We start from the raw sequence: 68,575 nt of genomic DNA, 5'->3' as shown, positions 1-68,575 counted from the left end.
TTGGAACAGCTGTAGTAGTTGCAGCAGTTGATGCAGTTGGAGAAGATGTGGTAGTGGACGCAGTTGTCGTAGTGGGAACAGATGTGGTAGTTGGAGAAGCTGTTGTACTTGGAGTAGATGTGGTAGTTGGAGTAGCTGTATTAGTTGGAGCAGTTGTTGTAGCTGGAGCAGCTATGGTAGTTGGAGCAGCAGTAGTAGTTGGAGCAGATGTGGTATTTGGAGGAGTTGTAGTTGGAGCAGATGTGGTAGTTGGTCTTTCTGTTGTAGTTGGAGGAGATGTGGTAGTTGGTCTTTCTGTTGTAGTTGGAGCAGCAGTGGTAGTTGGAGAACTTGTTGTAGTTGGAGCAGCTGTGGTAGCTGGTCTTTCTGTTGTAGTTTGAGCAGATGTGGTACTTGGTCTTTCTGGTGTAGTTGGAGCAGCAGTGGTAGTAGGAGAAGTTGTTGTCGTTGGAGCAGATGTGGTAGTTGGTCTTTCTGTTGTTTTTGGAGCAGCAGTGGTAGTTGGAGAAGTTGTTGTAGTTAGAGCAGCTGTGGAAGTTGGTCTTTCTGTTGTAGTTGGAGCAAATGTGGTAGTTGGAGAAGTTGTTGTAGTTGGAGCAGCTGTGGTAGTTGGAGCAGATGTGGTAGTTGGAGCAGTTCTTGTAGTTGGAGTAGATGTGGTAGTTGGTTTTTCCGTTGTGGTTGGAGAAGCAGTGGTAGTTGGAGAAGATGTTGTAGTTGGAGCAGCTGTGGTAGTTGGTCTTTCTGTTGTAGTTGGAGCAGGTGTGGTAGTTCGTAATTCTGTTGTAATTGAATCCGCAGTGGTAGTTGGAGAAGTTGTTGTAGTTGGAGCAGATGTGGTAGTTCGAGCAGTTGTTGTAGTTGGAGTAGATGTGGTAGTTGGTCTGTCTGTTGTAGTTGGAGCAGTTGTTGTAGTTGGAGCAGATGTGGTAGTTGGAGCAGATGAGGTAGTGGGAGCAGTTTTCGTAGTGGGAACATATGTGGTAGTTGGAGATGCATTGGTAGTTGTAGCAGATGTGGTAGTTGGAGCAGCAGTGGCAGTTGGAGAAGATGTTGTAGTTGGAGCAGCTGTGGTAGTTGGTCTTTCTGTTGTAATTGGAGCAGATGTGGTAGTTCGTATTTCTGTTGTAATTGAATCAGCAGTGGTAGTTGGAGAAGTTGTTGTAGTTGGAGCAGCTGTGGTACTAGGAGCAGTTGTTGTAGTTGGAGCAGATGTGGTATTTGGAGCAGCTGTTGTAGTTGGAGCAGTTGTTGTAGTGGGAACAGATGTGGAAGTTGGAGCAGATGTGGTACTGGGAGCAATTGTTGTAGGTGGAGCAGATGTGGTAGTTGGAGCAGCAGTAGTAGTTGGAGCAGTTGATGTAGATGGAGTTGATGTGGTAGTGGGAGCAGTTGTCATAGTGGAAACAGATGTGGTAGTTGGATAAGCTGTTGTAGGTGGAGCAGATGTGGTAGTTGGAGAAGCTGTTGTAGTTGGAGTAGATGTGGTAGTTGGAACAGCTGTAGTAGTTGCAGCAGTTGATGCAGTTGGAGAAGATGTGGTAGTGGACGCAGTTGTCGTAGTGGGAACAGATGTGGTAGTTGGAGAAGCTGTTGTACTTGGAGTAGATGTGGTAGTTGGAGTAGCTGTATTAGTTGGAGCAGTTGTTGTAGCTGGAGCAGCTATGGTAGTTGGAGCAGCAGTAGTAGTTGGAGCAGATGTGGTATTTGGAGGAGTTGTAGTTGGAGCAGATGTGGTAGTTGGTCTTTCTGTTGTAGTTGGAGGAGATGTGGTAGTTGGTCTTTCTGTTGTAGTTGGAGCAGCAGTGGTAGTTGGAGAACTTGTTGTAGTTGGAGCAGCTGTGGTAGCTGGTCTTTCTGTTGTAGTTTGAGCAGATGTGGTACTTGGTCTTTCTGGTGTAGTTGGAGCAGCAGTGGTAGTAGGAGAAGTTGTTGTCGTTGGAGCAGATGTGGTAGTTGGTCTTTCTGTTGTTTTTGGAGCAGCAGTGGTAGTTGGAGAAGTTGTTGTAGTTAGAGCAGCTGTGGAAGTTGGTCTTTCTGTTGTAGTTGGAGCAAATGTGGTAGTTGGAGAAGTTGTTGTAGTTGGAGCAGCTGTGGTAGTTGGAGCAGATGTGGTAGTTGGAGCAGTTCTTGTAGTTGGAGTAGATGTGGTAGTTGGTTTTTCCGTTGTGGTTGGAGAAGCAGTGGTAGTTGGAGAAGATGTTGTAGTTGGAGCAGCTGTGGTAGTTGGTCTTTCTGTTGTAGTTGGAGCAGGTGTGGTAGTTCGTAATTCTGTTGTAATTGAATCCGCAGTGGTAGTTGGAGAAGTTGTTGTAGTTGGAGCAGATGTGGTAGTTCGAGCAGTTGTTGTAGTTGGAGTAGATGTGGTAGTTGGTCTGTCTGTTGTAGTTGGAGCAGTTGTTGTAGTTGGAGCAGATGTGGTAGTTGGAGCAGATGAGGTAGTGGGAGCAGTTTTCGTAGTGGGAACATATGTGGTAGTTGGAGATGCATTGGTAGTTGTAGCAGATGTGGTAGTTGGAGCAGCAGTGGCAGTTGGAGAAGATGTTGTAGTTGGAGCAGCTGTGGTAGTTGGTCTTTCTGTTGTAATTGGAGCAGATGTGGTAGTTCGTATTTCTGTTGTAATTGAATCAGCAGTGGTAGTTGGAGAAGTTGTTGTAGTTGGAGCAGCTGTGGTACTAGGAGCAGTTGTTGTAGTTGGAGCAGATGTGGTATTTGGAGCAGCTGTTGTAGTTGGAGCAGTTGTTGTAGTGGGAACAGATGTGGAAGTTGGAGCAGATGTGGTACTGGGAGCAATTGTTGTAGGTGGAGCAGATGTGGTAGTTGGAGCAGCAGTAGTAGTTGGAGCAGTTGATGTAGTTGGAGTTGATGTGGTAGTGGGAGCAGTTGTCGTAGTGGGAACAGATGTGGTAGTTGGATAAGCTGTTGTAGGTGGAGCAGATGTGGTAGTTGGAGAAGCTGTTGTAGTTGGAGTAGATGTGGTAGTTGGAACAGCTGTAGTAGTTGCAGCAGTTGATGCAGTTGGAGAAGATGTGGTAGTGGACGCAGTTGTCGTAGTGGGAACAGATGTGGTAGTTGGAGAAGCTGTTGTACTTGGAGTAGATGTGGTAGTTGGAGTAGCTGTATTAGTTGAAGCAGTTGTTGTAGCTGGAGCAGCTATGGTAGTTGGAGCAGCAGTAGTAGTTGGAGCAGATGTGGTATTTGGAGGAGTTGTAGTTGGAGCAGATGTGGTAGTTGGTCTTTCTGTTGTAGTTGGAGGAGATGTGGTAGTTGGTCTTTCTGTTGTAGTTGGAGCAGCAGTGGTAGTTGGAGAACTTGTTGTAGTTGGAGCAGCTGTGGTAGCTGGTCTTTCTGTTGTAGTTGGAGCAGCAGTGGTAGTAGGAGAAGTTGTTGTTGTTGGAGCAGATGTGGTAGTTGGAGAAGTTGTTGTAGTTAGAGCAGTTGTGGTAGTTGGGCTTTTTGTTGTAGATGGAGCAGCTGTGGTAGTTGGTTTTTCTGTTGTAGTTGGAGCAGATGTGGTAGTTAGTTTTTCTGGTGTAGTTGGAGCAGCAGTGGTAGTAGGAGAAGTTGTTGTAGTTGGAGCAGATGTGATAGTTGGAGAATTTGTTGTAGTTAGAGCAGCTGTGGTAGGTCGTCTTTCTGTTGTAGTTGGAGCCGATGTGGTAGTTAGTCTTTCTGTTGTAGTTGGAGCAGATGTGGTAGTTGGTCTTTCTGTTGTAGTTGGAGCAGATGTAGTAGTTGGAGAAGTTGTAGTTGGAGACGATGTGGTAGTTGGAGAAGTTGTTGTAGTTGGAGCAGCGGTGGTAGTTGGAGAAGTTGTTGTATTTGGAGCAGATGTGGTAGTTCGAGCAGTTTTTGTAGTTGGAGCAGATGTGGTAGTTGGTCTTTCTGTTGTAGTTGGAGCAGATGTAGTAATTGGAGAAGTTGTTGTAGTTGGAGACGATGAGGTAGTGGACCCAGTTGTCGTAGTGGGATCAGATGTGGTAGTTGGAGAAGCTGTTGTAGTTGGAGTAGATGTGGTAGTTGGAGTAGCTGTAGTAGTTGGAGCAGTTGTTGTAGCTGGAGCAGATGTGGTAGTGGGATCACGTGTTGTAGTTGGAGCAGCTATGGTAGTTGCAGCCCCTGTAGTAGTTGGAGCAGATGTTGTAGTTGGATTAGTTGTAGTTGGAGCAGATGTGGCAATTGGTCTTTCTGTTGTAGTTGGAGGAGATGGGGTAGTTGGTCTTTCTGTTGTAGTTGAAGGAGCAGTGGTAGTTGGAGAACTTGATGTAGTTGGAGCAGCTGTGGTATTTTGTTTTTCTGTTGTAGTTGAAGCAGATGTGGCAGTTGGTCTTTCTGGTGTAGTTGGAGCAGATGTGGTAGTTGGTCTTTCTGGTGTAGTTGGGGCATATGTGGTAGTTGGTCTTTCTGGTGTAGTTGGGGCATATGTGGTAGTTGGTCTTTCTGGTGTAGTTGGAGCAGCAGTGGTAGTAAGAGAAGTTGTTGTTGTTGCAGCAGATGTGGTAGTTGGAGAAGTTGTTGTAGTTAGAGCAGTTGTGGTAGTTGGGCTTTTTGTTGTAGATGGAGCAGCTGTGGTAGTTGGTTTTTCTGTTGTAGTTGGAGCAGATGTGGTAGTTGGTCTTTCTGGTGTAGTTGGAGCAGCAGTGGTAGTAGGAGAAGTTGTTGTAGTTGCAGCAGATGTGGTAGTTGGAGAAGTTGTTGTTAGAGCAGCTATGGTAGTTGGTCTTTCTGTTGTAGTTGGAGCAGCAGAGGAAGTTGGAGAAGTTGTTGTAGTTAGAGCAACTGTGGTAGTTGGGCTTTCTGTTGTAGTTGGAGCAGATGTGGTAGTTGGTCTTTCTATTGTAGTTGGAGCATGTGTGTCAGTTGGTCTTTCTGCTGTAGTTGGAGCAGCAGTGGTAGTTGGAGACGTTGTTGTAGTTGGAGCAGCTGTGGTAGTTTGAGAAGTTGTTGTAGTTGGAGCCGATGTGGTAGTTGGAGCAGTTCTTGTAGTTTGAGCAGATGTGGTAGTTGGATTAGTTGTAGTTGGAGCAGATGTGGTAGTTGGTGTTTCTGTTGTAGTTGGACTAGATGTGGTAGTTAGTCTTTCTGTTGTAGTTGGAGCAGATGTGGTAATTGGTCTTTCTGTTGTAGTTGGAGCAGATGTGGTAGTTGGTCTTTCTGTTGTAGTTGGAGCAGATGTGGTAGTTGGTCTTTCTGTTGTAGTTGGAGCATATGTGGTAGTTGGTCTTTCATTTGTAGTTGGAGCAGCAGTGGTAGTTTGAGAACTTGTTGTTGGAGCAGATGTGGTAGTTGGTCTTTCTGTTGTAGTTGGAGCAGATGTGGTAGTTGGTCTTTCTGTTGTAGTTGGAGCATGTGTGTCAGTTGGTCTTTCTGTTGTAGTTGGAGCAGCAGTGGTAGTTGGAGACGTTGTTGTAGTTGGAGCAGCTGTGGTAGTTTGAGAAGTTGTTGTAGTTGGAGCCGATGTGGTAGTTGGAGCAGTTCTTGTAGTTTGAGCAGATGTGGTAGTTGGATTAGTTGTAGTTGGAGCAGATGTGGTAGTTGGTGTTTCTGTTGTAGTTGGAGCAGATGTGGTAGTTAGTCTTTCTGTTGTAGTTGGAGCAGCAGTGGTAGTTGGAGAACTTGATGTAGTTGGAGCAGATGTGGTAGTTGGAGATGTTGTTGTAGTTAGAGCAGTTGTGGTAGTTGGGCTTTCTGTTGTAGTTGGAGCAGATGTGGTAGTTAGTCCTTCTGTTGTAGTTGGAGCAGATGTGGTAGTTGGTCTTTCTGTTGTAGTTGGAGCAGATGTAGTAGTTGGAGAAGTTGTTGTAGTTGGAGACGATGTGGTAGTGGACGCAGTTGTCGTAGTGGGAACAGATGTGGTAGTTGGAGAAGCTGTTGTAGATGGAGTAGATGTGGTAGTTGGAGTAGCTGTAGTAGTTGGAGCAGTTGTGGTAGTTGGTCTTTCTGTTGTAGTTGGAGCAGCAGTGGTAGTTGGAGAACTTGATGTAGTTGGAGCAGCTGTGGTAGTTGGTTTTTCTGTTGCATTTGGAGCAGATGTGGTAGTTGGTTTTTCTGGTGTAGTTGGAGCAGCAGTGGTAGTAGGAGAAGTTGTTGTAGTTGGAGCAGATGTGGTAGTTGGAGAAGTTGTTGTAGTTAGAGACGATGTGGTAGTGGACGCAGTTGTCGTAGTGGGAACAGATGTGGTTATTGGAGAAGCTGTTGTAGAAGGAGTAGATGTGGTAGTTGGAGTAGCTGTAGTAGTTGGAGCAGTTGTGGTAGTTGGTCTTTCTGTTGTAGTTGGAGCAGATGTGGTAGTTGGTCTTTCTGTTGTAGTCGGAGCAGATGTGGTAGTTTGTCTTTCTGTTGTAGTTGGAGCAGCAGTGGTAGTAGGAGAAGTTGTTGTAGTTGGATCAGATGTGGTAGTTGGTGCTTCTGTTGTAGTTGGAGCAGCAGTGGTAGTTGGTGCTTCTGTTGTAGTTGGAGCAGATGTGGTAGTTGGTGCTTCTGTTGTAGTTGGAGCAGATGTGGTAGATGGTGCTTTTGTTGTAGTTGGAGCAGCTGTGGTAGTTGGTCTTTCTGTTGTAGTTCGAGCAGCAGTGGTAGTTGGAGAAGTTGTTGTAGTTGGAGCAGCTGTGGTAGTTGGTCTTTCAGTTGTAGTTGGACCAGCAGTGGTAGTTGGAGAAGTTGTTGTAGTTGGAGCAGCTGTGGTAGTTCGTCTTTCTGTTGTACTTGGAGCAGCAGTGGTAGTTGGAGAAGTTGTTGTAGTTGGAGCAGACGTGGTACTTGGAGCAGTTGTTGTAAATAGAGTAGCTGTGGTAGTTGGTCTTTCTCTTGTAGTTGGAGCAGATGTGGTTGTTGGAGCAGTTGTTGTAATTGGAGCAGATGGGGTTGTTGGGGCAGATGTAGTAGTTGGAGCAGTTGTTGTAGTCTGAGCAGATGTGGTAGTTGGAGAAGCTGTTGTAGATGGAGTAGATGTGGTAGTTGGAGTAGCTGTAGTAGTTGGAGCAGTTGTGGTAGTTGGTCTTTCTGTTGTAGTTGGAGCAGATGTGGTAGTTGGTCTTTCTGTTGTAGTCGGAGCAGATGTGGTAGTTTGTCTTTCTGTTGTAGTTGGAGCAGCAGTGGTAGTAGGAGAAGTTGTTGTAGTTGGATCAGATGTGGTAGTTGGTGCTTCTGTTGTAGTTGGAGCAGCAGTGGTAGTTGGTGCTTCTGTTGTAGTTGGAGCAGATGTGGTAGTTGGTGCTTCTGTTGTAGTTGGAGCAGATGTGGTAGATGGTGCTTTTGTTGTAGTTGGAGCAGCTGTGGTAGTTGGTCTTTCTGTTGTAGTTCGAGCAGCAGTGGTAGTTGGAGAAGTTGTTGTAGTTGGAGCAGCTGTGGTAGTTGGTCTTTCAGTTGTAGTTGGACCAGCAGTGGTAGTTGGAGGAGTTGTTGTAGTTGGAGCAGCTGTGGTAGTTGGTCATTCTGTTGTAGTTGGAGCAGATGTGGTAGTTGGTCTTTCTGTTGTAGTTGGAGCAGCAGTGGCAGTTGGAGAAGTTGTTGTAGTTGGTGCAGCTGTGGTAGTTGGTCTTTCTGTTGTAGTTGGAGTAGATGTGGTAGTTGGGTTTTCCGTTGTGGTTGGAGAAGCAGTGATAGTTGGAGAAGATGTTGTAGTCGGAGCAGCTGTGGTAGTTGGTCTTTCTGTTGTAGTTGGAGCAGGTGTGGTAGTTCGTAATTCTGTTGTAATTGAATCCGCAGTGGTAGTTGGAGAAGTTGTTGTAGTTGGAGCACCTGTGGTAGTTGGTCTTTCTGTTGTAGTTGGAGCAGCGGTGGCAGTTGGAGAAGTTGTTGTAGTTGGAGCAGATGTGGTAGTTCGAGCAGTTGTTGTAGTTGGAGTAGATGTGGTAGTTGGTCTGTCTGTTGTAGTTGGAGCAGTTGTTGTAGTTGGAGCAGATGTGGTAGTTGGAGCAGATGAGGTAGTGGGAGCAGTTTTCGTAGTGGGAACATGTGTGGTAGTTGGAGATGCATTGGTAGTTGTAGCAGATGTGGTAGTTGGAGCAGCAGTGGCAGTTGGAGAAGATGTTGTAGTTGGAGTAGCTGTGGTAGTTGGTTTTTTTGGTGTAGTTGGAGCAGCAGTGGTAGTTGGAGAAGTTGTTGTAGTTGGAGCAGATGTGGTAGTTGGTTCATCTCTTGTAGTTGGATCAGCAGTGGTAATTGGAGAAGTTGTTGTAGTTAGAGCAGCTGTGGTAGTTGGTCTTTTTGTTGTAGTTGGAGTAGATGTGGTAGTTGGTCTTTCTGTTGTAGTTGGAGCAGCAGTGGTAGTTGGAGGAGTTGTAGTTGGAGCAGCTGTTTTAGTTGGTCTTTCTGTTGTAGTTGGAGCAGATGTGGTAGTTGGTCTTTCTGTTGTAGTTTGAGCAGCAGTGGCAGTTGGAGAAGTTGTTGTAGTTGGTGCAGCTGTGGTAGTTGGTCTTTCTGTTATAGTTGGAGTAGATGTGGTAGTTGGTCTTTCTGTTGTAGTTGGTGCAGCTGTGGTAGTTGGTCTTTCTGTTATAGTTGGAGCTGCTGTGGTAGTTGGTCTTTCTGTTGTAGTTGGAGCAGGTGTGGTCGTTCGTAATTCTGTTGTAATTGAATCCGCAGTGGTAGTTGGAGAAGTTGTTGTAGTTGGAGCAGCTGTGGTAGTTGGTCTTTCTGTTGTAGTTGGAGCAGCGGTGGCAGTTGGAGAAGTTGTTGTAGTTGGAGCAGATGTGGTAGTTCGAGCAGTTGTTGTAGTTGGAGTAGATGTGGTAGTTGGTCTGTCTGTTGTAGTTGGAGCAATTGTTGTAGTTGGAGCAGATGTGGTAGTTGGAGCAGATGAGGTAGTGGGAGCAGTTTTCGTAGTGGGAACATGTGTGGTAGTTGGAGATGCATTGGTAGTTGTAGCAGATGTGGTAGTTGGAGCAGCAGTGGCAGTTGGAGAAGATGTTGTAGTTGGAGCAGCTGTGGTAGTTGGTTTTTTTGGTGTAGTTGGAGCAGCAGTGGTAGTTGGAGAAGTTGTTGTAGTTGGAGCAGATGTGATAGTTGGTTCATCTCCTGTAGTTGGATCAGCAGTGGTAATTGGAGAAGTTGCTGTAGTTAGAGCAGCTGTGGTAGTTGGTCTTTCTATTGTAGTTGGAGCAGATGTGGTAATTGGTCTTTCTGTTGTAGTTGGAGCAGCAGTGGTTGTTGGAGAAGTTGTTGTAGTTGGAGCAGATGTGGTAGTTGGAGCAGTTCTTGTAGTTTGAGCAGATGTGGTAGTTGGTATTTCTGTTGTAGTTGAAGCAGATGTGGTAGTTGGTCTTTCTGTTATAGTTGGAGAAGTTGTTGTAGTTAGAGCAGCTGTGGTAGTTGGTCTTTCTATTGTAGTTGGTGCAGCTGTGGTAGTTGGTCTTTCTGTTGTAGTTGGAGTAGATGTGGTAGTTGGTTTTTCCGTTGTGGTTGGAGAAGCAGTGGTAGTTGGAGAAGATGTTGTAGTTGGAGCAGCTGTGGTAGTTTGTCTTTCTGTCGTAGTTGGAGCAGGTGTGGTAGTTCGTAATTCTGTTGTAATTGAATCCGCAGTGGTAGTTGGAGAAGTTGTTGTAGTTGGAGCAGCTGTGGTAGTTGGTCTTTCTGTTGTAGTTGGAGCAGCGGTGGCAGTTGGAGAAGTTGTTGTAGTTGGAGCAGATGTGGTAGTTCGAGCAGTTGTTGTAGTTGGAGTAGATGTGGTAGTTGGTCTGTCTGTTGTAGTTGGAGCAGTTGTTGTAGTTGGAGCAGATGTGGTAGTTGGAGCAGATGAGGTAGTGGGAGCAGTTTTCGTAGTGGGAACATGTGTGGTAGTTGGAGCAGCAGTGGCAGTTGGAGAAGATGTTGTAGTTGGAGCAGCTGTGGTAGTTGGTTTTTTTGGTGTAGTTGGAGCAGCAGTGGTAGTTGGAGAAGTTGTTGTAGTTGGAGCAGATGTGGTAGTTGGTTCATCTCTTGTAGTTGGATCAGCAGTGGTAATTGGAGAAGTTGTTGTATTTAGAGCAGCTGTGGTAGTTGGTCTTTCTGTTGTAGTTGGAGCAGATGTGGTGGTTCGTATTTCTGTTGTAATTGAATCAGCAGTGGTAGTTGGAGAAGTTGTTGTAGTTGGAGCAGCTGTGGTAGTAGGAGCAGTTGTTGTAGTTGGAGCAGATGTGGTATTTGGAGCAGCTGTTGTAGTTGGAGCAGTTGTTGTAGTGGGAACAGATGTGGAAGTTGGAGCAGATGTGGTACTGGGAGCAATTGTTGTAGGTGGAGCAGATGTGGTAGTTGGAGCAGCAGGTATAGTTGGAGCAGTTGATGTAGTTGGAGCAGATGTGGTAGTGGGAGCAGTTGTCGAAGTGGGAACAGATGTGGTAGTTGGATAAGCTGTTGTAGGTGGAGCAGATGTGGTAGTTGGAGAAGCTGTTGTAGTTGGAGTAGATGTGGTAGTTGGAACAGCTGTAGTAGTTGCAGCAGTTGATGCAGTTGGAGAAGATGTGGTAGTGGACGCAGTTGTCGTAGTGGGAACAGATGTGGTAGTTGGAGAAGCTGTTGTACTTGGAGTAGATGTGGTAGTTGGAGTAGCTGTATTAGTTGGAGCAGTTGTTGTAGCTGGAGCAGCTATGGTAGTTGGAGCAGCAGTAGTAGTTGGAGAAGATGTGGTATTTGGAGTAGTTGTAGTTGGAGCAGATGTGGTAGTTGGTCTTTCTGTTGTAGTTGGAGGAGATGTGGTAGTTGGTCTTTCTGTTGTAGTTGGAGCAGCTGTGGTAGCTGGTCTTTCTGTTGTAGTTTGAGCAGATTTGGTACTTGGTCTTTCTGGTGTAGTTGGAGCAGCAGTGGTAGTAGGAGAAGTTGTTGTCGTTGGAGCAGATGTGGTAGTTGGTCTTTCTGTTGTAGTTGGAGCAGCAGTGGTAGTTGGAGAAGTTGTTGTAGTTAGAGCAGCTGTGGAAGTTGGTTTTTCTGTTGTTGTTGGAGCAAATGTGGTAGTTGGAGAAGTTGTTGTAGTTGGAGCAGCTGTGGTAGTTGGAGAATTTGTTGTAGTTGGAGCAGATGTGGTAGTTGGAGCAGTTCTTGTAGTTTCAGCAGATGTGGTAGTTGGTCTTTCTGTTGTAGTTGAAGCAGATGTTGTACTGGGAGCAATTGTTGTAGGTGGAGCAGATGTGGTAGTTGGAGCAGCAGTAGTAGTTGGAGCAGTTGATGTAGTTGGAGCTGATGTGGTAGTGGGAGCAGTTGTCGTAGTGGGAACAGATGTGGTAGTTGGATAAGCTGTTGTAGGTGGAGCAGATGTGGTAGTTGGAGAAGCTGTTGTAGTTGGAGTAGATGTGGTAGTTGGAACAGCTGTTGTAGTTGCAGCAGTTGATGCAGTTGGAGAAGATGTGGTAGTGGACGCAGTTGTCGTAGTGGGAACAGATGTGGTAGTTGGAGAAGCTGTTGTACTTGGAGTAGATGTGGTAGTTGGAGTAGCTGTATTAGTTGGAGCAGTTGTTGTAGCTGGAGCAGCTATGGTAGTTGGAGCAGCAGTAGTAGTTGGAGCAGATGTGGTATTTGGAGGAGTTGTAGTTGGAGCAGATGTGGTAGTTGGTCTTTCTGTTGTAGTTGGAGGAGATGTGGTAGTTGGTCTTTCTGTTGTAGTAGGAGCAGCATTGGTAGTTGGAGAACTTGTAGTTGGAGCAGCTGTGGTAGCTGGTCTTTCTGTTGTAGTTTGAGCAGATGTGGTACTTGGTCTTTCTGGTGTAGTTGGAGCAGCAGTGGTAGTAGGAGAAGTTGTTGTGGTTGGAGCAGATGTGGTAGTTGGTCTTTCTGTTGTAGTTGGAGCAGCAGTGGTAGTTGGAGAAGTTGTTGTAGTTAGAGCAGCTGTGGAAGTTGGTCTTTCTGTTGTAGTTGGAGCAAATGTGGTAGTTGGAGAAGTTGTTGTAGTTGGAGCAGCTGTGGTAGTTGGAGAATTTGTTGTAGTTGGAGCAGATGTGGTAGTTGGAGCAGTTCTTGTAGTTTCAGCAGATGTGGTAGTTGGTCTTTCTGTTGTAGTTGAAGCAGATGTGGTAGTTGGTCTTTCTGTGATAGTTTGAGCAGTTGTTGTAGTTGGAGCAGATGTGGAAGTTGGTCTACCTGTGGTAGTTGGAGCAGCAGTGGTAGTTGGAAAAGGTTTTGTAGTTGCAAAAGCTGTGGTAGTTGATCTTTCTGTTGTAGTTGGAGCAGATGTGGTAGTTGGTCTTTCTGTTGTAGTTGGAGCCACAGTGGTAGTTGGAGAAGTTGTTGTAGTTTGAGCAGCTGTAGTAGTGGGAGCAGTTGTCGTAGTGGGAACAGATGTGGTAGTTGGAGAAGCTGTTGTAGTTGAAGCAGATGTGGTAGTTGGAGAAGCTGTTGTAGTTGGAGTAGATGTGGTAGTTGGAACAGCTGTAGTAGTTGCAGCAGTTGTTGTAGTTGGAGAAGATGTGGTAGTGGACGCAGTTGTTGTAGTGGGAACAGATGTGGTAGTTGGAAAAGCTGTTTTAGTTGGAGCAGTTGATGTAGCTGGAACAGATGTGGTAGTGGGATGACTTGTTGTAGTTGGAGCAGCTATGGTAGTTGGAGCAGCTGTAGTAGTTGGAGCAGATGTGGAAGTTGGAGGAGTTGTAGTTGGAGCAGATGTGGTATTTGGTCTTTCTGTTGTAGTTGGAGCAGATGTGGTAGTTTTTCTTTCTGTTGTAGTTGGAGCAGATGTGGTAGTTGGTTTTTTTGTTGTAGTTGGAGCAGCAGTGGTAGTTGGAGAACCTATTGTAGTTGGAGCAGCTGTGGTAGTTAGTCTTTCTATTGTAGTTGGAGCAGATGTGGTAGTTGGTCTTTTTGGTGTAGTTGGAGCTGCAGGGGTAGTAGGAGAAGTTGTTGTAGTTGGAACAGATGTGGTAGTTGGTCTTTCTGTTGTAGTTGGAGCAGCAGTGGTAGTTGGAGAAGTTGTTGTAGTTAGAGCAGCTGTGGTAGTTGGTCTTTCTATTGTAGTTGCAGCAGATGTGGTAATTGGTCTTTCTGTTGTAGTTGGAGCACCAGTGGTAGTTGGAGAAGTTGTTGTAGTTGGAACAGATGTGGCAGTTGGAGCAGTTCTTGTAGTTTGAGCAGATGTGGTAGTTGGTATTTCTGTTGTAGTTGAAGCAGATGTGGTAGTTGGTCTTTCTGTTTTAGTTGGAGCAGTTGTTGTAGTTGGAGCAGGTGTGGTAGTTGGTCTACCTGTGGTAGTTGGAGCAGCAGTTGTAGTTTGAGAAGGTTTTGTAGTTGCAAAAGCTGTGGTAGTTGATCTTTCTGTTGTAGTTGGAGCAGAAGTGGTAGTTGGAGAAGATGTTGTAGTTGGAGCAGCTGTGGTAGTAGAAGCAGTTATTGTAGTCGGAGCAGATGTGCCATTTTGAGCAGCTGTTGTAGTTGGAGTAGTTGTTGTAGTGGGAACAGATGTGGTAGTTGGAGCAGATGTGGTACTGGGAGCAGTTTTTGTAGGTGGAGCAGCAGTAGTAGTTGGAGCAGTTGTTGTAGTTGGAGCAGATGTGGTAGTGGGAGCAGTTTTCGTAGTGGGAACAGATGTGGTAGTTGGAGCAGCAGTGGTAGTTTGAGAAGGTTTTGTAGTTGCAAAAGCTGTGGTAGTTGATCTTTCTGTTGTAGTTGGAGAAGATGTGGTAGTTGGTCTTTCTGTTGTAGTTGGAGCAGCAGTGGTAGTTGGAGAAGATGTTGTAGTTGGAGCAGCTGTGGTAGTAGAAGCAGTTGTTGTAGTTGGAGCAGCTGTGGTAGTTGGTCTTTCTGTTGTAGTTGGAGCAGCGGTGGCAGTTGGAGAAGTTGTTGTAGTTGGAGCAGATGTGGTAGTTCGAGCAGTTGTTGTAGTTGGAGTAGTTGTGGTAGTTGGTCTGTCTGTTGTAGTTGGAGCAGTTGTTGTAGTTGGAGCAGATGTGGTAGTTGGAGCAGATGAGGTAGTGGGAGCAGTTTTCGTAGTGGGAACATGTGTGGTAGTTGGAGCAGCAGTGGCAGTTGGAGAAGATGTTGTAGTTGGAGCAGCTGTGGTAGTTGGTTTTTTTGGTGTAGTTGGAGCAGCAGTGGTAGTTGGAGAAGTTGTTGTAGTTGGAGCAGATGTGGTAGTTGGTTCATCTCTTGTAGTTGGATCAGCAGTGGTAATTGGAGAAGTTGTTGTATTTAGAGCAGCTGTGGTAGTTGGTCTTTCTGTTGTAGTTGGAGCAGATGTGGTAGTTCGTATTTCTGTTGTAATTGAATCAGCAGTGGTAGTTGGAGAAGTTGTTGTAGTTGGAGCAGCTGTGGTAGTAGGAGCAGTTGTTGTAGTTGGAGCAGATGTGGAATTTGGAGCAGCTGTTGTAGTTGGAGCAGTTGTTGTAGTGGGAACAGATGTGGAAGTTGGAGCAGATGTGGTACTGGGAGCAATTGTTGTAGGTGGAGCAGATGTGATAGTTGGAGCAGCAGTAGTAGTTGGAGCAGTTGATGTAGTTGGAGCAGATGTGGTAGTGGGAGCAGTTGTCGAAGTGGGAACAGATGTGGTAGTTGGATAAGCTGTTGTAGGTGGAGCAGATGTGGTAGTTGGAGAAGCTGTTGTAGTAGGAGTAGATGTGGTAGTTGGAACAGCTGTAGTAGTTGCAGCAGTTGATGCAGTTGGAGAAGATGTGGTAGTGGACGCAGTTGTCGTAGTGGGAACAGATGTGGTAGTTGGAGAAGCTGTTGTACTTGGAGTAGATGTGGTAGTTGGAGTAGCTGTATTAGTTGGAGCAGTTGTTGTAGCTGGAGCAGCTATGGTAGTTCGAGCAGCAGTAGTAGTTGGAGCAGATGTGGTATTTGGAGTAGTTGTAGTTGGAGCAGATGTGGTAGTTGGTCTTTCTGTTGTAGTTGGAGGAGATGTGGTAGTTGGTCTTTCTGTTGTAGTTGGAGCAGCTGTGGTAGCTGGTCTTTCTGTTGTAGTTTGAGCAGATTTGGTACTTGGTCTTTCTGGTGTAGTTGGAGCAGCAGTGGTAGTAGGAGAAGTTGTTGTCGTTGGAGCAGATGTGGTAGTTGGTCTTTCTGTTGTAGTTGGAGCAGCAGTGGTAGTTGGAGAAGTTGTTGTAGTTAGAGCAGCTGTGGAAGTTGGTCTTTCTGTTGTAGTTGGAGCAAATGTGGTAGTTGGAGAAGTTGTTGTAGTTGGAGCAGCTGTGGTAGTTGGAGAATTTGTTGTAGTTGGAGCAGATGTGGTAGTTGGAGCAGTTCTTGTAGTTTCAGCAGATGTGGTAGTTGGTCTTTCTGTTGTAGTTGAAGCAGATGTTGTACTGGGAGCAATTGTTGTAGGTGGAGCAGATGTGGTAGTTGGAGCAGCAGTAGTAGTTGGAGCAGTTGATGTAGTTGGAGCTGATGTGGTAGTGGGAGCAGTTGTCGTAGTGGGAACAGATGTGGTAGTTGGATAAGCTGTTGTAGGTGGAGCAGATGTGGTAGTTGGAGAAGCTGTTGTAGTTGGAGTAGATGTGGTAGTTGGAACAGCTGTTGTAGTTGCAGCAGTTGATGCAGTTGGAGAAGATGTGGTAGTGGACGCAGTTGTCGTAGTGGGAACAGATGTGGTAGTTGGAGAAGCTGTTGTACTTGGAGTAGATGTGGTAGTTGGAGTAGCTGTATTAGTTGGAGCAGTTGTTGTAGCTGGAGCAGCTATGGTAGTTGGAGCAGCAGTAGTAGTTGGAGCAGATGTGGTATTTGGAGGAGTTGTAGTTGGAGCAGATGTGGTAGTTGGTCTTTCTGTTGTAGTTGGAGGAGATGTTGTAGTTGGTCTTTCTGTTGTAGTAGGAGCAGCATTGGTAGTTGGAGAACTTGTAGTTGGAGCAGCTGTGGTAGCTGGTCTTTCTGTTGTAGTTTGAGCAGATGTGGTACTTGGTCTTTCTGGTGTAGTTGGAGCAGCAGTGGTAGTAGGAGAAGTTGTTGTCGTTGGAGCAGATGTGGTAGTTGGTCTTTCTGTTGTAGTTGTAGCAGCAGTGGTAGTTGGAGAAGTTGTTGTAGTTAGAGCAGCTGTGGAAGTTGGTCTTTCTGTTGTAGTTGGAGCAAATGTGGTAGTTGGAGAAATTGTTGTAGTTGGAGCAGCTGTGGTAGTTGGAGAATTTGTTGTAGTTGGAGCAGATGTGGTAGTTGGAGCAGTTCTTGTAGTTTCAGCAGATGTGGTAGTTGGTCTTTCTGTTGTAGTTGAAGCAGATGTGGTAGTTGGTCTTTCTGTGATAGTTTGAGCAGTTGTTGTAGTTGGAGCAGATGTGGAAGTTGGTCTACCTGTGGTAGTTGGAGCAGCAGTGGTAGTTGGAAAAGGTTTTGTAGTTGCAAAAGCTGTGGTAGTTGATCTTTCTGTTGTAGTTGGAGCAGATGTGGTAGTTGGTCTTTCTGTTGTGGTTGGAGAAGCAGTGGTAGTTGGAGAAGTTGTTGTAGTTGGAGCAGCTGTGGTAGTTGGTTTTTTTGGTGTAGTTGGAGCAACAGTGGTAGTTGGAGAAGTTGTTGTAGTTGGAGCAGATGTGGTAGTTGGTTCATCTCTTGTAGTTGAATCAGCAGTGGTAATTGGAGAAGTTGTTGTAGTTAGAGCAGCTGTGGTAGTTGGTCTTTCTGTTGTAGTTGGAGCAGCAGTGGTAGTTGGAGGAGTTGTTGTAGTTGGAGCAGCTGTGGTAGTTGGTCTTTCTGTTGTAGTTGGAGCAGATGTGGTGGTTGGTCTTTCTGTTGTAGTTGGAGAAGCAGTGGCAGTTGGAGAAGTTGTTGTAATTTGTGCAGCTGTGGTAGTTGGTCTTTCTGTTGTAGTAGGAGTAGATGTGGTAGTTGGTTTTTTCCGTTGTGGTTGGAGAAGCAGTGGTAGTTGGAGAAGATGTTGTAGTTGGAGCAGCTGTGGTAGTTTGTCTTTCTGTCGTAGTTGGAGCAGGTGTGGTAGTTCGTAATTCTGTTGTAATTGAATCCGCAGTGGTAGTTGGAGAAGTTGTTGTAGTTGGAGCAGCTGTGGTAGTTGGTCTTTCTGTTGTAGTTGGAGCAGCGGTGGCAGTTGGAGAAGTTGTTGTAGTTGGAGCAGATGTGGTAGTTCGAGCAGTTGTTGTAGTTGGAGTAGATGTGGTAGTTGGTCTGTCTGTTGTAGTTGGAGCAGTTGTTGTAGTTGGAGCAGATGTGGTAGTTGGAGCAGATGAGGTAGTGGGAGCAGTTTTCGTAGTGGGAACATGTGTGGTAGTTGGAGCAGCAGTGGCAGTTGGAGAAGATGTTGTAGATGGAGCAGCTGTGGTAGTTGGTTTTTTTGGTGTAGTTGGAGCAGCAGTGGTAGTTGGAGAAGTTGTTGTAGTTGGAGCAGATGTGGTAGTTGGTTCATCTCTTGTAGTTGGATCAGCAGTGGTAATTGGAGAAGTTGTTGTAGTTAGAGCAGCTGTGGTAGTTGGTCTTTCTGTTGTCGTTGGAGTAGATGTGGTAGTTGGTCTTTCTGTTGTAGTTGGAGCAGCAGTGGTAGTTGGATGAGTTGTAGTTGGAGCAGCTGTTTTAGTTGGTCTTTCTGTTGTAGTTGGAGCAGATGTGGTAGTTGGTCTTTCTGTTGTAGTTGGAGAAGCAGTGGCAGTTGGAGAAGTTGTTGTAGTTGGTGCAGCTGTGGTAGTTGGTCTTTCTGTTATAGTTGGAGTAGATGTGGTAGTTGGTCTTTCTGTTGTGGTTGGAGAAGCAGTGGTAGTTGGAGAAGATGTTGTAGTTGGAGCTGCTGTGGTAGTTGGTCTTTCTGTTGTAGTTGGAGCAGGTGTGGTCGTTCGTAATTCTGTTGTAATTGAATCCGCAGTGGTAGTTGGAGAAGTTGTTGTAGTTGGAGCAGCTGTGGTAGTTGGTCTTTCTGTTGTAGTTGGAGCAGCGGTGGCAGTTGGAGAAGTTGTTGTAGTTGGAGCAGATGTGGTAGTTCGAGCAGTTGTTGTAGTTGGAGTAGATGTGGTAGTTGGAGAAGTTGTTGTAGTTGGAGCAGATGTGGTAGTTCGAGCAGATGTGGTAGTTGGTCTTTCTGTTGTAGTTGGAGCAGATGTAGTAATTGGAAAAGTTGTTGTAGTTGGAGACGATGAGGTAGTGGACGCAGTTGTTGTAGTGGGATCAGATGTGGTAGTTGGAGAAGCTGTTGTAGTTGGAGCAGCAGTGGTAGTTGGATAAGTTGTTGTAGTTAGAGCAGCTGTGGTAGTTGGTCTTTCTATTGTAGTTGGAGCAGATGTGGCAATTGGTCTTTCTGTTGTAGTTGGAGCAGCAGTGGTAGTTGGAGAAGTTGTTGTAGTTGGAACAGATGTGGTAGTTGGAGCAGTTCTTGTAGTTTGAGCAGATGTGGTAGTTGGTATTTCTGTTGTAGTTGAAGCAGATGTGGTAGTTGGTCTTTCTGTTATAGTTGGAGCAGTTGTTGTAGTTGGAGCAGGTGTGGTAGTTGGTCTACCTGTGGTAGTTGGAGCAGCAGTGGTAGTTTGAGAAGGTTTTGTAGTTGCAAAAGCTGTGGTAGTTGATCTTTCTGTTGTAGTTGGAGAAGATGTGGTAGTTGGTCTTTCTGTTGTAGTTGGAGCAGCAGTGGTAGTTGGAGAAGATGTTGTAGTTGGAGCAGCTGTTGTAGTTGGAGCAGTTGTTGTAGTGGGAACAGATGTGGTAGTTGGAGCAGATGTGGTACTGGGAGCAGTTTTTGTAGGTGGAGCAGCAGTAGTAGTTGGAGCAGTTGTTGTAGTTGGAGCAGATGTGGTAGTGGGAGCAGTTTTCATAGTGGGAACAGATGTGGTAGTTGGAGATGCATTGGTAGTTGTAGCAAATGTGGTAGTTGGAGCAGCAGTGGCAGTTGGAGAAGATGTTGTAGTTGGAGCAGCTGTGGTAGTTGGTTTTTTTGGTGTAGTTGGAGCAAAAGTGGTAGTTGGAGAAGTTGTTGTAGTTGGAGCAGATGTGGTAGTTGGTTCATCTCTTGTAGTTGAATCAGCAGTGGTAATTGGAGAAGTTGTTGTAGTTAGAGCAGCTGTGGTAGTTTGTCTTTCTGTCGTAGTTGGAGCAGGTGTGGTAGTTCGTAATTCTGTTGTAATTGAATCCGCTGTGGTAGTTAGAGAAGTTGTTGTAGTTGGAGCAGCTGTGGTAGTTGGTCTTTCTGTTGTAGTTGGAGCAGCGGTGGCAGTTGGAGAAGTTGTTGTAGTTGGAGCAGATGTGGTAGTTCGAGCAGTTGTTGTAGTTGGTGTAGATGTGGTAGTTGGTCTGTCTGTTGTAGTTGGAGCAGTTGTTGTAGTTGGAGCAGATGTGGTAGTTGGAGCAGATGAGGTAGTGGGAGCAGTTTTTGTAGTGGGAACATGTGTGGTAGTTGGAGCAGCAGTGGCAGTTGGAGAAGATGTTGTAGATGGAGCAGCTGTGGTAGTTGGTTTTTTTTGGTGTAGTTGGAGCAGCAGTGGTAGTTGGTCTTTCTGTTGTAGTTGGAGCAGACGTGGTAGTTTGTCTTTCTGTTGTAGTTGGAGCAGATGTGGTAGTTGGTCTTTCTGCAGTAGTTGGAGCAGATGTGGTAGTTGGTCTTTCTGTTGTAGTTGGAGCAGATGTTGTAGTTGGTCTTTCTGTTGTAGTTGGAGCAGCAGTGGTAGTTGGAGAAGTTGTTGTAGTTAGAGCAGTTGTGGTAGTTGGGCTTTTTGTTGTAGATGGAGCAGATGTGGTAGTTAGTCTTTCTGTTGTAGTTGGAGCAGGTGTGTCAGTTGGTCTTTCTGTTGTAGTTGGAGCAGTAGTGGTAGTTGGAGAAGTTGTTGTAGTTGGAGCAGCTGTGGTAGTTGGAGAAGTTGTTGTAGTTGGAGCAGATGTGATAGTTTGAACAGTTCTTGTAGTTGGAGCAGATGTGGTAGTTGGTCTTTCTCTTGTAGTTGGAGCAGCAGTGGTAATAGGAGTAGTTGTAGTTGGAGCAGATGTGGTAGTTGGAGAAATTGTTGTAGTTAGAGCAGCTATGGTAGTTATTCTTTCTGTTGTAAATGGAGCAGATGTGGTAGTTAGTCTTTCTGTTGTAGTTGGAGCAGCAGCGGTAGTTGGAGAAGTTGTTGTAGTTGGAGCAGCTGTGGTAGTTGTAGAAGTTGTTGTAGTTGGAGCCGATATGGTAGTTGGAGCAGTTCTTGTAGTTTGAGCAGATGTGGTAGTTGGATTAGTTGTAGCAGATGTGGTAGTTGGTGTTTCTGATGTAGTTGGAGCAGCTGTGGTAGTCGGTCTTTCTGTTGTAGTTGGAGCAGATGTGGTAGTTCGAGCAGTTTTTGTAGTTGGAGCAGATGTGGTAGTTGGTCTGTCTGTTGTAGTTGGAGCAGTTGTTGTAGTTGGAGCAGATGTGGTAGTTGGTTTTTCTGTTGTAGTTGGAGCAGATGTAATACTTGGAGAAGTTGTTGTAGTTGGAGACAATGTGGTAGTGGACGCAGTTGTCGTAGTGGGATCAGATGTGGTAGTTGGAGAAGCTGTTGTAGTTGGAGTAGATGTGGTAGTTGGCGTAGCTGTAGTAGTTGGAGCAGTTGTTGTAGCTGGACCAGATGTGGTAGTGGGATCACTTGTTGTAGTTGGAGCAGCTATGGTAGTTGCAGCACCTGTAGTAGTTGGACCAGATGTTGTTGTTGGATTAGTTGTAGTTGGAGCAGATGTGGCAATTGGTCTTTCTGATGTAGTTGGAGGAGATGTGGTAGTTGGTCTTTCTGTTGTAGTTGGAGCAGCAGTGGTAGTTGGAGAACTTGATGTAGTTGGAGCAGCTGTGGTAGTTGGTTTTTCTGTTGTAGTTGGAGCAGATGTGGTAGTTAGTTTTTCTGGTGTAGTTGGAGCAGCAGTGGTAGTAGGAGAAGTTGTTGTAATTGGAGCAGATGTGATAGTTGGAGAAGTTGTTGTAGTTAGAGCAGCTGTGGTAGGTGGTCTTTCTGTTGTAGTTGGAGCCGATGTGGTAGTTAGTCTTTCTGTTGTAGTTGGAGCAGATGTGGTAGTTGGTCTTTCTGTTGTAGTTGGAATAGATGTAGTAGTTGGAGAAGTTGTAGTTGGAGACGATGTGGTAGTTGGAGAAGTTGTTGTAGTTGGAGCAGCGGTGGTAGTTGGAGAAGTTGTTGTAGTTGGAGCAGATGTGGTAGTTCGAGCAGTTTTTGTAGTTGGAGCAGATGTGGTAGTTGGTCTTTCTGTTGTAGTTGGAGCAGATGTAGTAATTGGAGAAGTTGTTGTAGTTGGAGACGATGAGGTAGTGGACCCAGTTGTCGTAGTGGGATCAGATGTGGTAGTTGGAGAAGCTGTTGTAGCGGGAGCAGATGTGGTAGTGGGATCACGTGTTGTAGTTGGAGCAGCTATGGTAGTTGCAGCCCCTGTAGTAGTTGGAGCAGATGTTGTAGTTGGATTAGTTGTAGTTGGAGCAGATGTGGCAATTGGTCTTTTTGTTGTAGTTGGAGGAGATGGGGTAGTTGGTCTTTCTGTTGTAGTTGAAGCAGCAGTGGTAGTTGGAGAACTTGATGTAGTTGGAGCAGCTGTGGTATTTTGTATTTCTGTTGTACTTGGAGCAGATGTGGTAGTTGGTCTTTCTGGTGTAGTTGGGGCAGATGTGGTAGTTGGTCTTTCTGGTGTAGTTGGAGCAGCAGTGGTAGTAGGAGAAGTTGTTGTTGTTGGAGCAGATGTGGTAGTTGGAGAAGTTGTTGTAGTTAGAGCAGTTGTGGTAGTTGGAGCAGTTCCTGTAGTTTGAGCAGATGTGGTAGTTGGATTAGTTGTAGTTGGAGCAGATGTGGTAGTTGGAGAAGTTGTTGTAGTTAGAGCAGTTGTGGTAGTTGGGCTTTTTGTTGTAGATGGAGCAGCTGTGGTAGTTGGTTTTTCTGTTGTAGTTGGAGCAGATGTGGTAGTTGGTCTTGCTGGCGTAGTTGGAGCAGCAGTGGTAGTAGGAGAAGTTGTTGTAGTTGCAGCAGATGTGGTAGTTGGAGAAGTTGTTGTAGTTAGAGCTGCTGTGGTAGTTGGTCTTTCTGTTGTAGTTGGAGCCGATGTGGTAGTTAGTCGTTCTTTTGTAGTTGGAGTAGATGTGCTAGTTGGTCTTTCTGTTGTAGCTGGTGCAGATGTAGTAGTTGGAGAAGTTGTTGTAGTTGGAGACGATGTGGTAGTGGACGCAGTTGGCGTAGTGGGAACAGATGTGGTAGTTGGAGAAGCTGTTGTAGATGGAGTAGATGTGGTAGTTGGAGTAGCTGTAGTAGTTGGAGTAGTTGGAGTAGTTGTGGTAGTTAGTCTTTCTGTTGTAGTTGGAGCAGATGTAGTAGTTGGATAATTTGTTGTAGTTGGAGACGATGTGGTTGTGGACGCAGTTGTCGTAGTGGGAACAGATGTGGTAGTTGGAGAAGCTGTTGTTGATGGAGTAGGTGTGGTAGTTGGAGTAGCTGTAGTAGTTGGAGCAGTTGTGGTAGTTGGTCTTGCTGTTGTAGTTGGAGCAGCAGTGGTAGTTGGAGAACTTGATGTAGTTGGAGCAGCTGTGGTAGTTGGTTTTTCTGTTGTAGTTGGAGCAGATGTGGTAGTTGGTCTTTCTGGTGTAGTTGGAGCAGCAGTGGTAGTAGGAGAAGTTGTAGTTGCAGCAGATGTAGTTGTTGGAGAAGTTGTTGTAGTTGGAGACGATGTGGTAGTGGAGGCAGTTGTCGTAGTGGGGACAGATGTGGTAGTTGGAGAAGCTGTTGTAGATGGAGTAGATGTGGTAGTTGGAGTAGCTGTAGTAGTTGGAGTAGTTGTGATAGTTGGTATTTCTGTTGTAGTAGGAGCAGATGTGGTAGTTGGTCTTTCTGTTGTGGTTGGAGCAGATGTGGTAGTTTGTCTTTCTGTTGTAGCTGGAGCAGATGTGGTCGTAGGATCACTTGTTGTAGTTGGAGCAGCTGTAGTAGTTGGAGCAGATGTGGTAGTTGGAGGAGTTGTAGTTGGAGCAGATGTGGTAGTTGGATTAGTTGTAGTTGGAGCAGATGTGGTAGTTGGTGTTTCTGTTGTAGTTGGAGCAGATGTGGTAGTTAGTCTTTCTGTTGTAGTTGGAGCAGCAGTGGTAGTTGGAGAACTTGATGTAGTTGGAGCAGATGTGGTAGTTGGAGAAGTTGTTGTAGTTAGAGCAGTTGTGGTAGTTGGGCTTTCTGTTGTAGTTGGAGCAGATGTGGTAGTTAGTCCTTCTGTTGTAGTTGGAGCAGATGTGGTAGTTGGTCTTTCTGTTGTAGTTGGAGCAGATGTAGTAGTTGGAGAAGTTGTTGTAGTTGGAGACGATGTGGTAGTGGACGCAGTTGTCGTAGTGGGAACAGATGTGGTAGTTGGAGAAGCTGTTGTAGATGGAGTAGATGTGGTAGTTGGAGTAGCTGTAGTAGTTGGAGCAGTTGTGGTAGTTGGTCTTTCTGTTGTAGTTGGAGCAGCAGTGGTAGTTGGAGAAGTTGTTGTAGTTGGAGCAGACGTGGTAGTTGGAGCAGTTGTTGTAAATAGAGTAGCTGTGGTAGTTGGTCTTTCTGTTGTAGTTGGAGCAGATGTGGTTGTTGGAGCAGTTGTAATTGGAGCAGATGTGGTTGTTGGGGCAGATGTAGTAGTTGGAGCAGTTGTTGTAGTCTGAGCAGATGTGGTAGTTGGAGAAGCTGTTGTAGATGGAGTAGATGTGGTAGTTGGAGTAGCTGTAGTAGTTGGAGCAGTTGTGGTAGTTGGTCTTTCTGTTGTAGTTGGAGCAGATGTGGTAGTTGGTCTTTCTGTTGTAGTCGAAGCAGATGTGGTAGTTGGTCTTTCTGTTGTAGTTGGAGCAGCAGTGGTAGTTGGAGAACTTGATGTAGTTGGAGCAGCTGCGGTAGTTGGTCTTTCTGTTGTAGTTGGAGCAGATGTGGTCATTGGTCTTTCTGTTGTAGTTGGAGCAGCAATGGTAGTTGGAGATGCTGTTGTAGTTAGAGCAGCTGTGGTAGTTGGTCTTTCTGTTGTAGTTGGAGCATTAGTGGTAGTTGGAGAGGTTGTTGTAGTTGGAGCAGCTGTGGTAGTTGGTCTTTCAGTAGTAGTTGGAGCAGCAGTGGTAGTTGGAGAAGTGTTTGTCTTTGGAGCAGCTGTGGTAGTTGGTCTTGCTGGCGTAGTTGGAGCAGCAGTGGTAGTAGGAGAAGTTGTTGTAGTTGCAGCAGATGTGGTAGTTGGAGAAGTTGTTGTAGTTAGAGCTGCTGTGGTAGTTGGTCTTTCTGTTGTAGTTGGAGCCGATGTGGTAGTTAGTCGTTCTTTTGTAGTTGGAGTAGATGTGCTAGTTGGTCTTTCTGTTGTAGCTGGTGCAGATGTAGTAGTTGGAGAAGTTGTTGTAGTTGGAGACGATGTGGTAGTGGACGCAGTTGGCGTAGTGGGAACAGATGTGGTAGTTGGAGAAGCTGTTGTAGATGGAGTAGATGTGGTAGTTGGAGTAGCTGTAGTAGTTGGAGTAGTTGGAGTAGTTGTGGTAGTTAGTCTTTCTGTTGTAGTTGGAGCAGATGTAGTAGTTGGATAATTTGTTGTAGTTGGAGATGATGTGGTTGTGGACGCAGTTGTCGTAGTGGGAACAGATGTGGTAGTTGGAGAAGCTGTTGTTGATGGAGTAGGTGTGGTAGTTGGAGTAGCTGTAGTAGTTGGAGCAGTTGTGGTAGTTGGTCTTGCTGTTGTAGTTGGAGCAGCAGTGGTAGTTGGAGAACTTGATGTAGTTGGAGCAGCTGTGGTAGTTGGTTTTTCTGTTGTAGTTGGAGCAGATGTGGTAGTTGGTCTTTCTGGTGTAGTTGGAGCAGCAGTGGTAGTAGGAGAAGTTGTAGTTGCAGCAGATGTAGTTGTTGGAGAAGTTGTTGTAGTTGGAGACGATGTGGTAGTGGACGCAGTTGTCGTAGTGGGGACAGATGTGGTAGTTGGAGAAGCTGTTGTAGATGGAGTAGATGTGGTAGTTGGAGTAGCTGTAGTAGTTGGAGTAGTTGTGATAGTTGGTATTTCTGTTGTAGTAGGAGCAGATGTGGTAGTTGGTCTTTCTGTTGTAGTTGGAGCAGATGTGGTAGTTTGTCTTTCTGTTGTAGCTGGAGCAGATGTGGTCGTAGGATCACTTGTTGTAGTTGGAGCAGCTGTAGTAGTTGGAGCAGATGTGGTAGTTGGAGGAGTTGTAGTTGGAGCAGATGTGGTAGTTGGATTAGTTGTAGTTGGAGCAGATGTGGTAGTTGGTGCTTCTGTTGTAGTTGGAGCAGATGTGGTAGTTAGTCTTTCTGTTGTAGTTGGAGCAGCAGTGGTAGTTGGAGAACTTGATGTAGTTGGAGCAGATGTGGTAGTTGGAGAAGTTGTTGTAGTTAGAGCAGTTGTGGTAGTTGGGCTTTCTGTTGTAGTTGGAGCAGATGTGGTAGTTAGTCCTTCTGTTGTAGTTGGAGCAGATGTGGTAGTTGGTCTTTCTGTTGTAGTTGGAGCAGATGTAGTAGTTGGAGAAGTTGTTGTAGTTGGAGACGATGTGGTAGTGGACGCAGTTGTCGTAGTGGGAACAGATGTGGTAGTTGGAGAAGCTGTTGTAGATGGAGTAGATGTGGTAGTTGGAGTAGCTGTAGTAGTTGGAGCAGTTGTGGTAGTTGGTCTTTCTGTTGTAGTTGGAGCAGCAGTGGTAGTTGGAGAAGTTGTTGTAGTTGGAGCAGACGTGGTAGTTGGAGCAGTTGTTGTAAATAGAGTAGCTGTGGTAGTTGGTCTTTCTGTTGTAGTTGGAGCAGATGTGGTTGTTGGAGCAGTTGTTGTAATTGGAGCAGATGTGGTTGTTGGGGCAGATGTAGTAGTTGGAGCAGTTGTTGTAGTCTGAGCAGATGTGGTAGTTGGAGAAGCTGTTGTAGATGGAGTAGATGTGGTAGTTGGAGTAGCTGTAGTAGTTGGAGCAGTTGTGGTAGTTGGTCTTTCTGTTGTAGTTGGAGCAGATGTGGTAGTTGGTCTTTCTGTTGTAGTCGGAGCAGATGTGGTAGTTGGTCTTTCTGTTGTAGTTGGAGCAGCAGTGGTAGTTGGAGAACTTGATGTAGTTGGAGCAGCTGCGGTAGTTGGTCTTTCTGTTGTAGTTGGAGTAGATGAGGTAGTTGGTCTTTCTGGTGTAGTTGGAGCAGCAGTGGTAGTAGGAGAAGTTGTTGTAGTTGGATTAGATGTGGTAGTTGGAGCAGTTGTTGTAGTTGGAGCAGATGTGGTCATTGGTCTTTCTGTTGTAGTTGGAGCAGCAATGGTAGTTGGAGATGCTGTTGTAGTTAGAGCAGCTGTGGTAGTTGGTCTTTCTGTTGTAGTTGGAGCATTAGTGGTAGTTGGAGAGGTTGTTGTAGTTGGAGCAGCTGTGGTAGTTGGTCTTTCAGTAGTAGTTGGAGCAGCAGTGGTAGTTGGAGAAGTTGTTGTCTTTGGAGCAGCTGTGGTAGTTCGTCTTTCTGTTGTAGTTGGAGCAGCAGTGGTAGTTGGAGACGTTGTTGTAGTTGGAGCAGACATGGTAGTTGGAGCAGTTGTTGTAAATAGAGCAGTTGTGGTAGTTCGTCTTCCTGTTGTAGTTGGAGCAGCAGTGGTAGTTGGATAAGTTGTTGTAGTTGGAGCAGACGTGGTAGTTGGAGCAGTTGTTGTAAATAGAGTAGCTGTGGTAGTTGGTCTTTCTGTTGTAGTTGGAGCAGATGTGGTTGTTGGAGCAGTTGTTGTAATTGGAGCAGATGTGGTTGTTGGGGCAGATGTAGTAGTTGGAGCAGTTGTTGTAGTCTGAGCAGATGTGGTAGTTGGAGCAGCTGTTGCACTTTGAGCGAGTTTTGTAGTTGAATTAGTTGTGGTCGTTCGAGCCACTTGTGTAGTCTCCATAATTGGTGCAACTGTGTTATTCAGAGTAGTCATAGTAGTTTGATGGACTGTAGAAGTGGGAGAGCATTTACAGCAATACTTTAAATTCTCATATATTTTAACGACATTCCTGCCCCAAGGGCCATTCTCTAGGCTAAAAAATGAACCCACAGTTAATCACTTTACAAAAACGCACACACACACTTGTGGGCATTATTTCTGCAATGTCACAATTGTAATCCGTAGTTTTTTAAATTTACCAGATAACTTACAAATTTGAGTTGAATGGACATTGACTCAACTCTGACAATTGTCAAGTAGCCAAGTTAATGAGTGATTCTGAGTTCACATTTAGAAAATTCGAGAAGCCTGGTTTGATATCCAAAAATAATTATGATACTTAAAATTGAAGAGATTGAACAAGTGGACATGACTAAAGAGACACACACACACACATGCACACACACACTCCTGTTGTCTTTCTGTGCCACTGGATTAGTATGAATGAGACACACACTGTGAGTCACAACTGAAAGAAATGTTGCTGGGTCAGTTAGAAGTGCTCTTGAATCTCGAGACGATTACTAACATAATAATAAGAATATTCATTTTCTACATATAATACATATTTTAGTACATTATTGTATCCTACCACGCCATGTCCAATTAAAGTAGTTTCACCTAAATGTTAATCTACATTAAGCAGGTAAACTAAATTCTAACACTAAAATTCAACAATTTAATCTGAGCAGCTCTTTGTGTTTCTGATTTAATTATCCTCAGTCACATCAAATGTGCCTGTTCACAGATTTGTTTTTGTGCAAGACAGGTGAGCCCATTTTGGTGAACTCCACGCATTTAATCATTTTCTTACCTGTTTGTGCATAGCACAAGGCCAGATATCCAATAAAAACAAAATAAAGCATGTTTACTTCCAGCGCAAAATGAGATTTGTTCCGACCAAGGGAAATAACAAGATTCTGTCTTGTTTAAGGAAGTGTGCATAATTACCCCCCAGGGGGTGGGGTGTTGTGTGACATCAAAGGCAATATGATTACTGCCAAAAAAAGTGCGATCATCCAATGGCCTCATAACAGCTCACACAGCTAAGGCATTCTTTTTCTGTAATTTATTCTATGACAGAACCAGGCACCTACACAGCAGAAAAATTAGGAATTCGGGACAAAACATATTTCAATTTTACATTAAATGATGGATGCTGTAAAGTCCATGGTTTTTAAATATCCTTAATTTGTGTTAAATGTATTAAAACAACATACAGGTCTATCCCAGCTTTATATTTATAGATATACATATATACATTCACATAAGTTCACCCAAAAGGTAACAGAGTTATATAGTAAACCTTCATTTGACTAAGAAGCCACATTGAGATTAAAACCACTTTTACAAGTGAGACCTAGCCAAGACAGGGCCAAAGCAGAATAAAACAGCATACAAAACAACAACAATGACAACAGTAGCACACAGAATAAAACAACCAACATGATAAAATACATAAACTAAAACAGTGTTAAATAAGTTCAGAGTTTAAAACAAGAACAAGTCACAGACAAAATAACAATTATCAATCTTCTGGTAACGAGATGAGATAATCAAGTTTGAGTTTAGCCTGCAGCTCGTTGCAGGCCCATGAGCCTTGATAGAGCAAGCTCATCTTGCCCGCCTCAGTTTGGACAGCAGGTACCATACAATGCAACCACTTTTGAGATCTTAGGTTGGGACTACCTTGCAGGAATAAAAACTTGGAGTTTATGTACCTGGGCAGTTTACAAAGGATAGCTTTATAGATAAACATATACCAGTGATGCATCCTACGCATTGCAAGGGATGGCCAGTCAACTAGGTTGTACAAGACACAGTGATGGGTCCTATAATTAGAATTTGTAATGTATCTCAAGGCTGAATGATACAGGGGGTCGAGCTTAGCCAAAGTAGAGGGACAGGCAAATCTGTAAACAGTATCACCATAGTCAAGCTGTGGCAGGAAAAGCTCGGCAACTAAAGGTTTCCTTGAAGACATCAAGAAACAAGACTTCAACCTGTACACAAAGCTGAGTGTGAATTTCAGCTTCTTAGCTAGACATTCAATGTGATGTTTAAAATTTAGTTTTTTGTCCAACCAGATTCCTAAGCATTTATAGCTGTCGACAAATTCAATGGAAATGCCGTTTGCTGTTATGAGTGATTATAATCTTGAAAGTTGATCTGCAAAAAAAACCTACGACAACACAGCAACGGTGGTTGTTGTTGTAGAAGCTGTCCTTTTACTGGAGCAGTTTCATTATGAGCAGCTGTTGTAGTATTTGGAGTGGCGGTTGTATTTGAATCAGCTGTTGTAGTTGGAGCAAGCCTTGTTGTTCCAGGGTTTGTTGTTGTTGGTTGGAGTGGATGTTCTTATGAGAGGATTTGTTGTAGTTGCAGTGGTTGCTGGAGTAGGAGCAGATGTTGTAGCGGGAGGGGTTGTTATAGTTGGAGTGGTTTTTGTAGTTAGTGGGGTTGTTCTTTAAAATGAGAGAAAAATCCAGCATTAGCACAGATTTCAGTCAATTAATGATTGAATGAATTGCAAAGTAAGCCATAAATATACAGCGCAGTCCATAAGTATTTGGACAGTGACACAATTTATTATTGCTGTGGCTCTGTACTCCAGCACATTGAATTTGAAATAAAATAATAAATATGAGGTCACAGTGCAGACCGTCGGATGTCTTCTGAGGGTATTTACATCCGTATCGGGGGAACAGTGTATGAATTACAACCCTTTTCTATATATAGTTCCTCCAATTTAGCACCACTGTTTCATTTTAAATCCATTTTACTGTAGTACAGAGCCAAAACAACAAAAATTGTGTCAGTACCCAAATTCTTACGGATATAAAGTGATACACTTGCACTTTCAACATTGACTTGAAACGTTAATTATCTTGTCAGCATTGTGTGCACCTTCCCCCAATTGAGAAGGTTGCTGAACAGTTCTGGTACTGGTCATTCACTGTGGTTTTGGTTTGGCATAGGTTACTCACATTTTTTCCTGATGGATTTCACTGTAATCTTAATGTTTGCGTTCAAATATTTCAGCAGATTTTGCACCTGAAAAAAAGAGAAAAGTGCTGGCATGAAGTATGTAAGTGCATAATGTATGGAGTAAAATCCGTGGAAAAGCCCGTATTATGCATTTTAACCCTTTCCCTCCAATCTGTAAAATATACATGTGTGTGTGTGTGTGTGTGTGTGTATAATGTAAAAAGCTTATAATACATATAATACATCGTGATGGTGTTGGTGTTGGTGGGCTAGTAGGGGAAATATATTCCCTCTGGTCAAATAATCCCCAATGCTCCAGTGCAGTGATGGGGACACTGCACTGTAGTGTTTCGGATCAGACGTTAAACCGACTCATCCAGACTCACTGTGGTCATTAAAGCCCCCATGAAACTCATCACAAGGAGTAGAGGGTTTCCCGGTGTCCTGGCTAAATTTCCAACCTGGCGCTCTCAACCTTGTCACCTAATCATCCCCTGACTTAAGTGGCTAATAATCATTCTCTCCCTCTCCACTGATGTGTGGTGAGCATTCTGGTGCAAAATGGCTGCCGGCCATCACCCAGGTGGGTGCTACACATTGGTGGTGGTTGAGGCGAGTTTTCCCTTCCTCACTGTACAGTGCTTTGAGTGTGAGAAAAGCACAATAAATGAAATGAATAATAACAATAATAATAACAATAATAATAATAATGGTGTGAAACGTCACACCATCTTACTGACCTGGCTTCACAACCAACAACCCTGCATGCCACTGACAGAAAAGTTTCAAATGCTGTCAACCCACCTCTTGCACAAATGGAATAATTGTAACGCTGTCAAGATCAACCGTGGAATCAACGGTAATTTCCAGTCTTGCTGATGTTGTCAGGTCTGTATACAGTGAGAGATTTTACATGAGAATTGTAAACTGCGTTACAGAGTGTCTTGAATCCCAAACATGCATCCAAAGATAAGTAATCTACTGAAATACAGTATTTATTTATTTTTGTACTAGCTCACAATGTAAGACTGTACTGATTTCTTGAACAATTTATGCAAATATATAATTGTTGCTGATTCTTAAGTTAACTGATTTCATTGATGAAATATGACAAACTTTTTAAATGTGGAAAAATTATGGAACTGCATTGTGGAACAAAAGCTAATAATTGCATTGCTAGACGAGGAAAGAAAAGCTGTGCTTTACATTTAATTCATCTATGAATCATCTGATCTAAAAGTAATCTGAAATCAAGCAATTCAAAATTCAAATCTGAGAACAATCATTCTAAAAAATAAATGAGTTTCAGAAGTGATAATAGATTGAGAATTTCCAATAGCAAAATTCTTATAGCACATATCTACACAACAATGAGAGAAAAACATACTTGATGTAGCTGTAGTGGTTTCTTCAGTTGGAGAGCTTACTGTAGTTGACTGTGGAAAGGTGGGTGTAATGGGGCCTGGCGTTGTAGCATTACGGATAGTTGTAGGTGTACGAGTTGTTGTAGGAAGGTCTGTTTTAGACAGAAGAGTTGTTGTAGTTGGAGGATGAGTTATAGTAAGAATGGCTGTTGTATGTTCAGGGGTAGTAGTAGTTGTAGCTGTGGTGGCAGGAAGGGTTGATGTAGACGGAATAATTGTTGTAAAGGTCATTGGAAGGGTGGTTGTAGGAGGATCAGTTGTTGTAGGAAGCCCTGTTGTTGTCAGAGAACTTGTTGCAAATGGGGTTGCTGGTGCAGGTGTACTGGCTATAGTTGTGGGAGCTTCTGTGGAAGTTGGAGCTTCAGTTGTAGTGGGAACAGATGTGGTCGTGGGAGCAAGTGTGGTAGTGGGAACAGATGAGGTAGTTGGAGCGTCTGTTGTAGTGTGACTAGTTGTTGTAATTGGTGCTTCTGTTGTAGTTGGAGCAGCAGTGGTAGTGGGAGCAGCTATTGTAGATGTTGCTTCTGATGTAGTTGGAGCAGCAGTGGAAGTAAGAGCAGATGTGGTAGTTGCTGCTTCTGATGTAGTTGGAGCAAATGTGGTAGTTGGTGCTTCTGTTGTAGTTGGAGCAGCAGGGGAAGTAAGAGCAGATATGGTAGTTGGTGCTTCTGTTGTAGTTGGAACAAATGTGATAATTGGAGCTTCTGATGCAGTTGGAGCAGGTTTGGTAGTTGGAGCGACTATTGTAGTTGGAGCAGATGTGGAAGTTGATGCTTCTGTTGTAGTTGGAGGAGCAGTGGTAGTTGGAGAAGTTGTTGTAGTTGGAGACGATGTGGTAGTTGGTGCTTCTGTTGTAGTTGGAGCAGATGTGGTAGTTGGTGCTTCTGTTGTAGTTGGAGCAGCAGTGGAAGTTGGAGCTTCTGTTGTAGTTGTAGCAGATGTGGTAGTTGGTGCTTCTGTTGAAGTTGGAGCAGCAGTGGTAGTTGGAGAAGTTGTTGGTGCTTCTGTTGTAGTTGGAGCAGCAGTGGTAGTTGGAGCTTCTGTTGTAGTTGGAACAGATGTGGTAGTTGGTGCTTCTGTAGTAGTTGGAGCAGCAGTTGTCGTGGGAACTGATGTGGTAGTTGGAGCGTCTGTTTTAGTTGGAGCAGATGTGGTAGTTGGTGCTTCTGTTGAAGTTGGAGCAGCAGTGGTAGTTGGAGCTTCTGTTGTAGTTGTAGCAGATGTGGTAGTTGGTGCTTCTGTTGAAGTTGGAGCAGCAGTGGTAGTTGGAGAAGTTGTTGGTGCTTCTGTTGTAGTTGGAGCAGCAGTGGTAGTTAGAGCTTCTGTTGTAGTTGTAGCAGATGTGGTAGTTGGTGCTTCTGTTGAAGTTGGAGCAGCATTGGTAGTTGGAGAAGTTGTTGGTGCTTCTGTTGTAGTTGGAGCAGCAGTGGTAGTTAGAGCTTCTGTTGTAGTTGGAGCAGATGTGGTAGTTGGTGCTTCTGTTGTAGTTGGAGCAGCAGTGGTAGTTGGTGCTCCTGTTGTAGTTGGACCAGCAGTGGAAGTTGGAGCTTCTGTTGTAGTTGTAGCAGATGTGGTAGTTGGTGCTTCTGTTGAAGTTGGAGCAGCAGTGGTAGTTGGAGAAGTTGTTGGTGCTTCTGTTGTAGTTGGAGGAGCAGTGGTAGTTGGAGAAGTTGTTGTAGTTGGAGACGATGTGGTAGTTGGTGCTTCTGTTGTAGTTGGAGCAGATGTGGTAGTTGGTGCTTCTGTTGTAGTTGGAGCAGCAGTGGAAGTTGGAGCTTCTGTTGTAGTTGTAGCAGATGTGGTAGTTGGTGCTTCTGTTGAAGTTGGAGCAGCAGTGGTAGTTGGAGAAGTTGTTGGTGCTTCTGTTGTAGTTGGAGCAGCAGTGGTAGTTGGAGCTTCTGTTGTAGTTGGAACAGATGTGGTAGTTGGTGCTTCTGTAGTAGTTGGAGCAGCAGTTGTCGTGGGAACTGATGTGGTAGTTGGAGCGTCTGTTTTAGTTGGAGCAGATGTGGTAGTTGGTGCTTCTGTTGTAGTTGGAGCAGCAGTGGAAGTTGGAGCTTCTGTTGTAGTTGTAGCAGATGTGGTAGTTGGTGCTTCTGTTGAAGTTGGAGCAGCAGTGGTAGTTGGAGAAGTTGTTGGTGCTTCTGTTGTAGTTGGAGCAGCAGTGGTAGTTAGAGCTTCTGTTGTAGTTGGAGCAGATGTGGTAGTTGGTGCTTCTGTTGTAGTTGTAGCAGATGTGGTAGTTGGTGCTTCTGTTGAAGTTGGAGCAGCAGTGGTAGTTGGAGAAGTTGTTGGTGCTTCTGTTGTAGTTGGAGCAGCAGTGGTAGTTGGAGCTTCTGTTGTAGTTGGAACAGATGTGGTATTTGGTGCTTCTGTTGAAGTTGGAGCAGCAGTGGTAGTTGGAGAAGTTGTTGGTGCTTCTGTTGTAGTTGGAGCAGCAGTGGAAGTTGGAGCTTCTGTTGTAGTTGTAGCAGATGTGGTAGTTGGTGCTTCTGTTGAAGTTGGAGCAGCAGTGGTAGTTGGAGAAGTTGTTGGTGCTTCTGTTGTAGTTGGAGCAGCAGTGGTAGTTAGAGCTTCTGTTGTAGTTGGAGCAGATGTGGTAGTTGGTGCTTCTGTTGTAGTTGTAGCAGATGTGGTAGTTGGTGCTTCTGTTGAAGTTGGAGCAGCAGTGGTAGTTGGAGAAGTTGTTGGTGCTTCTGTTGTAGTTGGAGCAGCAGTGGTAGTTGGAGCTTCTGTTGTAGTTGGAACAGATGTGGTAGTTGGTGCTTCTGTAGTAGTTGGAGCAGCAGTGGTAGTAGTTGCTTCTGATGTAGTTGGAGCAGATGTGGTAGTTGGTGCTTCTGTTGTAGTTGGAGCAGCAGTGGAAGTTGGAGCTTCTGTTGTAGTTGTAGCAGATGTGGTAGTTGGTGCTTCTGTTGAAGTTGGAGCAGCAGTGGTAGTTGGAGAAGTTGTTGGTGCTTCTGTTGTAGTTGGAGCAGCAGTGGTAGTTGGAGCTTCTGTTGTAGTTGGAACAGATGTGGTAGTTGGTGCTTCTGTAGTAGTTGGAGCAGCAGTTGTCGTGGGAACTGATGTGGTAGTTGGAGCGTCTGTTTTAGTTGGAGCAGATGTGGTAGTTGGTGCTTCTGTTGTAGTTGGAGCAGCAGTGGAAGTTGGAGCTTCTGTTGTAGTTGTAGCAGATGTGGTAGTTGGTGCTTCTGTTGAAGTTGGAGCAGCATTGGTAGTTGGAGAAGTTGTTGGTGCTTCTGTTGTAGTTGGAGCAGCAGTGGTAGTTAGAGCTTCTGTTGTAGTTGGAGCAGATGTGGTAGTTGGTGCTTCTGTTGTAGTTGTAGCAGATGTGGTAGTTGGTGCTTCTGTTGAAGTTGGAGCAGCAGTGGTAGTTGGAGAAGTTGTTGGTGCTTCTGTTGTAGTTGGAGCAGCAGTGGTAGTTGGAGCTTCTGTTGTAGTTGGAACAGATGTGGTAGTTGGTGCTTCTGTTGAAGTTGGAGCAGCAGTGGTAGTTGGAGAAGTTGTTGGTGCTTCTGTTGTAGTTGGAGCAGCAGTGGAAGTTGGAGCTTCTGTTGTAGTTGTAGCAGATGTGGTAGTTGGTGCTTCTGTTGAAGTTGGAGCAGCAGTGGTAGTTGGAGAAGTTGTTGGTGCTTCTGTTGTAGTTGGAGCAGCAGTGGTAGTTAGAGCTTCTGTTGTAGTTGGAGCAGATGTGGTAGTTGGTCTTTCTGTTGTAGTTGGAGCAGATGTGGTAGTTGGTGCTTCTGTTGAAGTTGGAGCAGCAGTGGTAGTTGGAGAAGTTGTTGGTGCTTCTGTTGTAGTTGGAGCAGCAGTGGTAGTTGGAGCTTCTGTTGTAGTTGGAACAGATGTGGTAGTTGGTGCTTCTGTAGTAGTTGGAGCAGCAGTTGTCGTGGGAACTGATGTGGTAGTTGGAGCGTCTGTTTTAGTTGGAGCAGATGTGGTAGTTGGTGCTTCTGTTGTAGTTGGAGCAGCAGTGGAAGTTGGAGCTTCTGTTGTAGTTGTAGCAGATGTGGTAGTTGGTGCTTCTGTTGAAGTTGGAGCAGCAGTGGTAGTTGGAGAAGTTGTTGGTGCTTCTGTTGTAGTTGGAGCAGCAGTGGTAGTTAGAGCTTCTGTTGTAGTTGGAGCAGATGTGGTAGTTGGTGCTTCTGTTGTAGTTGGAGCAGCAGTGGTAGTTGGTGCTCCTGTTGTAGTTGGACCAGCAGTGGAAGTTGGAGCTTCTGTTGTAGTTGTAGCAGATGTGGTAGTTGGTGCTTCTGTTGAAGTTGGAGCAGCAGTGGTAGTTGGAGAAGTTGTTGGTGCTTCTGTTGTAGTTGGAGGAGCAGTGGTAGTTGGAGAAGTTGTTGTAGTTGGAGACGATGTGGTAGTTGGTGCTTCTGTTGTAGTTGGAGCAGATGTGGTAGTTGGTGCTTCTGTTGTAGTTGGAGCAGCAGTGGAAGTTGGAGCTTCTGTTGTAGTTGTAGCAGATGTGGTAGTTGGTGCTTTTGTTGAAGTTGGAGCAGCAGTGGTAGTTGGAGAAGTTGTTGGTGCTTCTGTTGTAGTTGGAGCAGCAGTGGTAGTTGGAGCTTCTGTTGTAGTTGGAACAGATGTGGTAGTTGGTGCTTCTGTAGTAGTTGGAGCAGCAGTTGTCGTGGGAACTGATGTGGTAGTTGGAGCGTCTGTTTTAGTTGGAGCAGATGTGGTAGTTGGTGGTTCTGTTGTAGTTGGAGCAGCAGTGGAAGTTGGAGCTTCTGTTGTAGTTGTAGCAGATGTGGTAGTTGGTGCTTCTGTTGAAGTTGGAGCAGCAGTGGTAGTTGGAGAAGTTGTTGGTGCTTCTGTTGTAGTTGGAGCAGCAGTGGTAGTTAGAGCTTCTGTTGTAGTTGGAGCAGATGTGGTAGTTGGTGCTTCTGTTGTAGTTGGAGCAGCAGTGGTAGTTGGTGCTCCTGTTGTAGTTGGACCAGCAGTGGAAGATGGTGCTTCTGTTGTAGTTGGAGCAGCAGTGGTAGTTGGAGCTTCTGTTGTAGTTGTAGCAGATGTGGTAGTTGGTGCTTCTGTTGAAGTTGGAGCAGCAGTGGTAGTTGGAGAAGTTGTTGGTGCTTCTGTTGTAGTTGGAGCAGCAGTGGTAGTTGGAGCTTCTGTTGTAGTTGGAACAGATGTGGTAGTTGGTGCTTCTGTTGTAGTTGGAGCAGCAGTTGTCGTGGGAACTGATGTGGTAGTTGGAGCGACTATTGTAGTTGGAGCAGATGTGGAAGTTGATGCTTCTGTTGTAGTTGGAGGAGCAGTGGTAGTTGGAGAAGTTGTTGTAGTTGGAGACGATGTGGTAGATGGTGCTTCTGTTGTAGTTGGAGCAGATGTGGTAGTTGGTGCTTCTGTTGTAGTTGGAGCAGCAGTGGAAGTTGGAGCTTCTGTTGTAGTTGGAGCAGCAGTGGTAGTTGGTGCTTCTGTTGTAGTTGGAGGAGCAGTGGTAGTTGGAGCTTCTGTTGTAGTTAGAGCAGCAGTGGTCATTCGTGCTTCTGTTGTAGTTGGAGCAGATGTGGAGGTTGGTGCTTCTGTTGTAGTGGGAACTGATGTGGTACCTGGAGAAGTTGTTGTAGTTGGAGCAGATGTGGTAGTTGATGCTTCTGTCGTAGTGGGAGCAGCAGTGGTAGTAGTTGCTTCTGATGTAGTTGGAGCAGCAGTGGTAGTTGGAGCTTCTGTTGTAGTTGGAGCAGATGTGGAAGTTAGTGCTTCTGTTGTAGTTGGAGCAGCAGTGGTAGTTGGTGCTTCTGTTGTAGTTGGAGCAGATGTGGTAGTTGGTGCTTCTGTTGTAGTTGGAGCAGCAGTGGTAGTTGGTGCTCCTGTTGTAGTTGGACCAGCAGTGGAAGATGGTGCTTCTGTTGTAGTTGGAGCAGCAGTGGTAGTTGGAGCTTCTGTTGTAGTTGGAACAGATGTGGTAGTTGGAGAAGTTGTTGTAGTTGGAGCAGATGTGGTAGTTGGAGAAGTTGTTGTAGTTGGAGCAGATGTGGTAGTTGGTGCTTCTGTTGTAGTTGGAGCAGCAGTGGTAGTTGGAGCTTCTGTTGTAGTTGGAACAGATGTGGTAGTTGGTGCTTCTGTAGTAGTTGGAGCAGATGTGGTAGTTAGAGCTTCTGTTGTAGTTGGAGCAGATGTGGTAGTTGGTGCTTCTGTTGTAGTTGGAGCAGCAGTGGTAGTTGGTGCTCCTGTTGTAGTTGGACCAGCAGGGGAAGATGGTGCTTCTGTTGTAGTTGGAGCAGCAGTGGTAGTTGGAGCTTCTGTTGTAGTTGTAGCAGATGTGGTAGTTGGTGCTTCTGTTGAAGTTGGAGCAGCAGTGGTAGTTGGAGAAGTTGTTGGTGCTTCTGTTGTAGTTGGAGCAGCAGTGGTAGTTGGAGCTTCTGTTGTAGTTGGAACAGATGTGGTAGTTGGTGCTTCTGTAGTAGTTGGAGCAGCAGTTGTCGTGGGAACTGATGTGGTAGTTGGAGCGACTATTGTAGTTGGAGCAGATGTGGAAGTTGATGCTTCTGTTGTAGTTGGAGGAGCAGTGGTAGTTGGAGCGACTATTGTAGTTGGAGCAGATGTGGAAGTTGATGCTTCTGTTGTAGTTGGAGGAGCAGTGGTAGTTGGAGAAGTTGTTGTAGTTGGAGACGATGTGGTAGTTGGTGCTTCTGTTGTAGTTGGAGCAGATGTGGTAGTTGGTGCTTCTGTTGTAGTTGGAGCAGCAGTGGTAGTTGTTGCTCCTGTTGTAGTTGGACCAGCAGTGGAAGATGGTGCTTCTGTTGTAGTTGGAGCAGCAGTGGTAGTTGGAGCTTCTGTTGTTGTTGGAACAGATGTGGTAGTTGGAGAAGTTGTTGTAGTTGGAGCAGATGTGGTAGTTGGAGAAGTTGTTGTAGTTGGAGCAGCAGTGGTAGTTGGAGCTTTTGTTGTAGTTGGAGCAGATGTGGAAGTTGATGCTTCTGTTGTAGTTGGAGCAGCAGTGGAAGTTCGTGCTTCTGTTGTAGTTGGAGCAGATGTGGTAGTTGGTGCTTCTGTTGTAGTTCGAGCAGAAGTGGTAGTAGGAGCTTCTGTTGTAGTTAGAGTAGCAGTGGTTGTTGGTGCTTCTGTTGTAGTTGGAGCAGATGTGGTAGCTAGAGGAGTTGTAGTTGGAGGAGTAGTTATAGGTAAATGAGTTGTTATAGTTGGAGCAGTAGTGGTAGGTAGAAAAGTTGTTGAAGTTGGGGCAGTAGTGGTAGGTAGAGGAGTTGTTGTATTTGGAGCAGTAGTGGTAGGTAGAGGAGTTGTTGTAGTTGGAGCAGTAGTGATAGCTAGAGGAGTTGTAGTTGGAGCAGTAGTGGTAGGAAGAGGAGTTGTTGTAGTTGGAGCAGTAGAGGTAGGTAGAGGAGTTGTTGTAGTTGGAGCAGTAGTGGTAGCTAGAGGAGTTGTAGTTGGAGCAGTAGTGATAGGTAGAGGAGTTGTTGTATTTGGAGCAGTAGTGGTAGGTAGAGGAGTTGTTGTAGTTGGAGCAGTAGTGGTAGCTAGAGGAGTTGTAGTTGGAGCAGTAGTGGTAGGAAGAGGAGTTGTTGTAGTTGGAGCAGTAGTGGTAGGTAGAGGAGTTGTTGTATTTGGAGCAGTAGTGGTAGGTAGAGGAGTTGTTGTAGTTGGAGCAGTAGTGGTACCTAGAGGAGTTGTAGTTGGAGCAGTAGTGGTAGGAAGAGGAGTTGTTGTAGTTGGAGCAGTAGTGGTAGGTAGAGGAGTTGTTGTAGTTGGAGCAGTAGTGGTAGGTAGAGGAGTTGTTGTAGTTGGAGCAGTAGTGGTAGGTAGAGGAGTTGTTGTATTTGGAGCAGTAGTGGTAGGTAGAGGAGTTGTTGTAGTTGGAGCAGTAGTGGTAGGAAGAGGAGTTGTTGTAGTTGGAGCAGTAGTGGTAGCTAGAGGAGCTGTAGTTGGAGCAGTAGTGGTAGGTTGAGGAGTTGTTGTAGTTGGAGCAGTAGTAGAAAGTAGAGGAGTTGTTGTAGTTGGAGCAGTAGTGGTAGCTAGAGGAGTTGTAGTTGGAGCAGTAGTGGTAGGTAGAGGAGTTGTTGTATTTGGAGAAGTAGTGGTAGGTAGAGGAGTTGTAGTTGGAGCAGTAGTGGTAGGTAGAGGAGTTGTTGTATTTGGAGCAGTAGTGGTAAGTAGAGGAGTTGTTGTAGTTGGAGCAGTAGTGGTAGGTAGAGGAGTTGTTGTAGTTGGAGCAGTAGTGGTAGGTAAAGGAGTTGTTGTATTTGGAGCAGTAGTGGTAGGTAGAGGAGTTGTTGTAGTTGGAGCAGTAGTGGTAGGTAGAGGAGTTGTTGTAGATGGAGCAGTAGTGGTAGGAAGAGGAGTTATTGTAGTTGGAGCAGTAGTGGTAGGTAGAGGAGTTGTTGTAGTTGGAGCAGTAGTGGTAGGTACAGGAGTTGTTGTAGTTGGAGCAGTAGTGGTAGGAAGAGGAGTTGTTGTAGTTGGAGCAGTAGTGGTAGGTAGAGGAGTTGTTGTAGTTGGAGCAGTAGTGGTAGGTAGAGGAGTTGTTGTAGTTGGAGCAGTAGTGGTAGCTAGAGGAGTTGTAGTTGGAGCAGTAGTGGTAGGACGAGGAGTTGTTGTAGTTGGAGCAGTAGTGGTAGGTAGAGGAGTTGTTGTAGTTGGAGCAGTAGTGGTAGGTAGAGGAGTTGTTGTAGTTGGAGCAGTAGTGGTAGGTAGAGGAGTTGTTGTAGTTGGAGCAGTAGTGGTAGGTAGAGGAGTTGTTGTAGTTGGAGCAGTAGTGGTAGGAAGAGGAGTTATTGTAGTTGGAGCAGTAGTGGTAGGTAGAGGAGTTGTTGTAGTTGGAGCAGTAGTGGTAGGTACAGGAGTTGTTGTAGTTGGAGCAGTAGTGGTAGGAAGAGGAGTTGTTGTAGTTGGAGCAGTAGTGGTAGGTAGAGGAGTTGTTGTAGTTGGAGCAGTAGTGGTAGGTAGAGGAGTTGTTGTAGTTGGAGCAGTAGTGGTAGCTAGAGGAGTTGTAGTTGGAGCAGTAGTAGTAGGACGAGGAGTTGTTGTAGTTGGAGCAGTAGTGGTAGGTAGAGGAGTTGTTGTAGTTGGAGCAGTAGTGGTAGGTAGAGGAGTTGTTGTAGTTGGAGCAGTAGTGGTAGCTAGAGGAGTTGTAGTTGGAGCAGTAGTAGTAGGAAGAGGAGTTGTTGTAGTTGGAGCAGTAGTGGTAGGTAGAGGAGTTGTTGTATTTGGAGTAGTAGTGGTAGGTAGAGGAGTTGTTGTAGTTGGAGCAGTAGTGGTAGGAAGAGGAGTTGTTGTAGTTGGAGCAGTAGTGGTAGGTAGAGGAGTTGTTGTAGTTGGAGCAGTAGTGGTAGGAAGAGGAGTTGTTGTAGTTGGAGCAGTAGTGGTAGGTAGAGGAGTTGTTGTAGTTGGAGCAGTAGTGGTAGGTAGAGGAGTTGTTGTAGTTGGAGCAGTAGTGGTAGCTAGTGGAGTTGTAGTTGGCGCAGTAGTGGTAGGAAGAGGAGTTGTTGTAGTTGGAGCAGTAGTGGTAGGTAGAAGAGTTGTTGTAGTTGGAGCAGTAGTGGTAGGTAGAGGAGTTGCTGTAGTTGGAGCAGTAGTGGTAGGTAGAGGAGTTGTAGTTGGAGCAGTAGTGGTAGGTAGAGGAGTTGTAGTTGGAGCAGTAGTGGTAGGTAGAGGAGTTGTTGTAGTTGGAGAAGTAGTGGTAGCTAGCGGAGTTGTAGTTGGAGCAGTAGTAGGAAGAGGAGTTGTTGTAGTTGGAGCAGTAGTGGTAGCAAGAGGAGTTGTTGTAGTTGGAGCAGTAGTGGTAGCAAGAGGAGTTGTTGTAGTTGGAGCAGTAGTGGTAGCAAGAGGAGTTGTTGTAGTTGGAGCAGTTGTGGTAGTTGGAGCAGTTGTGGTAGTGGGAGCAATTGTTGTAGTTTGAGCAGCTGTTGTAGTTGGAGCAGTTGTTGTAGTGGGAGCAGTTGTGGTAGTGAGAGCCATTGTTGTAGCTGTATTTGTAGTTTGTGCAGCTGTGTTATTCAGAGCAGACATAGTAGTTTGAGGGAGTGTAGTTGTGGGAGAGCATTTACAGACAATACGTTAAATTCTCATACATTTTAATGACCTTACTGTAAAGTACTTTTTACCAAGGTATCATATCGGAATGTACCAGTATTTTTAGCTAAACAGTTATACTGTACTGCTTGGAAATAACCTTTCTTTATAGTTTTAAAATATTTTTGAATACGTTAATGTGATCAAAATGTTTTTTGTCTTTTCAATGTTTTGTTTCAGTCTATCTACGTCGTAATCATTTGTTGTTTCAAGTTTATATTCTGAACAAATACAAAGAACGACTGCATTATTCACAAGAGAAAATTTGCTGAATTTTGTCTGATAAATGTGAATTTCAGCACCATTTGAAACTCAACATTTCAAGTTCAAACCATTTTTAGATTTACTGACAGATACTGACGTTAGCTGACATTTTAATTTAAGAGGACTTAACTTTATGTGTCTTAACTTATTATTAGTTATTATATATTAGTATTCTGAATAAGATTGTTATTGTTATTATTATTCAAATAATGCATCGGCAGGTATTAGGCCAGGCTCAAGTTCAGGTGCACAGGGGAATGTGGTAGCTGCACTTAACCTGCAAGGCACAGGCCGCTGCTCAGAGGAAGGCTCCTCCCCCTCCACTGAGACCCCGCCTCCACCTTTGACAGCAGCGTTCTGATTGACTCCGTAGAGAAACCAGGAATGTAATTTCACAAAGCAGGATTACTGAGTTAGCTGGCATCGAGTAAAAACTGGAACCCTCCTAAATCTGGAACATGGATTGAAGTAAAAAGAGCTGTTCCAGGTTTTACTCAGCACAGTGATCCAGCTAACGCAGTAATCCTGTTTTGTGAAACACCTCCCAGGCAGATCTGGGAAAATGCTCATGCTTTTTTCTTGAGCAATAGAACAAGATATTAGACCTGAACAAGCCCAAAGGCCATTCTGATTTTGGGTTCACATTTAGAAAACCTGAGAAGCTGAGTTTGATATACAAAAATGATCATGATACTTTAAATTGAAGAGATTAAACAAGTGGATACACACACACACGCACACGCACACGCACATGCACGCACATCCTGGGTACCCCTGTTGTCTTTCTGTGCCACTGGATTAGTATGAATGAGAGACACGCTGTGAGTCACAACTGAAAGAAATGTTGCTGGGTCACTTAGAAGTGCTCTTGAATCTCGAGACGATTACTAACATAATAATAATAATATTAATTTTCTACATATAATACATATCTTAGTACATGATTGTATCCTACCACGCCATGTCAAATTAAAGTAGTTTCATCTAAATGTTAATCTACATTAAGCTGGTAAACTAAATACTAACACTAAAATTCAACAATTTAATCTGAGCAGCTCTTTGTGTTTCTGATTTAATTATCCTCAGTCACATCAAATGTGCCTGTTCACAGATTTGTTTTTGAGCAAGAAAGGTGAGCCCATTTTGGTGAACTCCACACATCTAATCATTTTCTTACCTGTTTGTGCATAGCACAAGGCCAGATATCCAATAAAAACAAAATAAAGCATGTTTACTTCCATCGCAAAATGAGATTTGTTCTGACTGAAGGAAATAAAGATTCTGTCTTGTTTAAGGAAGTGTGACTAATAAATACCAACCCAGAGGGCAGGGTGTTGTGTGACATCAAAGGCAATATGATTGCTGACAACAAAAAAAAAAAAAGCAGTTGAAACTATGATCAACAAATGGCCTGATTTCATAAACACGTTTTTAAAATATCTTCTGTCATGTTATCACTTAATTTTTGAACCTTGTAGAGTTTCATGTGAATTCAAACATAGAATGAGCATCTTCATTTTCATCAACTTCATTAATGGCACAATTGAAACTCTAAGGGACTGTGCTGACTGGATTGTGTTTAAGGACTCATGTGACGTATGCATACTCAGTAATGTCATACATAGCTTTCTGTAATTATATTTGCATATGCATTAAGCGAGTGACGTCTAACAGTAGAAATGAAACATGCTGCTGCCACAAGTTGAGACATGTAGAAATACAGCACAAAGCAGTTAAATATGAAGCTAGATCCACAATAAGAACGGCCAAAGTAACCTGTGCCAAAACAGAAACCCCGGGACCCTGCCCAGGATAAGCGGGTATATGGATAAACCTTGCCCAGGATAAGCGGGTATATGGATAAACCCTGCCCAGGATAAGCGGGTATATGGATAAACCTTGCCCAGGATAAGCGGGTATATGGATAAACCCTGCCCAGGATAAGCGGGTATATGGATAAACCCTGCCCAGGATAAGCGGGTATATGGATAAACCCTGCCCAGGATAAGCGGGTATATGGATAAACCCTGCCCAGGATAAGCGGGTATATGGATAAACCTTGCCCAGGATAAGCGGGTATATGGATAAACCTTGCCCAGGATAAGCGGGTATATGGATAAACCTTGCCCAGGATAAGCGGGTACATGGATAAACCCTGCCCAGGATAAGCGGGTATATGGATAAACCTTGCCCAGGATAAGCGGGTATATGGATAAACCTTGCCCAGGATAAGCGGGTATATGGATAAACCTTGCCCAGGATAAGCGGGTATATGGATAAACCTTGCCCAGGATAAGCAGGTATAGATAATGGATGGCTGGATGAATTTAGGGCCAGATTTAGCGTTTTGTATGTGGGGCAGGTCAAGAAGCCTGGACTGCTTTTATTCACAAAAAATTAAAAAATTAAAAATAAAATTTTTTTAAAAGATCTGTTTTCTTTAAACTCAAATTAACTGCATTTTACTCTGATAGCGGACATGGTATTGACTGGCATTGTGGAATGTGGAATTAAAACATGGTATTAAGAAATGAAAACTGGCAATCAAACAAAAATCAAGTAAAAATGAATTGTGGGAAATAAATGTTAATATGCATTATGACAGACTTGCATAGTTAATTTTTTATGAAACATACCTGTACTAGAAACTGCATGTTTGGAAGTTTCAAATGCTATCAACCTACCTCTTGCTCAAATGGAGTAATTGTAATTGTCAAGATCCACAATGGAGCAGAAGGATACATCCAGTCTTGCCGAAGTTGAGAAGTCTGTAGACAATGAGATTCCACATGAGAATGTAAACTGCATTAGAGAGTGTCCTGAATCCCCAAGATACATCCAAGGGTCAGGGTCAGTAATCTCATGAAATATTTAACAGTGTTGTTAAAAAATGTAAAATGTAAATATAAAAAAAAGACTTTTTTTAATAAAGCAATGGCAGTATATATAAAATTGTTGCTGATTAAGTTACCTGATGTCATTTATAAGACATGATTAAATGCTAAAACATTGAGAATGATTGCAAAGTTCATTGCAGAGCAAGAAACGGTTCTATTAAGTGTGCTGATAAACGAGACAATAAAAGTTATGCTATACATTTCATTGATCTAAAACCTTAAATGTATTTAACTCAGAAGGAAACGCTAAAAGATAGAGAATAACAATCAGTTTAAGTTTGTGCGTGTAAGCGAGAGAGAGAGAGAAAATGTGGGGTGTGTGTGTGTGGTTGTGTTACGTATGTTATTTAGCAGGTTGATCAACTGAAGACATAATCGTCGGTGAATGTATGTGAATATGTATGCGTCAGTTTGTTTGCACAAGGTGTGTCTGGTATTTGAACAAACGAACAGAGTAATAGAACGCAGCAAAAGGAGCGAATACGGACAATGGAGATACATGATTACAGCAAAAAGAAAGTAGTATGAGTCGATGATATGCGATTAAAATAATAATAAAGGACAGTCACCTAACTGTACCGGTAATCGAAGAATCATCATAAATGACCGGGCAGTGAGAGTACTGTAATAACCGTCACGTGAGACAAGTTACAGAACCAAGCTGAAAGATTCGCAGGAGGCACAAGGAGCGAATACACCGAAATACTTTACTTTGAACATTTATAGAAAACAGCAAACAGGACCTGCAGGTATACACGCTAGAGACTAGCGAGACCACAAGAGGCATGACAGACATTTAGACAAACGTAGAAACCAAACAAAAACACGGCGCAAGACGAGGAACTTAAATACTAGCGAACACGTGCAGAGCAGACGCGCCGTCAAGACAGGTGAGAGCGATAGAGAAACCAACGCTACAATGAGCAAACTAGACACACAATGACAGGGAAGCAGCGGCCTCTAGCGGCCACTAGCTGGAACTGTGACAATAATTGATATTAATTAGTACTGCAAATACTAATTTTAGAAGGAGACTATAACCACAGTTGGCACTATTTGAGGAACAATAACATGTTTTCAACGTACAAAAATTCCAAGTTCAAAGGACTGTCTATGAGTAACCATAAAAAGTACTGATATCAAAATTGGGCTATCCATCCATCCATTCTCTTTAAACTGTTTAATCCAGGTCAAGGTTGCAGTGGCAAAATTGGGCCAAGTTACAGAAAACAACATTGGCTATCTTACCTCACACAAATTAAAAATGCTGGATTCCAGAGCAGTGGTACCCAGTGTTTCCTAATTATTTAGTCATTTCCTAATTGTAAAGTAACTTGGCCCTGTGTTTTTTAATCTTACCATCTGAAGTGAATGTGAGTTTCGCCACAAAGACCATACAGTGGAAAAAGCAATAGTAAAAAAAATATATATTTTTAGTCAATTATTAGTTAGCAAGTGAGCCAGCGTAACAAGTAATAAGAAATTTGCTTGAGTCCAAGGTGGGATTTGAACCCCTACCTCTCACTCGTCCGAAGGTCCCATGGGCAAGTCCACTACCAGTAGGCTACTAGCAAACAAGCTGGAGGGCGGAGGGGGGCTACAATTGTTTATTATTTTTGTTTAAACGTGTGAAGTTGTTTGTGAATTCTATCCATTTACATGAGTTCTGAAGGTGAAGGTGCATAATGTTTCTAAGGGCTGAGAGTCTGTCGTGACTGTGATCATCTCTGTAGGAAAAGCTCCATAGGTATGCGGCATGCCGTAACATGGGGGGATCAGCTGGGATATATACGAGGGGATCAGCCCACTGCATAATATTTCGTTTTTTCTTTGTTTCCTAGGTCAGGAGGATAAGTCATCTTGGCGACAAAACTGCCGACCATATTACTTTCCCAGAGAATTCGCCTCTACGGTTTTTTTAGACATCAAAGTGGATGCAAAGACATGCATTGTGTGTGCAGCAAAGTGTAAATTTCATAACGTCAGACGACCATCATAGCCAGGAATTAATAATAATTGTTGAGATTAATTTAGTCACAGCACTTATCAGTCTGTCAGGAGACATTATTCAAAAATATTAACTGAATTGAACTGAACTTTGAATGTGGACTAGGTCAAGAAATCTGGGCTGCTCACCCATTGACTTGACCGATCTTCCTTTTGCAGAATGGACCAATGTTATTGCAGAATGGACCAATGCTGTAGCAGAATACAGTTTCATATTAAACGCTGGTCTCCAAAGGTACCTGGACCAGCAGAATGGCATTAATTGTGGGTTGTTGCTCAAACCACAGCTTTCACTTACAGTACTACTGCCCGGTCCTTTTCCTGCAGATCTACCGTCCTGTAGGTTTTCACTCCAACCCTAACAGAGCACAACTCATTCAACAGCTAGAGATCTTGTTGAGGTGCTGATTCGCATAAATCGGGTGTGTCAAATTACTGTTGAAATGAAAACGTACAGGACAGCAGATCTCCAGGGACAGGATTGGGCAGCCTTGATTTTGACAATCGGCACTATAGCAGTCCACCGCAGGACAGGTGAGGTGAAAGTAGTTTGTGAACGGTCAACATGCTCGTCTGCATGCAATGCAAAACTTGTTCCACTGAAATCAATGGAACAAGACATCAAAGGCAATATGATTCCTGCCAAAAAAAGCATTTGAAAGTGTGACCATTAAATGGCCTGTTTTCATAAACACATTTTATTGTTCTCACACAACTAAGGCATTCTTTTTCTGTAATGTACTCTATGACACAACCAGGCACCTACACAGCAGGAAAATTAGGAATTCAGAACAAAACATATTTCAATTTTAGATTAAATGATGGATGTTGTGAAGTCCATGGTTTTTAAATGTCCTTAATTTGTGTTAAATGTATTAAAACATCATACAGGTTTTTTTTCCAAGTGCTTTATTTATAGATATACATGTATACAAAGTTCACCCCAAAATTAAAGGTAACAGAGTTATGAGTGATTATAATCTTGAAAGTTGATCTGAAAAAAAAAAACCTACGACAACACAGCAACGGTGGTTGTTATTGAAGGAGCGGCCATTTCATTGGAGAGGTTTCAGTATGAGCAGCTGTTGTAGTGTTTGGAGTGACGGTTGCTGTTGTTCCAGGGCTTGTTGTTGTTGGTTGGAGTGGTTGTTGTTATGAGAGGATCTGTTGTAGTTGCAGTGGTTGCTGTAGTAGGAGCAGATGTTGTAGCAGGAGGGGTTGTTGCAGTGGGAGTGGTTTTTGTAGTCAGTGGGGCTGTTCTTTAAAATGAGAGAAAAATCCAGCATTCGCACATATTTCAGTCAATTAATGATTGAATGAATTGCAAGGGAAGCCATAAATAATACAGTGCAGTCTGTAAGTATTTGAAAAGTGACACAATTTATTATTGCTTTGGCTCTGTACTCCAGCACATTGGATTTGAAATAAAGCAATAAATATGAGGTCAGAGTGCAGACTGTCGGATGTCTTCTGAGGGTATTTACATCCGTATCGGGGGAACAGTGTAGGAATTACAGCCCTTTTTATATAGCCTATAGTTCCCCCAATTTAGCACCACTGTTTCATTTCAAATCCATTGTACTGTAGTACAGAGCCAAAACAAGAAAAACTGTGTCAGTACCCAAATACTTATATAAAGATACAAAGTGATACACCTGCACTTTAAACATTGTTTGAAACGTTAATTAGCTTGTTAGCTTTGTGTCCACCTTGCCCCAATTGGCAAGGTTGCTGAACAGTTCTGGTACTGGTCATTTACTCTGGTTTTGGTTTGGAGTAGGTCACTCACATTTCTTCATGTTGCAGTAGTATTTTGGTTGCCTGAAAAAAAAGAGAAAAGTGCCTGTATGAAGTACTTAACTGCAAAATGTATGGAGTCAACAGGAATCAGTGGCAAAGCCTGTTGAGTATTAATTCTTTTCATTTGTTCACTTTATATACTTTTTGAATTTATTATTGTTATTATTTTGCATTTTAACCCTCCTATCTCTCCAATTTATATATATATATATATATATATATATATATATACATAAATATAATGTAAAGAGCATATAATACATATAATACATGATGGTGGTGTTGGTGTTGGTGGGCTAGTGGGGGGAAACCTTCCTTCTGGTCAAATAATCCCCAATGCCCCAGTGCAGTGATGGGGACACTGTGCTGAATTGTTTCAGATCAGACGTTAAACCGACTCATCCAGACTCACTGTGGTCATTAAAGCCCCCATGAAACTCATCACAAGGAGTAGAGGGTTTCCCGGTGTCCTGGCTAAATTTCCAACCTGGCGCTCTCAACCTTGCCACCTAATCATCCCCTGACTTAAGTGGCTAATAATCATTATCTCCCTCTCCACTGATGTGTGCTGAGCGTTCTGGTGCAAAATGGCTGCCGGCCATCACCCAGGTGGGTGCTACACATTGGTGGTGGTTGAGCCGAGTTTCCCCTTCCTCACTGTACAGTGCTTTGAGTGTGAGAAAAGCACAGTAAATGCAATGAATAATAACAATAACAATAACAAAATGTTATAATTATTATTATTATTATTATTATTGTGCTGACACAGAAATAAGCCAGATGAAGACAGGTCATGTGCGGTATAGCAGGTCTTCATGCACAGCTTCTCAAAATGAAAGGTCATCTTACTGACCTGGCTTCACAACCATCAACCCTGCATGTCATTGACAGAAAAGTCTCAAATGCTGTCAGCCCACCTCTTGCACAAATGGAATAACTAACACTGTTGAGATCAATCGAGGAATTAAGGGTAATTTCCAGTCTTGCTGATGTTGTGAGGTGAGTAGACAGTGATAGACTTTACATGAGAATTGTAAACTGCATTACAGAGTGTCTTGAATCCTAAAATGCATCCAAGGTGAAGTAATCTCATAATCTCACTTTTTTGGTCACTCATAATGTAAGACTGTAGATTGCTTTAGCAACTGATTTATCATTGTTGCTGATTCTGAAGTTAACTGATTTCATTGGTACATGAAAAACTTTTTAAATGTGAAAAAAGTATGGAAGGGCATTGTGGAAAATTATTGCATTACTATACGAGGCTATCAAATCTGTACTTTATATTTAATTAAACTATAAATCATCTGATCTAAAAATGAATCAGACATTAAGCAATTCAAAATTCAAATCTGAGAACAATAATTATGAATAGGATAGAGTTTGAGAAGTAACTGAAAATATATTGAGAATTTTCATACTGTATTGCACGTCTGCACCACAATGAAAGAAACACGTACTTGTTGGGGCTGGAGTGGTATCTTCAGTTGGAGGTCTTACTGTAGTTGTCTGTGGAAAGGTGGTTGCAATGGGGCCAGGCGTTGTAGCATTATGGATAGTTGTAGGTGTATGACTGGTTGCAAGGATTGCTTTAGCCAAAAGAGTTGTAGTTGGAGGATGTGTTATAAAAGTATTGGCTGTTGTATTTGCAGGGGTAGTAGTAGTTGTAGCTGTGGTGGCTGGAAGGGTTGGTGAAGACTGAATAATTGATGTAAAAGTAATTGGAAGGGTGGTTGTAGGAGGATCACTTGTTGTAGGAAGCTCTGTTGTTGTCAAAGTTGTAGTTAGAGCAGCAATGGTAGTTGGAGTGAGAGCTGTGGTTGGAGAAGCAGTGGTAGTTGAAGTGAGTGTTGTGGCTGGAGCAGCAGTCGTAGTTGGAGTGAGTGTTGTGGTAGGAGCAGTAGTGGTAGGTAGAGGAGTTGTTGTAGTTGGAGCAATAGTGGTAGATAGAGGAGTTGTTGTATTTGGAGCAGCAGTGGTATTTGTAGGTGCTGTGTTTGTTGTATCAGCAGTAGTAGTTGGAGTGAGTGTTATAGTTGGAGCAATAGTGGTAGTTGGAGTGAGTGTTGTAGTTGGAGCAATAGTGGTAGTTGGAGTGAGTCTTGTGGTTGAAGCAGCAGTGGTAGTTGGAGTGAGTGTTGTCATTGGAGCAGCAGTAGTAGTTTGAGTGACTGTAGTAGTTGGGGCAGCAGTGGTCGTTGGAGTGAGTGCTGTGGTTGGAGCATCAGTGGTAGTTGGAGTGAGTGTTGTAGTTGGAGCAGCAGTGGAAGTTGGAGTGACTGTAGTAGTTGGGGCAGCAGTGGTCGTTGGAGTGAGTGTTGTAGTTGGAGCAGAAGTGGTTGTTGGAGTGAGTGTTGTGGTTGGAGCAGCAGTGGAAGTTAGAGTGAGTGTTGTTGATGGAGCAGCAGTGGTAGTTGGAGTGAGTGTTGTTGATGGAGCAGCAGTGGTAGTTGGAGTGAGTGTTGTAGTTGGAGCAGAAGTGGTCGTTGGAGTGAGTGTTGTAGTTGGAGCAGCAGTGGTTGTTGGAGTGACTGTTGTAGTTGGAGCAGCAGTGGACGTTGAAGTGAGTGTAGTAGTTGGAGCAGCAGTGGTAGTTGGAGTGAGTGCTGTGGTTGGAGCAGCAGTGGTCGTTGGAGTGAGTGTTGTGGTAGGAGTAGCAGTAGTAGTTTGAGTGAGTGTTGTGGTTGGAGTAGCAGTGGTAGTTGGAGGGAGTTCTATAGTTGGAGCAGCAGTGGTAGTTGGAGTGACTGTAGTAGTTGGGGCAGCAGTGGTCGTTGGAGTGAGTGTTGTGGTTGGAGCAGCAGTAGTAGTTGGAGTGAGTGTTGTAGTTGGAGCAGCAGTGGTAGTTGGAGTGAGTGTTGTAGTTGGAGCAGCAGTGGAAGTTGGAGTGACTGTAGTAGTTGGGACAGCAGTGGTCGTTGGAGTGAGTGTTGTGGTTGGAGTAGCAGTAGTAGTTGGAGTGAGTGTTGTAGTTGAAGCAGCAGTGGTAGTTGGAGTGAGTGTTGTGGTAGGAGCAGCAGTGGTAGTTGGAGTGAGTGTTGTGGTAGGAGCAGCAGTGGTAGTTGGAGTGAGTGTTGTAGTTGGAGCAGCAGTAGTAGTTGGAGGGAGTTCTATAGTTGGAGCAGCAGTGGTAGTTGGAGTGAGTGTTGTGGTTGGAGCGGCAGTGGTAGTTGGAGTGAGTGTTGTGGTTGGAGCAGCAGTGGAAGTTGGAGTGAGTGTTGTGGTTGGAGCAGCAGTGGTAGTTGGAGTGAGTGTTGTGGTTGGAGCAGCAGTGGAAGTTGGAGTGAGTGTTGTGGTTGGAGCGGCAGTGGTAGTTGGAGTGAGTGTTGTGGTTGGAGCAGCAATGGTCGTTGGAGTGAGTGTTGTGGTTGGAGCAGCAGTAGTAGGAGTGAGTGTTGTGGTTGGAGCAGCAGTGGAAGTTGGAGTGAGTGTTGTGGTTGGAGCAGCAGTGGTAGTTGGAGTGAGTGTTGTGGTTGGAGCAGCAGTGGAAGTTGGAGTGAGTGTTGTGGTTGGAGCGGCAGTGGTAGTTGGAGTGAGTGTTGTGGTTGGAGCAGCAATGGTCGTTGGAGTGAGTGTTGTGGTTGGAGCAGCAGTAGTAGGAGTGAGTGTTGTGGTTGGAGCAGCAGTGGAAGTTGGAGTGAGTGTTGAGGTTGGAGAAGCAGAGGTAGTTGGAGTGAGAGCTGTGGTTGGAGCAGCAGTGGTCGTTGGAGTGAGTGTTGTGGATGGAGCAGCAGTAGTAGTTGGAGTGAGTGTTGTGGTTGGAGAAGCAGTGGTATTTGGAGTGAGTGTTGGGGTTGAAGCAGCAGTGGAAGTTGGAGTGAGTGTTGTGGTTGGAGCAGCAGTGGAAGTTGGAGTGAGTGTTGTGGTTGGAGCAGCAGTGGTAGTTGTAGTGAGTGTTATAGCTGGAGCAGCAGTGGTAGTTGGAGTGAGTGTTGTGGTTGGAGCCGCAGTGGAAGTTGTAGTGAGTGTTGTTGATGGAGCAGCAGTGGTAGTTGGAGTGAGTGTTGTGGTTGGAGCAACAGTGGTAGTTGGAGTGAGTGTTGTGGTTGGAGCAGCAGTAGTAGTTGGAGTGAGTGTTGTGGTAGGAGCAGCAGTGGTAGTTGGAGTGAGTCTTGTGATAGGAGCAGTAGTGGTAGGTAGAGGAGTTGTTGTAATTGGAGCAGTAGTGGTAGTTGGAATGACTGTTGTGGTTGGAGCAGCAGTGGTAGTGGGAACAGTTGTTGTAAGTTGAGGAGCTGTTGTAGTTAAAGCTTCCATTGAAGTCAGAGCAGATCTGGTAGTTGGGGCAGCAGCAGTAGTGGGAGCAGCTGTTGTCGTTGGAGTTGCAGTAGTATTGGGAGCAGTTGTAGTTGGAGTGACTGTTGTAGCGGGAGGATCTGTTGTAGTTGGAGGAGCTGTTGTAGTTTGAGCAAGTTTTGTAGTTGAAGTAGATGTAGTAGTTCGAGCGACTTTTGTAGTTTCCATAATTGGTACAACTGTGTTATTGAGAGCGGACATAGTATTTTGAGTGATTGTAGTAGTGGGAGCCGCTGTTGTAGTTTGAGCAACTGTAGAAGTGGGACATCATTTACAGACAATACGTTAAATTCTCATATTTTATTTACATTACTGTGAAGTATACCAAAGCATCATCTTGGAATGTACCAGCATTTCAAACTAAGCTGTAATACTGTACTGCTTGAAGATGACCTTTGTTTACAGTGTTAAAATCTTGTTGAAGAAGTTTGTCATTAAAAAGTTTTTGCCTTTTCAATGTTGTGTTTTGACTTGTTCTATATACATGTATACAATGTCCACCCCAAAATAAAAGTGCCGTTGGATTTGTTTTGAGGCTATTTACATCCATATCAGGGAACAATATAGGAATTACAGCCCTTATTTATATATAGTTTCCCCAATTTAGCACCAGTTTCATTTCAAATCCAATGTACTGTAGTACAGAGCCAAACAACAAAAATTTTCAGTAATTAATTACTTACGGATATGAAGTGATACACCTGCACTTTCAACATTGTTTTGAAACGTTAATTAGCTCGTTAGCTTTGTGTCCATCTTCCCCCATTTGGCAAGGTAGCTAAACAGTTCTGGTACTGGTCATTTACTGTTGTTTTGTTTTGGCGTAGGTTACTCACATTTTTTCCTGATGGATTTTACTGTAATCTTAATGGTTCCGTTCAAATGTTGCAGCAGTATTTTGTTCACCTGAAAAAAAGAGAAAAGTGCTTGCATGAAGTACTTAACTGCTAAATGTATGGAGTCAAATCAGTGGAAAAGCCAGTTGAGTATGAATTATTTTGATTTATTCAATTTAAATTCTTTTTGAATTTATTATTGTTATTATTTTGCATTTTAACCCTCCTTTGTCTCCAATTTGTGACATATACATATATATATAATGTATAGAGCACATAATATATGGTGGTGGTGTCGATGGGCTAGTTGGGGGCAATCTTCCCTCTGGTCAAATAATCCCCAATGCTCCAGTGCAGTGATGGGGACACTGTGCTGTAGTGTTTCGGATCTCATCCAGACTCACTGTGGTCATTAAAGACCCCATGACACTCATCACAAAGAGTAGAGTATTTCCCGGTGTCCTGGCTAAATTTCCAACCTGATGTTCTCAACCTTGCCACCTAATCATCCCCTGACTTAAGTGGCTAATAATCATTCTCTCCCTCTCCACTGATGTGTGGTGAGCGTTCTGGTGCAAAATGGCTGGCGGGCATCATCATCATCATCATCATCATTATTATTATTATTGTGCTGACACAGAAATAAGCCGGAGGAAGACAGTTCATGTGCAGTATAGCAGGGCTTCATGCACAGCTTCTCAAAATGAAAGGTCATCTTACTGACCTGGCTTCACAACAATCAACCCTGCATGCCACTGACAGAAAAGTTTCAAATGCTGTCAGCCCACCTCTTGCACAAATGGAATAATTGTAACGCTGTCAAGATCAACCGTGGAATCAACGGTAATTTCCAGTCTTGCTGATGTTGTCAGGTCTGTATACAGTGAGAGATTTTACATGAGAATTATAAACAGCATTATAGAGTGTCTTGAATCCCAAAAATGCATCCAAGATGAAGTACTCATAATCTCACTTTTTTGCTTTCTCACAATGTAAGACTGTAGATTGCTTTAGCAATTGATGCAAATATATCATTGTTGCTGATTCTGAAGTTAACTGATTTCATTGATAAAATATGACAAACTTTTAAAATAAGGAAAAAGTATGGAAGTGCATTGTGGGGAAAAATTGCATTGCTAAATGAGGCTATAAAAGCTGTACTTTACATTTAATTAAACTATAAATCATCTGATCTAAAATGAATCAGAAATTAAGCAATTCAAAATTCAAGTCGGAGAACAATAATTATGAAGAGGATAGAGTTTGAGGAGTAAATGGAAAAAATATTGAGAATTTTTAAATCGCATTGAGTAGCTTGTAGCGCATATATCTACGCCATAATAAGAGAAACACATACTTGTTGTTGTTGTTGGATCAGTTGTTGTAGTGGGAGATGCTGTTGTTGTTGGAGGAGGAGTTGTAGTTGGAGGAGCTGTTGTAGTCTGAACAGTAGAGGTAGTGGGAGGCGCTACTGTTGTTGGAGCAGTTGTTGTAGTGGGAGGTGCTGTTGTTGTAGAAGGAGCTGTTGTAGTTGGAGCAGTAGTGGTACTGAGAGGAGCTGTTGTAGTTGGAGGAGCTGTTTTAGTTGGAGGAGCTATTGTAGTTGGAGGAGCTGTGGTAGTGGGAGGAGCTGTTCTAGTTTGAGGATCTATTGTAGTTGGAGGAGCTGTTGTAGTTGGAGCAGTAGAAGTAGTGGGAGGAGCTGTTGTAGTTGGAGCAGTAGTGGTAGGTAGAGGAGTTGTTGTATTTGGAGCAGTAGTGGTAGGTAGAGGAGTTGTTGTAGTTGGAGCAGTAGTGGTAGGTAGAGGAGTTTTTTTAGTTGGAGCAATAGTGGTAGCTAGAGGAGTTGTTGTAGTTGGAGCAGTAGTGGTAGGTAGAGGAGTTGTTGTATTTGGATCAGTAGTGGTAGTTAGATGAGTTGTTGTAGTTGGAGTAGTAGTGGTAGGTAGAGAAGTTGTTGTAGTTGGAGCAGTAGTGGTAGGTAGAGGAGTTGTTGTAGTTGGAGGAGCTGTTGTAGTCTGAACAGTAGAGGCAGTGGGAGGCGCTACTGTTGTTGGAGCAGTTGTTGTAGTGGGAGGTGCTGTTGTTGTAGAAGGAGCTGTTGTAGTTGGAGCAGTAGTGGTACTGAGAGGAGCTGTTGTAGTTGGAGGAGCTGATTTAGTTGGAGGAGCTATTGTAGTTGGAGGAGCTGTGGTAGTGGGAGGAGCTGTTCTAGTTTGAGGATCTATTGTAGTTGGAGGAGCTGTTGTAGTTGGAGCAGTAGAAGTAGTGGGAGGAGCTGTTGTAGTTGGAGCAGTAGTGGTAGGTAGAGGAGTTGTTGTATTTGGAGCAGTAGTGGTAGGTAGAGGAGTTGTTGTAGTTGGAGCAGTAGTGGTAGGTAGAGGAGTTGTTTTAGTTGGAGCAATAGTGGTAGCTAGAGGAGTTGTTGTAGTTGGAGCAGTAGTGGTAGGTAGAGGAGTTGTTGTATTTGGATCAGTAGTGGTAGTTAGATGAGTTGTTGTATTTGGAGTAGTAGTGGTAGGTAGAGAAGTTGTTGTAGTTGGAGCAGTAGTGGTAGGTAGAGGAGTTGTTGTAGTTGGAGCAGTAGTGGTAGGTAGAGGAGTTGTTGTAATTGGAGTAGTAGTGGTAGTTAGAGGAGTTTTTGTAGTTGGAGCAGTAGTGGTAGGTAGAGGAGTTGTTGTAGTTGGAGCAGTAGTGGTAGTTAGAGGAGTTGTTGTAGTTGGAGCTGTAGTGATAGGTAGAGGAGTTGTTATATTAGGAGCAGTAGTGTAGTTTACATCTCGGAATGTACCAGCATTTCAAGCTAAGCAGTTATACTGTACTGCTTTGAGATAACCTTTGTTTACAGTTTTAAAATCTTGTTGAACAAGTTGATGTGATTAAAACGTTTTTGTCTTTTCAATGTTGTGTTTTGACTTGTTTTAGTCCATCAACCTCATAATCACTTGTTTTAAGTTTATATTTTGAATAATTACAAAGAACGACTGCATTATTCACATGAGTAAATTTGCTGCACCTTGTCTAATAAATGTGGATTTCAGCACCATTTCAAACTCACCATTAATCGAGCAATGAAACTTACTTAGCACGCGGATGGAGTCAATCACCACAGTGACATTGAACTGAGTTGTGAACGTGGCATCGGGGTCCGTCACTGCTCTTATCAAGGTCTCCGCGACATCGTCTGTGCTGGGCAATGTTTCTGATCTGGTCCCGTTGAAAATCAGCGCCACCTCTACAGCTGTCCCTTCTTCTCTGCGACTAATGAATGAAGACGAGACGAAACAGTATAATACTTTGATAGGACAGCAAGCAAAGTGCATAAGATCTTTTTAAGAAAATCTGCTGTGGCAAATATATTCATAGTATGTACTTGCTGATTAAATGATTAATTTGACAAATATTGAAAATTTCAGTGAAATGAATTATTTAATCCAAGTTCGCAATTATGACATCCGATGAACGATTTTTCAGAGTGCAAGGTCACTGCGGCGACACGTAAAAGCAAGGCGGAATTTTTGTTAACTTACCTGAATGATCGCACTTCTGTCCGCTCAAAAAGAATCCCATACCGGATGCTGAAAATGACATCACACTAGGAAAAAACAAAAACAAGAAAAGGAAAGATGAATGGTAGTACTGTGCATTTGCACATTATTTTAAAATACACATAAAATACGCAATTCAAGCTAAAAAATTTGCCGAAAATACCTAATCAGCTATCTGAAAGAGATTTTATGAATTGATAAACGGTTCACTCACGAATCCAAAGACTGTTGTTGCTAAATCTTGATATTCTGTTGACTGGTTGTTTTCCAGTTCAGGCACGAATCGAACTTCCAGGGTGGCCTGAAGAATTAGAACTTGATTGGGAACGGTTGCGGTAGCTGCAGGCAAGGGGGATCCAGTGGCAGGAACCTCAGGAGTGGTAGATGTGGGAGCTGCAGATGAGGTAGTAGGAACACACTAAAGTAATGCCACTTGTAGGATTACTGAGTTAGCTGGATAGCTGAACCGAGTAAAACTCGGAACACTCCCAAATCTGGAACGTGGACTGAAGTTAAAAGAGCTGTTCCAGGTTTTCCATTTTGGTGAACTCCACAAATCTGATCATTTTCTTACCTGTCTGTGCATAGCACAAGGCCAGATATCCAATAAAAACAAAATCAAGCATGTTTACTTCCAACGTAAATTTGAGATTTGTTTCAACTGAAGGAAATAAAGATTCTGTATTGTTTAAGGAAGTGAGACTAATAAATACCAACCCAGAGGGCAGGGTGTTGTGTGACATCAAAGACAATATGATTGTCGCCGCTTCCTTCTACTTGCTTTCTAAAAGCCACTTCAGACTCCTTGTAGATATAGACATTTCCAACGCATTATCTTTCAAGTTATTTGGCTTGCTTTACTCACGGTTGTGGTGACTTGTTTGGCTTGTCAGGCTGGCTTGATGTCGAATGGCTCGTATGATTAATCAAAATAAATCAAGGGTGTTCCAACACTCATTCAACAAAGAAAATAGGCCTTTACTATAATCAAGAGAGGCAAAACTCAAATAAAATGATAGGCAAACTTAAATTATCTATGTTTACGTTAAATGGTAAACGGTTGAGAACTGTCTCTCATCGGTGTCTTCCAGCCTCAAATTGCGCACACCTGTCTCTATTAATTGGCTGGAGCGCCATGGGAATTGTAGTCCTATAATTTTCTATGGCCTACAGAGGTCACCACTAGGTGGCAATATTCTTTTGACTATTTACACAAAACAAAACAAAATTGGCTCTAACATACCGGCCCCTATTGTTATGGGCATCTTTCATAACAATAAACAAACAAACAAAAAAGAGCCAGATAAAAAGGTTCAGACTTTAAGAGTCTATACTCTAGTTGTGATAGACAGATGGTCTCGATTGTCTATCCTCAGTTCTTATGCCTTATTCTGAGGCAGGCACCAGTAAGCAAATTTTGCTTATTGGTCTTTCCAGTGTATTTGTTTTTGTTTTGAGAAGAATACTTCGAACCAGTCCTCACGATCCAGGTCGCGTTTCCAGGACTCTTGCCATTAACCAGGATCCACGAGGTGCATGGATCATCAAAGGCAACAGATTTTAAGCAATCGTCAACATAAAAATTTCTTTTGACAGTGTCAGTAGCTTCAACAGGGAAGTCATCTTTGTTGCCGTCTGCAGTTTTGACAAAAGCATGGCTTGCACAGCTTGATGACGAAGTGGCACCAAACAGATGTACCGTCATCCTGTACTTGGCAAGAGGTAGACTGACATCACCTCCTGGCCACTAAAGAAAGCGAAGATAATCTCGATGTGCGGGAGCAACCCTCACATGATGGAACATCGCCTCAACATCAGCCATGAGGGATATTGGTTCTTGTCTGAATCGAATGAGCACACCAAGTAGCGTGCTGGTAAGATTGGGACCTTGTATGAGCTTGTCATTCAATGAAGCTCCTTGGTATGACGCAGAACAATCAAAGACTACACGGATGGTGCCTTTCTTTGGGTGATGAACCCCGCGATGCGGTATGTACCATACTTTTCCACTCTCAGGGTTGAGCTGTTCTTAGGGCAGTAGCTCAGCTTGACCTTTTGCTTCACACCTTCCAAGAATGTTCTATATTCGTAATGAAAGACCTTGTTCTTTTTAAATTTCCTTTTTAAGGATTCTGCTCTCTGCTCTGCAAGTTGGCGATTGTTTGGCATCATGACATCCTCCTGTTTGAATGGGAGTTCAAGCTGACAATGTCCATCGTTGATTTCAGCTGAATCTGACATGATCTTTAAGAATTGTCTGTCTTCAACCTGATCCAAAAATGCATAAGTCTGAACAGTCTTATTTGAGTTTGGACTGGGATAATGGGTAAGGTTTGTTGACCACCGGCCCCAGTGTGGTTGCTACCATCTAAGGAAACTAATTCACTACTTACGGAAGCTGTTTGTGTGTCTTTGTCAGAATTGCCTTTTTGTTCACTCCTTTTCTTGTATATGTGCAAGACTGTTGGGTGTTTTAATGAACACACTTCACATTTCATTCTCTTTTGACAGTCTTTGCTTAGATGTCCTTTTGTTAGACAGTCAAAACAAATTCCTTGTGCTTTCAAACAGTCAATCTTTTCTTTGTGAGATTTTTTGTTCATCTTACAGGTTTCAGAGGTATGTTCTCCTGCACAGAATACACAGAGCTTGTGAACAGTGATGGTCTTATTGTCCGATTTGGCGTTTTGGGAAGGTTTTTGTCCATCACTGACTCCAGGGCTTGTTACTGTTGCAAAACTACTTCCTTTATAACCATGGGCAGATTTATTGCTGGGTGATTTGTGCCCTTTAGCATTCCTTTTAGGCATGACATCCTGGATGTCCCCGAACAGAGGATCTGATGCAATACGTGCATGTCTTTCGATGAAGTAAACCAATTCTGGAAACTTTGCTTTTTTATTGTTGTGTTCATAGTAGCCATAGGCAGTTGCTCTCCACTTTTCCCTGAGTTTAAAGGGGAGTTTCATGATCACTTGTTTCATGTTTGATGAGCTATTCATTTCATCTAAAAATTCGATATCTTCCATTGTGTTATAACATCCTCGAAGAAAAATGGCATAAGCGTGCAATGCTTTTCTGTCTTCACTCTTAATGGCATTCCAATTCAACAATTTGTTCAGGCAAGCTGCTGCAATTAAGAGTTGATTCCCATAGTTCTCTTGGAGCAATCTCTTTGCTTCTAGATAGCCCTTTTTAGAGTCCATGTATCGACAACTTCTCAATAAGTCTTTAGCTTGGCCTTCCGTAAACTGCTCTAGAAAGAACAGTCTGTCTTTATAATTGTCCGTTTTCTCTTTAATTGTGTGCTCAAACATTCAGATGAATGAAAGGTACTGTAATGGATCTCCTTTGAAGATGGGTATTTATTTTGATGGAAGTAATATTAAGCGTTGCTCCTTCATCAGCATTTCAATAATTTTGTTTTGGCGCTGCATTACTTCAATTAAGTCACCATTTCCTGTTGTTGCATTTTGATTGTGACTTCGAGAGCTTTGTCTGACTTGGCTGGAGTAATGCTGTTGTGCTGATGTTCTTGTCTCCTGTGTGGGCCTTGTTTGCATTATTTGAACTTGACCACTAGGGGCACCATGGCCTGAGTTTGCCTTTTATTTGGAGTCCATGGAGACCTTTTGGTTGTCTTGCTCCCCGGTTTTCCCTTGGTCATCGTCATCGTCGTCATTATCATCAACATCATCATCATCATCAACAACATCATTATGGGCATCACTTCTCTGACCAGTATCATAATGCTCTTCCACAACATATACATCAGGATCACAGTTATTATCCTCGTAGGCTTCCAAGGTTTCTATTTTGGCTGTTGCGGCATCAATATCAGTTTGAAGCTCAAGCTTTTCCTTTTCAGCTCTGAGATTTGCTTTTATTGCCTCCGGTTCAGCTTCTTGTCTTTCAAGCGCATGTTTCTGTTGTAAAGCAGCAGTGCATCCCATGAGTGCTGCCCTCTCAGCCTCAGCCTTTCTTTATGTAGATCTACTACTGCCACTAGTATAGCGTCTAGAACCCTTCCTGCTAATGAGGCCAACTGATACCGCTTTATCTGGACTTGATATATCTGAGCCGTGATATATTTGAGCCATGCTCAAAAGAGGCAGCTGTAACAATCCATTTCTTTGCAACATCTTGAAATTCATTGAAATATGCGATCTTTGGGAGATACCGGTTAAAATGGTCCTTCTCTTGTTCTTGTTCTGACAGAATTTCTTGCACTGAGTGATGTAGGTGAAAACATTGTTGCATCTCAGTAATATATAATCAATCATAAGCGAATCAATGTGGTTCTTTTTGCTTGTGAGCAGACCTAATTTTGCTTTTATTTGGTTAATTAACTGAGCAGGTTTTGCTTCAACCATTAGACTTTCAACAATTGCAATATCCACATGATACGGCACAAGCCTGTTCCACAGAAATCCACGTTATCACAATTCAGGAAGTATCCAATGCAGTCCTCCAGCATTCACATTTGAAGTCAGAGATTTAGTAAACTCTAGATTCACATCCGTACGCATCCATTCATTTCCCAAACGTATTCAATTCATTCAATATTACGATGGGATCCAGTTAATTCAACACAGGCATTGTCCGTAACAAAAGTTCTCAACTCGCGGCTTCCTTCTACTTGCTTTCTAAAAGCCACTTCAGACGCCTTGTAGATATAGACATTTCCAACGCGTTATCTTTCAAGTTATTTGGCTTGCTTATTCACGGTTGTGCTTACTTGTTTATCTTGTCAGGGTGGCGTGATGTCGAATGGCTCGTGCGGTTAATAAAAATAAATCAAGGTTGTTCCAACATACATTCAACAAAGAAAATAGGTGTTTACAATAATCAAAACCAAATCAAATCAAAAGAGGCAAAACTCAAATAAAATGATAAGCCAACTTAAATGATCTATGTTTACCTTAAACGAAAAACGGTTGAGAACTGTTCGTCGGCGTCCTCCAGCCTCAAATTACGCACACCTGTCTCTATTAAATGGCTGGAGCGCCGTGGGAATTGTAGTCCTATAATTTTCTATGGCCTACAGAGGTCACCACTAGGTAGAAATATTCTTTTTACTATTTACACAAAACAAAACAAAACTGGCTCTAACAATTTCTGACCAAAAAAAAAAAAAAACCATTTGAAAGTATGATCAACAAATGGCCAGTTTTCATAAACACATATGTTTTTTAAAATTTTCTGTCAAGTTGTCACTTAAATTTTGGACACTGGAGAGTTTCATGTGAATTCCACACATAGAATCAGCATCTTCATCTTCATCAACTTCATTAATGGCACAATTGAAACTCTAAGGGACTGTGCTGACTGGATTGTGTATAAGGACTCATGTGACGTATGCATACTCAGACATAGTAATGTCATACGTAGCTTTCTGTAATTATATTTGCATATGCATTAAGCGACTGACGTCTAACAGTAGAAATGAAACATGCTGGTGCCATAAGTTGAGACATGTAGAAATACAGCACAAAGCAGTTAAATATGAAGCTAGATCTGCAATAAAAATGACCAAAGTAACCTGTGCCAAAACAGAAACCCCGCGACCCTGCCCAGGATAAGCGGGTATATGGATAAACCCTGCCCAGGATAAGCGGGTATATGGATAAACCTTGCCCAGGATAAGCGGGTATATGGATAAACCTTGCCCAGGATAAGCGGGTATATGGATAAACCCTGCCCAGGATAAGCGGGTATATGGATAAACCCTGCCCAGGATAAGCGGGTATATGGATAAACCCTGCCCAGGATAAGCGGGTATATGGATAAACCCTGCCCAGGATAAGCGGGTATATGGATAAACCTTGCCCAGGATAAGCGGGTATATGGATAAACCTTGCCCAGGATAAGCGGGTATATGGATAAACCTTGCCCAGGATAAGCGGGTATATGGACAAACCCTGCCCAGGATAAGCGGGTATATGGATAAACCTTGCCCAGGATAAGCGGGTATATGGATAAACCCTGCCCAGGATAAGTGGGTATATGGATAAACCCTGTTCAGGATAAGCGGGTATATGGATAAACCCTGCCCAGGATAAGCGGGTATATGGATAAACCCTGCCCAGGATAAGCGGGTATATGGATAAACCCTGCCCAGGATAAGCGGGTATATGGATAAACCCTGCCCATGATAAGCGGGTATATGGATAAACCCTGCCCAGGATAAGCGGGTATATGGATAAACCCTGCCCAGGATAAGCGGGTATATGGATAAACCCTGCCCAGGATAAGCGGGTATATGGATAAACCCTGCCCAGGATAAGCGGGTATAGATAATGGATGGCTGGATGAATTTAGGGCCAGATTTAGCCTTTTGCATGTAGGACAGGACAAGAAGCCTGGATTAGCTTTCATTCCCAAAAAAAAAAAAAATGTCAGTTTTCCTTAAACTCTAATGAACTGCATTTTACTCTGATAGAGAACATGGTACTGGCTGGCATTATGGAATATGGAATTAAAACATGGTATTAAGAAATGAAAACTGGCAATCAAACAAAAATAAAGAAAAAACAAATTGAGGGAACGAAATGTTAATATGCATTATGGCAGACTTGCATAGTTAATTCCTTATGAAACATAACTGTACTAGAAACTGCACATTTGGAAGTTTCAAATGCTATCAACCTACCTCTTGCTCAAATGGAGTAATTGTAATTGTCAAGATCCACAATGGAGCAGAAGGATACATCCAGTCTTGCCGAAGTTGAGAAGTCTGTAGACAATGAGATTCCACATCGGAATGTAAACTGCACAACTGAGTGTGTCCTGAATCCCCAAGATACATCCAAGGGTCAGGGTCAGTAATCTCATGAAATATTTAACAGTCTTGTACTCAGGTAAAATGTAAGACTTTTTTAATAAAGCAATGGCAGTATATATAAAATTGTTGCTGATTAAGTTACCTGATGTCATTTATAAGACATGATTAAATGCTAAAACATTGAGAATGAATGCAAAGTTCATTGCAGAGCAAGAAACGGTTCTACTAAGTGTGCTGATAAACGAGGCAATAAAAGTTATGCTATACATTTCATTGATCTAAAACCATTAATTTATTTAACTCAGAAGGAAACGCTAAAAGACAGAGAATAGCAATTAGTTTAAGTTTGTGCGTGTAAGCGAGAGAGAGAGAAAATGTGGGATGTGTGTGTGTGTGTCTTATGTATCTTAGTTATTTAGCAGGTTCATCAACTGAAGACATAATCGTCAGTGAATATGTATGCGTCAGTTTGTTTGCACAAGGTGTGTCTGGTATTTGAACAAACAAACAGAGTAATAGAAAGCAGCAAAAGGAGCGAATACGGACAATGGAGATACGTGATTACAGAAAAACGAAAGTAGTATGAGTCAGAGTAGTGATATGAAAGATATGCGATTAAAATAGTAATAAAGGACAGTCACCTAACTGTACCGGTAGACCAAGAATCCTCATACATTACCAGGTAGTGAGAGTACTGTAATAACCGTCACCGGAGACAAGTTACAGAACCAAGCAGAAAGATTTGCAGGAGGCACAAGCAGCGAATACACTGAAATACTTTACTTTGAACATTTATAGAAAACAGCAAACAGGACCAGCAGGTATACACGCTAGAGACTACACACGCTACACAGTTGGCACTATTTGAGGAACAATAACGTGTTTTCAACGTACAAAAATTCCAAGTTACTCACACATTCAAAGGACTGTCTATGAGTAACCATAAAAAGTACTGATATCAAAATTGGGCTATCCATCCATCCATTCTCTTTAAACTGTTTAATCCAGGTCAAGGTTGCAGTGGCAAAATTGGGCCAAGTTACAGAAAACAACATTGGCTATCTTACCTCACACAAATTAAAAATGCTGGATTCCAGAGCAGTGGTACCCAGTGTTTCCTAATTATTTAGTCATTTCCTAATTGTAAAGTAACTTGGCCCTGTGTTTTTTCATCTTACCATCTGAAGTGAATGTGAGTTTCGCCACAAAGACCATACAGTGGAAAAAGCAATAGTAAAAAAAAATATTTTTAGTCAATTAGCAGTTAGCAAGTGAGCCAGCGTAACAAGTAATAAGAAATTTGCTTGAGTCCAAGGTGGGATTTGAACCCCTACCTCTCACTCGTCCGAAGGTCCCATGGGCAAATCCACAACCAGTAAGCTACTAGCAAACAAGCTGGAGGGCGGAGGGGGGCTACAATTGTTTAATATTTTTGTTTAAACGTGTGAAGTTGTTTGTGAATTCTATCCATTTACATGAGTTCTGAAGGTGAAGGTGCATAATGTTTCTAAGGGCTGAGAGTCTGTCGTGACTGTGATCATCTCTGTAGGAAAAGCTCCATAGGTATGCGGCATGCCGTAACATGGCAGGATGGCATGCTGTGCCATGGCGGGATGGCATGCCGTAACATGGCGGGATGGCATGCCGTAACATGGCGGGATGGCATGCCGTAACATGGCGGGATGGCATGCCGTAACATGGCAGGATGGCATGCTGTGCCATGGCGGGATGGCATGCCGTATCATGGCGGGATGGCATGCCGTAACATGGCGGAATGGCATGCCGTAACATGGCAGGATGGCATGCCGTAACATGGCGGGATGGCATGCCGTAACATGGCGGAATGGCATGCCGTAACATGGGGGGATGGCATGCCGTAACATGGCGGGATGGCATGCCGTAACATGGCGGAATGGCATGCCGTAACATGGGGGGATGGCATGCCGTAACATGGGGGGATGGCATGCAGTAACATGGCAGGATGGCATGCTGTAACATGGGGGGATGGCATGCCGTAGCATGGGGGGATGGCATGCTGTAACATGGCGGGGATGGCATGCCGTAACATGGGGGGATGGCATGCCGTAACATGGGGGGATGGCATGCCGTAACATGGCGGGATGGCATGCTGTAACATGGGGGGATGGCATGCCGTAGCATGGGGGGATGGCATGCCGTAACATGGGGGGATGGCATGCCGTAACATGGGGGGATGCCATGCCGTAACATGGGGGGATGGCATGCCGTAACATGGCGGGATGGCATGCCTACAAGCCCAATAGTAGAATGTAAGGGGGGGGAAGGGGGAAAAATAAATAAATGAATGAATCATTACTAGTTTCATGTGGCTGTGAGTGTATGTGGGTTTAGATGTGAAGGTGTATGTGTTGGTATAAGAAAGTAGGGAATTGATAATCGAGTGCCCTGTTTGCTTAATATGTTGCATTTGGTTGTTTGTGGAGACAGTAATTTTTTCCCTGGGATATATATACGAGGGGATCAGCCCACTGCATAATATTTAGTTTTTTCTTTGTTTCCTGGGTCAGGAGGATAAGTCATCTTGGCGACAAAACTGCCGACCATATTACTTTCCCAGAGAATTCGCCTCTACGGTTTTTTTAGACATCAAAGTGGATGCAAAGACATGCATTGTAGGTGCAGCAAAGTGTAAATTTCATAACGTCAGACGACCATCATAGCCAGGACTTAATAATAATTGTTGAGATTAATTTAGTCACAGCACTTATCAGTCTGTCAGGAGACATTATTCAAAAATATTATACGATATAATAATACTTTATTGTCTGATTACACAGAAATATATCTTGCATCTAAAAGTGGCACAGTTTGACATAGATACAAAGATGAAAGACATATACATCGACACAAAACATACAGATATTACATTCACATAAATATCTCTCTGATTATATCCCTCACCATCAAACTGAAATCACATTGTTGGACCTCGCATTCAGCATTCAAACGAATTCTGGGATAAAAGAGGCTTGAATCGTATGCGTCGGTACTGTGGGATTCCACATTGCTTCACTGACGGGATAACCTGAAACATGTGGGAGGTGTAATTGGCGATATTATCGTTTTTCGGAATGTGTGGATGCTTAATAAATATGGACTTTCATACTAACGCCAAAAAGACAGAAGCTACTTAGGCCTAGATGTTCCTCTGACATGGGATAGGGTTATTAGACGGCTGTGTACTTTGATTTGAAATTATCGAAACTACGAGCAACGTGTCTGTAGGACATCTATCTGAAGTTTCACTACTTGGCCACCGGAGTCGCCATTTCCCACATTTCCCACGAGTCTGAGTTTGCATAAATATGTGCAGGTTTTTACATCAATTTTGTTTTTATAAATCCTTAATCCGCTGGGTAAAGTGGTGTAGACCTTTTTTGTGAGCACGCACATTTTTCATAAATGAGGCCCCAGGAGTATAAGGTACTGTAACAGTCTTTATATCAATATGTCATTAAATATTAAACCCACAAATATATCGTTCACAGTAAACCCACTAATATACACGATATGACCTAAAGTATCTGGACACCCATTGGTCTGGGGCTGTTTTTCATGGCCTGGGCTAGGCTCTTTAGTTCCAGTGAAGGCAAATCCTAATGCTACAGCATACAATTGCATTCTACGCAATTCTGTGCTTCCCCAACAGTCTCGGGAAGGCCCTTTCCTGTTTCAGCATGACAATGCCCCCGGGCACACAGCCAGCGAGGTCCATATAGAAAAGGTTTTTGTCAAGAACGGTGCAGAAGAACTTGACTGGCCTACACAGAGCCCTGAACTCAACTGCATTCAGCACCTTTGGGACCAATTGGAACACCAACTACAAGCCAGGCCTAATTACCCAATCAGTGCCTGACCTCACTAATGCTTTTCTGGCTGAATGGAAGCAAATCCATTCAACATTCCAACATCTAGTATAAAGAAGAGTGGAGGTTGTTATAGCAGCAAATCATTAAGCAAAGGACGAACTCCATATGACTGCCCATGATTTGAGATGAGATGTTGGATGTCAGGTGTCCACATACAGATACATTACATGACCAAAAGTATGTGAGTGGGTCTGATATCATGTCTTGCAGCTTAGATTCTACCTGAATGTATTTGTATTGTTGGTCTTTCTCTGTGTTTTTTTATTTTTTTAATATTGATGCATTTCATGTTTTGACCAAATCAAATTATACGCACTGGTTGCTATGGCAATAAAGTACCGAATACGACTGAACTGAACTGAACTGAACTTTGAATGTGGGCTAGGTCAAGAATCCTGGGCTGCTGTTTTCACCCATTGACTTGACCGATCTTCCTTTTTCCACAATGGAATGCTATTGCAGAATAGACCAATGCTGCTGCAGAATCCAGTTTCATATTAAATGCTGGTCTCCACGGGTACCTGGACCGGCAGAATGGCATTAATTGTCGGTTGTTGCTCAAACCCAATCTTTCACTCACAGTACTATAAGGCCAGGCTGCCCGGTCCTTTTCCTGCAGATCTGCTGTCCTGTAGGTTTTCACTCCAACCCTAACAGAGCACACCTCATTCAACAGCTAGAGCAGGGCTGCCCAACCCTGTTCCTGGTGATCTATCATCCTGTAGGTTTCAACTCCAGCCCTAACAAAACACAACTCATTCAACAGCTAAAGCTCTGCATTGAGCTGCTAATTAGTAGAGTCAGGTGTGCCAAATTAGGGTTGGAGTGAAACGTACAGGACAGCAGATCTCCAGGGACAGGATTGGGCAGCCCTGATTTTGACAATCAGCACTATAGCAGTCCACCGCAGAGCAGGTGAGGTAAAAGTAGTTTGTGAACGGTCAACATGCTTGTCTGCATGTAATGCAAAGCTTGTTCCATTGAAGTCAATGACAATTCCAAGTCATCACTAATTTCCAATTCTTCTTATGGATTTCACGGTAATCTTAATGGGTCCATGCAGTACTGCCTGAAGTGTTGTTTCAAACTGAAAAAGAGGAAAATAATGA

General features: G+C 43.5%; 1 protein-coding gene and 2 long non-coding RNA genes across 3 annotated transcripts; all 3 read right to left on the bottom strand.

The window, feature by feature from the left end:
* Window positions 1-27,733: 27,733 nt before the first annotated feature.
* On the bottom strand, window positions 27,734-31,412 carry LOC118225087. Its single transcript, XR_004764765.1, has 4 exons — window positions 31,055-31,412; window positions 30,472-30,557; window positions 29,667-29,733; window positions 27,734-29,144 (listed from the first exon to the last, which is right to left on the bottom strand). It is a non-coding gene; the product is annotated as an uncharacterized LOC118225087 (long non-coding RNA).
* Window positions 31,413-47,208: 15,796 nt separating this feature from the next.
* Window positions 47,209-54,727, bottom strand: LOC118225543. Its single transcript, XR_004764845.1, has 4 exons — window positions 54,584-54,727; window positions 53,227-53,296; window positions 48,084-48,115; window positions 47,209-47,553 (listed from the first exon to the last, which is right to left on the bottom strand). It is a non-coding gene; the product is annotated as an uncharacterized LOC118225543 (long non-coding RNA).
* A 93-nt stretch (window positions 54,728-54,820) lies between these two features.
* On the bottom strand, window positions 54,821-58,039 carry LOC118225166 (mucin-2-like). The gene is made up of 8 exons (XM_035413243.1): window positions 58,018-58,039; window positions 57,640-57,687; window positions 56,989-57,167; window positions 56,757-56,821; window positions 56,309-56,487; window positions 55,672-55,951; window positions 54,995-55,527; window positions 54,821-54,861 (listed from the first exon to the last, which is right to left on the bottom strand). Exons 1-8 carry the CDS (start codon window positions 58,037-58,039, stop codon window positions 54,821-54,823), a joined length of 1,347 nt encoding a protein of 448 aa, XP_035269134.1.
* Window positions 58,040-68,575: the final 10,536 nt, after the last annotated feature.

The sequence above is a fragment of the Anguilla anguilla genome, chromosome 4, assembly GCF_013347855.1.
Source record: "Anguilla anguilla isolate fAngAng1 chromosome 4, fAngAng1.pri, whole genome shotgun sequence".
Lineage (NCBI taxonomy): Eukaryota > Metazoa > Chordata > Actinopteri > Anguilliformes > Anguillidae > Anguilla > Anguilla anguilla.
The sequence above is the reverse complement of the archived record's forward strand: the minus strand, read 5'-3'. Positions and strand labels throughout refer to the sequence as shown.

Excerpts from the sequence above, each read along its gene's own strand:
- LOC118225166 (XM_035413243.1), bottom strand. The coding sequence starts at position 58,039 with ATGCCCATAACAATAGGGGCCG. Across the intron at positions 56,822-56,988 it reads CAACAACAGTCTTTGGATTC|TGTGATGTCATTTTCAGCAT; the intron begins GTGAGTGAACCG and ends GTTTTTTCCTAG. Across the intron at positions 55,528-55,671 it reads ACAACAACTCCTCTACCTAC|CACTACTGCTCCAACTACAA; the intron begins CACTACTGCTCC and ends TCCTCTACCTAC.